The sequence below is a fragment of the Schistocerca americana genome, chromosome 3 (genome assembly GCF_021461395.2).
Source record: "Schistocerca americana isolate TAMUIC-IGC-003095 chromosome 3, iqSchAmer2.1, whole genome shotgun sequence".
In the NCBI taxonomy this organism is placed as follows: Eukaryota; Metazoa; Arthropoda; class Insecta; order Orthoptera; family Acrididae; genus Schistocerca; species Schistocerca americana.
Window position 1 is genome coordinate 790,858,063 of NC_060121.1, and position 72,089 is coordinate 790,930,151.

The window sequence follows — 72,089 nt, forward strand, 5'->3', positions numbered from 1 at the left end:
CCTAATGAGGGCTGCAGTGTCCATGATGCGACCAAGTACTGCATATCGCATATTGACCAGTTAAATGTACTACCAAGACCAATCCAACTACTAGGATAATTACTGTTCAGATGTTCCCTCACACGTGTGTTAAAATGTGGAGTGACTCCGTCATACCGGAAGCACAGGGTATTTTGTTCCACAAAATTTCGGGCGAACATCCGGACGTTTGCAACTTCCTGCCACCATCCGCCACAAACGATGGGTGTTTTGAAGCCATTGATTCACCGAGCCCACGTTATCTCGGTCACCGATAGCTTGCAAACGGAACTGGAGCACCTGCAGACTGTATTTCTGAAGAATGGGTATTCGTCCCCGCAAGTGGAGAGAGCGCTGCATACCTGTAAACGACGGAACAAAGAAGAGGAAGAGGCCTTTAAAACGACTGCCTATTTACGATATTTTGGTAATATTTCAGCGCAAATAGGCAGAATACTAAGAAAATATAAAGTGAAAGCAATCTTTCGCGCTCCTGCAAAAAATTTCATCGTTGTTGGGATCTGTCAAAGACGACCTAGAGCTGCGCAAGGCAGGTGTTTACAGGATTCCGTGTGAATGCGGCAAAGCTTATTTCCACTGTTCATGCCATGAATTACAATGAGACAAAAATTGTGGCCCATACGGCTAACTTTAGGAGTTATATTATTAATGAATCTGTGGAAATATGACAATGAGTCTCTTATTAATTGTGACAGCGGTTAACAATTGAATTCGGCCTGGAATCCAATCGTCGAAAAACTTCGTCTCCTCCGTAGCCGGCGTAGTGCTGTGATGGAACCGCGGGATGACGAATTGATATCGATGCGGTGAGTTTTCACCACGGAGGGCGCTCGGCGCAGCAGAGTCGCACGCGCTCAAGCAGCGCACGCGCAACGCCAAGTAAATTCACGACGCATGTGCCGGAGGGGCCTTAAATACCAGAGCTCACGGAATTTTCACCAGTAGCACCTGAAGATTGCTAGAAGACTCTGGGCCGAAATATTGTGGCCGGAAATTGCAAACATTCGGCAGTTCGCCCGAAATTTTGTGAACAATATGTACGCCGGGAAAGTTTTAAATCTCACACAGAGTACTTTCTTTACTTGAGCCAGTATGGACGGAAACCAGACATTGTAGCAGTGGTGTTCGGAATCTACGCGGCAGGATTTGCGTTGTTAATAGTCTGTCACGACTTGCCGTTAGGAGCTGGTACTGCTAAGGAGATGTGGGGCTGAAACACAAGTATCAGTGTGCATTAAAGTTGCAGACATGTAGCATGTGTCTGGAAAAGACGAGCAGGGCTTTTACTCGTAAAGCCGTTTTATCGAAACAACAGCAACAGTACTGCTGCTCTTTGCGAGTATAGACGCATTAAAGGAACACGGAGACGTCCTCTTTCCGCACCTAGGCTGAAGAGCGCCATTCGGAATTGGAGCTAACTGGCCGTTGGGAATGGCTCTTGGGAGAGGCCGACTGCCAGATGCGCCAAAAATTGTTGAAGGAGCCAGTGTTGTCGTGGCTGAGAATGCTGGACGCAATGTGTGATCTTCAAGTCGTGCACGAGCTGTACACGACAGCAGAACATTCCATGGTCCACTGTTCGAAAAGTGCTGCGAATAATTATTGTGAACGGATATCTCTAGTGCGGTTCCAGGCTGTCGTGGATGCAGCTGGTGATCACACTGAGGAACGTTTATAACCTGGAACATAAACATAGTAAGCAGTTAACAAATGTTACCCTGTCATATGGAAATTAAAATGTGTTTCTTTCACTGGTTTGCTCGTCATTTCCACTAAGTTTCATTTTCCTACAATGACTCGTTTTCCGTGGGGCCCTTATCAAGTAGGGTAAGTTTAATTATAACCACTCTGTACATTGCAATCCTCTTGACTAAGCTTACTGAAAGTGTTCAACAGGGAGTTTTAAAAAAAATGCAATTAATTTGGTGCCGTCATTTGCTCTTCTACAATGACTGGATCTATCAACATTTCACCGATCTTGCCGCATCAAACATTGATCGAAACACGAATCTGGAAATGCGTCCCACTGTAGCGTGTCGATTTCCCTGCGAAGATCGATGATTATCATGTGTGTTGTTGATTCCATAGCGTGTAAACGTGATTGCATCAATGAATAGTAGTAACGGCAAACGATAACTGACATTTTATCCAGTGACAAAATTCAGGCCGTGTGTCGTTTGCCATACAGGTGTTGGTAGGACACTGATGCATGAAGAAAATTCCCGTGTGCTGGTAGTAGCACTACGCTGCATCATTTTAACATTGTGTTGCAGTTGTAGCATAGGTTGTTGAACTACAGTTTCAGGAGAAAAGTGGGAACATGGAAGAATACCTGTTTCACGCAGTGTGCTGAAATGTCAGGTAAACACTCTATGGTCAGGAATTCAACATGTCGGTATTCTTCGAGAGCAGCAGGAGCAGCAATACCATCACAGAAGCCGTAAACATACACTATATCCGCATATTCTTCATTAATGTAGATGCGTGGTCTTTTAGCCAGCGCGTCTACAAACATAGTTAACCAATGCTTCTCTCTGATACACTCTCAATCAAAAAATGGTTCAAATGGCTCTAAGCACTATGGGACTTAACATCTGAGGTCATCAGTCCCCTAGACTTAGAACTACTTAAACCTAACTAATCTAAGGAGATCACACACACCTATGTCCGAGGCAGGATTCGAACCTGCGACCGTAGCAGCAGCGCGGTTCCGGACTGAAGCGCCTAGAACCGCACGGCCACAACGGCCGGCCACTCTCAATCCCTCGCGCTACTTCTCTCACAACACTCGATGGACAACTGCTCGTTCAACGAGCTGTTTTAATGTCAGAAAGACAACCCGAGCGAAGAGACTGAAAGCAATGAGATAGGTCGGGCCAGAATAAAACGTCAAATAGGTGGGGTGTGTAAGATACGTACGAGCGCCATTAGCCCAAAAACAATTTCACAGTAAATTTGTTTTACCTAGGAAATGTTCAAAATGGGGCATATGTCCAAATTGAGTTTTTTGCTTCAAATGAGCGTTCCTGTTGTATCCTTGAATACTGACCATTCCTCCTAAGACCCCCATTATAGCCACCCGCACCGCTGGATTGAATGGTGCACAGTGACATTGCGGGCAGGTGGTACGGTAAGGGTAATAAATGAGCAGAGTAGAGGCGAATGGGGAATGATTCCAGCGACGAAAGGGGCCGCAAAACGAGAAATCCACTGACATACGAGGGGTGTTTGAAAAGTCCGTGCAAATATAAAAACTTCTTATGTGTTTGGGGTAAACCATTTTTATTTTTCGACATAGTCTCCTTTTAGACTTATTCACTTCGTCCAACGCTGTTCTAATTTGTTGATCCCTTCTGAATAATAGGAATTGTCCAAGCCTGCAAAATAGCTATTACTTGCTGCAACCACCTCCTCGTTTGAATAAAATATTTGTCAATGGCTCTGAGCACTATGCGACTTAACTTCTAAGGTTATCAGTCGCTTAGAACTTAGAACTAATTAAACCTAACTAACCTAAGGACATCACACACATCCATGCCCGAGGCAGGATTCCAGCCTGCGACCGTAGCGGTCGCTCGGTTCCAGACTGTAGCGCCCAGAACCGCACGGCCACTCCGGCCGGCGAATCTTTGTCCCACCAGCCATTTCTTCAATTAGTAGTCCGTGGGAGCCAAGTCTGAAGAATACGGGAGATGTGAAACGAGTTGGAATCCTATTTCCATTACTTTTGTGACCGCAACTGCTGAGGTGTGTGCTGGTGCATTGTCGTGATGGAAAAGGACTTTTTTGCGGTCCAATCGCCGGCGTATTTCTTGCAGCTCGGTTTTCAAACGATGAATAATATACACCTGTAATAGTTTTACCCTTTTCCAGATAGTCGATGAGGATTATCCCTTGCGAATCCCAAAAGACAGTCGCCATAACCTTTCCAGCCGAAGGATTGGTCTTCGCCTTTTTTTTGTGCAGATTCTCCCTTGGTAACCCATTGTTTAGATTGTTGTTTGGTCTCAGGAGTATAGAAAATATCCTCGTTTCATCCACAGTGACGAAACGACGCTTAAACTGCTGCAGATTCTTCCTGAACAGCTGCAAACCATCCTTGCAACACTTCACACGATTCCGTTTTTGGTCAAGCATGAGCAATCGCGGAACCCATCTTGCGGATAGCTTTCTCATGTCCAAATGTTTGTGCAAATTATTACATACGCGTTCCTTCGAGATGCCCACAGCACTAACAATCTCACACACTTTAACTCTTCTGTCATTCATCACCATATCATGGATTTTATCAATGATTTCTGGAGTCGTAACCTCCACAGGACGTCCAGGACGTTCAGCATCACTTGTGCCCATATGGTCACTCCGAAAATTTTGAAACCACTTATAAACTGTTCTAATCAAAGGTGCAGAGTCACAGTAATGTTATCAAGCTTCTCTTTAGTCTCCTCAGGCGTTTTGCCTTTCAAAAAGTAATGTTTAATCACTACACGAAATTCTTCATCGTCCATTTTTTGACAATCACTCGACTTCCTTGATTCACACGAATGCCAAACACAAAGAATTGGACCAATATGGCTGAAACTTGGTGTGCGATCTTTCCAAAGATGCTACTAACTAAACATGACCTCGATACGCGCCGGTGGTGCCATCTCTCGGACTTCGTACGGACTCTTCAAACGTCTCTCTCAAGCGATATCGACAAAGAGCAGGTGTTTATGGCCTGGCAACTGTGTGCGGCGAAACTGGTCAACTGTTTACTTCCTGCTATCATGAGCGACTGTGGAATGTGGTTGACGAACAATGAATCCCAGAGTAGGGTACTGGGTGTTGGACGTCCAAGAGTCGTCGCAGAGTGCAATGCTCGTGCAGACACGAGTACTTCAGATCTCACTGTTCAGCACACACTGTTGAAGATGGGACTCCACAGCAGACTCCTTGTTCCCGTGTTCACCCAACGATATCGTGAATTACGATTACAGTGGACAAAGGATCATAGAGATTTTACCGTCAATCAATGGAAACGTATCAGCTGGTCGTATGAATCACGTTAGTTGCGATCGTGCACGCATACTTAGTGATTCAGGCAAACGGCTCCTCGAAATACGAACTATGCTCCGGACTCAGGCTGGTGAGGGCAGTATTATGCTATGGGCATCATTTTCCAGGGTTTCCATGGGTTCCATGGAGTCTCTGGAAATAATATAAGGCATCATGACAGCTGTAGACTAGTTGAAAATTAATGCTTATCATCTGCAGTCATTCATTTTGATGTCTTCCCAGAGATGCTTTCATCTTCCAGTAGGACAGTTTTTTGTCACAAGGGCAGATTCATTGTGCTGTCGTTTAAGGATGGCACTAAACTCATGCTGATGTCTTGGCCACCAAATTTTCTTGATCTGAACTCTATGGAACACATGTGAGAGGCTGTCTGACGTCAGCTCCGTGCCCACACACCGACTGACCATTACTTTAACATCTGGTGGCACATGCATGCAGAATGCGAACAATGACACAGAGAGGCTGCTGCACTGCAAAAAAAAAAAAATGGCTCTGAGCACTATGGGACTTAACATCTGAGGTCATCAGTCCCGTAGAACTTAGAACTACTTAAACCTAATTAACCTAAGGACATCACACACATCCATGCCCGAGGCAGGATTCGAACCTGCGACCGTAGCAGTCGCGCGGCTCCAGACTGTAGCGCCTAGAACCGCTCGGCCACCCCGGCCGGCTGCTGCACTGCATTCCATATGTAGATCAACAAGTTGTTAATCAGGCAATCATAATTTCACGATTTAGGCATGTCGGTGGTGTGAAGAGTGGCGGTCACGTGATAAGCTGTTACACGTTGACAGACGGACGAAGACCCGGGGGATGGCTGCCACACTGTTGGTACGCACTACTGCCGTAAGATCGCCTGGGAGTTGGAGACCTGGGCCAAATACGGGTTGAACATCGTTCGTATCAAGATTTTTTATTAACGCTCCTCACCAAAATAGCTTTAAAAATGGTTCAGATGTGTCTGAGCACTATGGGACTTAACATCTGAGGTCATCAGTGCCCTAGAACTTAGAACTACTTAAACCTAACTAGCCTAAGGACATCACACACATCCATGCCCGAGGCAGGATTCGAACCTGCGACCGGAGCGGTCGCGCGGTTCCGGACTGAAGCGCCTAGAACCGCTCGGACACACCGGCCGGCATAGCTTTATCAATTAGGCCAACAGGACCTTGATATATTCAGACAAAACTGGTCAAAAATATTTAAGAACAATTATTCATAATCGATCAATGATGTTATCAATATTTCAATGAGATAAAATAACGGAAGATTATAGCGTCAATTCAAATACTTGCTCTCAACTCTCCAAAACCCATTCACGGGAACGCAAAGCATGAAAATTTAAATTTACAACAAATGTTATTCTCTTTCCAAAATACACAAATCTCGTGTGCCATTGATTACTATTGTTGAAATATTTACAGCAAATTTTAATAAGAGAAGCAAGATAATATTTCACTAATTGAAGTTACATAAGAATCTCTTCAAAGGTTGTAAGAGAACATTCTTCAGAAAGGTAGGCCTCAAACATCTTTAGAGTGTGTTTGACTAAAACACAACAAATAATCCAGATTTGCATAAAAAGGAGTTCATTAAAAGGAACAAAGAGCAATAAAACAACAGGTCAAGCCAACCACCCGATTATCACCTGATAATAAAGACGTTCAGTGGTCAAACGAGAGTGAGCTTAAAATCACTCCACGAGACGGAAACGGTAAATACCTAACCGTGGTGCGGAGCTGGAAAACACAGGTGGAAGGAAGTCGCGAACGATTGGCTGATGAACCTCACCTACATAAACATAACCTTGGCTTGAATTTAGAAGCCGCCTAAATACAAGATTTGCTCTGGTGAGGCGCAAAAACTTGCAGGCTTTAAGAAAACTTGGCGATTTAGTACACAAGGTACCAGGCAAGAAAAATGTTTTCCCCTGTCGCCTTAGTCGCAGAATGTCTACCCCTAAAATTTCTCAGATAGACTAAATCTCCGATGTGAATGTTCCCCGGACGTCGGCTCTGGTTGTATCGCGCCGCTTCCCTTTTATGGACTCTCTGAATATTTGCCTTGCTTCCGCACCTGTACTCCTTGATTAATCCAGGACGAAAGCCATTGGGCAACAAATAATGTGTGGATAAATATATGATAAAGGGGAATTACGGGTATACGCAAACATGAGAGAAGAGGGGGTAGCTCTGCGCGCCTCATGTCTGGCGATATTAAAGGTGAATGGTAAAGAAAGATCCCATTTAATTTGAACCTCAGAGTGAAAAACAAATAGAGAGAACTTCAGATTACGGTTACCCCGCCCCGCGAAGCGAAGGTTGGAGGTAATTAAATGTTGTGTGACGCGTTCAATCCCTGATCGGAAACATAAGCTCCTTAACTCCCTCGAACAAGAAGCGTTATCACTGACAATGACCATCGAAGGACCGAACCAAGACAAAAACTCATTCAAATGCCAATTACTTTGTCCGGCAGTAATACCACTACAGCAGAGCAACCATCTGAACCGAGAAAAACGACACCACTCATATATAGCACTGCACTCATTGGGTCCGTAGGAGAGAACCGACGTAATAAATATACTCTCTATGGGGGACCTCTGTCCGATTGGATTGAAGCAACCCCCAGTAGCCATTCACGACACTGACTCACCTTTTTCTGACATCATCATGCAGATTGGGCCAAGTTACGGACTCACGGATCTTATGAATGGTTTTCTACATCCAAAGAAAACCTGTCATAACAGAATCATGATAACATTTGAAAACAGCCGGAAAAAGCACGGTAGGCAGTCAGATTTTAAGCTCTTCCTTGCTGGGCCGTGACGGCAGAGAAAATCTTTCCACAATTCCTACCCAGTAACTTCCTGACCGGCTGTCAACTGCTCCCTAATGGAGCCTAACTTGAGGCTCTGCTCCTGCTGTTTCACGAGGTCAACAAACAATACCGGAAGCTCGGTGAGCCCTGAACTAACAAGACCTTCTGCCACCTCGGCATTGTGAGGAGAAGAACCCTCCTCCTCCAGCTCTTCGTAAATTCTGCTCAGCGTATGTGCTACAACCTTATCGCACCACCTAATGTGGGGCACGTTGAAGCGGAAGGCGGAAATTCGGGCAGCCCACCTGGAAATACGCCCAGTTTTACTCGCGTGAGCCAGAACCCAACTAAGGGCCTGATTGCACGTCTCCAGTACGAATTCCTGGTATTCGAGGTAGTATTTAAATTTCTTTAACGCGAAGAGGACAGCCTGTGCTTCCACTCAAAAGCAGAATGTTACTTCTCAGCCGGAACAGGCACCTGGAAGCATAGGCTAATGGCCTCTACTCGACACTTTGCTCCTGAGGCAACACGGTGGCGTGGGTTTGGTCCACGAACGGTTGACTGAAGTCAGGAACAGCCAGAACAGGGTCAATACTCAAAGCGGATTTCCAGTCGTCTGGGGTCCAACATACACTCCTGGAAATTGAAATAAGAACACCGTGAATTCATTGTCCCAGGAAGGGGAAACTTTATTGACACATTCCTGGGGTCAGATACATCACATGATCACACTGACAGAACCACAGGCACATAAACACAGGCAACAGAGCATGCACAATGTCGGCACTAGTACAGTGTATATCCACCTTTCGCAGCAATGCAGGCTGCTATTCTCCCATGGAGACGATCGTAGAGATGCTGGATGTAGTCCTGTGGGACGGTTTGCCATGCCATTTCCACCTGGCGCCTCAGTTGGACCAGCGTTCGTGCTGGACGTGCAGACCGCGTGAGACGACGCTTCATCCAGTCCCAAACATGCTCAACGGGGGACAGATCCGGAGATCTTGCTGGCCACGGTAGTTGACTTACACCTTCTAGAGTACGTTGGGTGGCACGGGATACATGCGGACGTGCATTGTCCTGTTGGAACAGCAAGTTCCCTTGCCGGTCTAGGAATGGTAGAACGATGGGTTCGATGACGGTTTGGATGTACCGTGCACTATTCAGTGTCCCCTCGACGATCACCAGTGGTGTACGGCCAGTGTAGGAGATCGCTCCCCACACCATGATGCCGGGTGTTGGCCCTGTGTGCCTCGGTCGTATGCAGTCCTGATTGTGGCGCTCACCTGCACGGCGCCAAACACGCATACGACCATCATTGGCACCAAGGCAGAAGCGACTCTCATCGCTGAAGACGACACGTCTCCATTCGTCCCTCCATTCACGCCTGTCGCGACACCACTGGAGGCGGGCTGCACGATGTTGGGGCGTGAGCGGAAGACGGCCTACCGGTGTGCGGGACCGTAGCCCAGCTTCATGGAGACGGTTGCGAATGGTCCTCGCTGATACACCGGGAGCAACAGTGTCCCTAATTTGCTGGGAAGTGGCGGTGCGGTCCCCTACGGCACTGCGTAGGATCCTACGGTCTTGGCGTGCATCCGTGCGTCGCTGCGGTCCGGTCCCAGGTCGACGGGCACGTGCACCTTCCGCCGACCACTGGCGACAACATCGATGTACTGTGGGGACCTCACGCCCCACGTGTTGAGCAATTCGGCGGTACGTCCACCCGGCGTCCCGCATGCCCACTATACGCCCTCGCTCAAAGTCCGTCAACTGCACATACGGTTCACGTCCACGCTGTCGCGGCATGCTACCAGTGTTAAAGACTGCGATGGAGCTCCGTATGCCACGGCAAACTGGCTGACACTGACGGCGGCGGTGCACAAATGCTGCACAGCTAGCGCCATTCGACGGCCAACACCGCGGTTCCTGGTGTGTCCGCTGTGCCGTGCGTGTGATCATTGCTTGTACAGCCCTCTCGCAGTGTCCGGAGCAAGTATGGTGGGTCTGACACACCGGTGTCAATGTGTTCTTTTTTCCATTTCCAGGAGTGTATATGGTCGCGATCCAAGGAGAGGCGCTGCAGGCGATATCGTGGTGTCAGCAAAGGCTCTCGCAGCGGTCGTCTTTTGTCAAAGCCCATTAACGCCAAATTTTGGCGCCTCTTCCTAACGGATAAGGTTGTCAGACTTCACACATTGATTTCTGCAGTTATTTCACGCAGTGTTGCTTGTCTGTTAGCGCTGTCAACTCTACGCAAACACCGCTGTCTTGGTGGTTAAGTGAAGGCCGTCGGCCACTGGGTGATCTGTGGTGCGAGGTAACGCCTGCAATGTGGTATTCTTGGCACATTCTTGACACGTTGGATGTCGGAATATTGAATTCCCTAACGATTTACGAAATGGTATGTCACTTATGCCTAGCTCCAACAACCATTCCGCGTTCAAAGTCTGTTAATGCCCATTAGGTAGCCATAATCACGTCATAAACCTGTTCATACGAATCACTTGAGTACAAATGACAGCCCTGCCAATGCACTGCTGTTTTATAACTTGTTTACGGGATACTACCGCCATCTGTATGTTTGCATATCGCTATCCCATGACATTTCCACCGAAGTGTAGGCAGCACATAGTAAGTAATTTCTGAAGCTGCACTTGAGCCTCCATGACATTTCGACAATTTCATTCTCACTAAACTGCTACTGAAAAGTTATTTTCTCGAAGCAGTTCGATACTATTGATACGATTATTCCGAAATTTCTTTTGAAGCTGTGAAATTATCGAACAGTTAGTATCAACGTGATGGAAATCGAAGCAAAAATACCGATACTTAATAATGTCCGTCCTGTCGCCGTCCCTGGGGAGGCAACACATTCTCTAAAGGTATCGGCACAGCCTGTGCGTAATATGTTGATAAGGTCTGAGTCCTACTGACTATGTATGGGACAATATGGACCGCCGTCTGGCGCCTGTCTGAATTAACTGTAAAGCCCATTGCTAATTTGTGAGCCGGCCGGAGTGGCCGAGCGGTTCTAGGCGCTTCAGTCTGAAACCGAGCGACCGCTACGGTCGCAGGTTCGACTCCTACCTCGGGCATGGATGTGTGTGATGTCCTTAGGTTAGATAGCTTTAAGTAGTTCCAAGTTCTAGGGGTTGATGACCTCCGTTGTTAAGTCCCATAGTGCTCAGAGCCATTTGAACCATTTGAAGCTAACTTTTGAAAATAGCGTAGAACAATACATCTCAAGGCGACATGATAATCGAATCAGTGTTCATGGGTTTATAATTCAGTGAGCAGTGGCGTAACTAGGTAATAGAATCTGAAACGCTTACTCTGGGCACCATTTCCGTAGCGGCGTACTTTTGGGACGATCGATAAAAATGAGAATGGGTAAAGGAAGAGGGGGGGGGGGGGGGCGGGCGGGGCGCACGGTAGGAGGGGAAGAGGATGAAGTTGTAGCAGTGGTAGAAGTAACAGTAATAGAAGAAAAAGGAGGAGGAGTAGGATTGGGAGGAGGGAATGGATTGAAGACCATTAAAATGGGAAGGAGGCAGAGAGAAATGAGAGGGACTCTTGAGGTGATCTGGATTAGAACATGGCGAGCAGCAGTTTCATAGGACCTATCTTCTTGGTAGAGACAAACTTGTTTCTCGTTTTCGGCTGATAAATGGGGTCACCATCGTTATTTCAAACGATGAACGAAAATGAAGTATGGGCCCGGAATCAAACAACAAAAATGGAATCGTGTAGTGACTAAGAACTGTGTTGATCCTTGTTTTAAACTGTTTAACAAAAAAATAATTATTGATACATATACCTCCTACTTAATTTTAAAGACATGATGACGTGAAGAAATGATTAAACAGGATAAGCAGCATTGAGAATTTAACAAAATATGTCGGAAGGGAGGGCATTAGAGGCTCAAAAGTCGTACTTTAACTTGCTGACAGTTATCCTTGTTACGTCACTATCAATGAGTTAATCATGTATAATATGAAAGCTACACTAATAAGCCAAAACGTTATCACCATCTGATTAACAGCGTGTTGTTAGACCTGTGGAATGCAGTGAAACAGCGATTCTGGATGATAAAGATTCGTAGTAGGTTTCCATAGGTGTCTAGCATCAGATGTTTACACACAGGTCACGTAAAAACCGTAAAATGAAGGTCGGTGGTTTGTGGGCACGGAGCTGCTGCTCGAGAGCGTCCCCATCGGGTCCAGATCAGACGAATTTGGTTGCCAAGACGTCAACGTGAGTTCACTGTCTTTCTCGTCAAGCGAGTGTATCACGATTCTCACCCTGTAACATGGTCAGTTATTCTGCTGGAAGTTGTCTTCGCCGTCAGGGAAGATATAAAGCATGAGGCGATGTAGGTGGTCTGAGTTAATGTCCACGTAATCCACAGTTAGCATGGTGCCTCCGATTCTACCACCGGTCCCGTTGATGGCAGAGTAAATGCTCCCCACTGCATAATTACGGCTTCACTGGACTGTGTCCCTCACGAGGTGCATATTTCGAGCAGCCGATCGCCTGATAGCGGCGTTTGCGAACACGACCGTCGAACTCGTGTAATAAGAAATGTGATTCATCCGACCAGGCGACACGTTTCCACTGACCAACGGTAAAATCTCTACTGCCTGGTGCCCACTGCTATCTTAACTGACGATGTCGTTAGGTCGATATGGGAGTGCGCAGGGGCTGTTTGCTGTGGAGATCCATGTTCGACAATGTCTGCTGAACGGGGTGCTCCGAGGCACTTGTGCGTGCACCAACACTGCACTCGGTCGTTAGCTCAGCCAAAGATGGTAGCCTATCCTGCTTTAGCGAGCGGTCAACCCTCAACCTCTGCTTTCTGTGATGACGCATGGGCGTTCAGCACCTATTTGGCTACTCGTGTTTTCACATTCACCCATTTTGCATAGATGGCCATAACAGTACCATGGGAACAATACATTAGGTAAGAAAATCAGACACAGCACTAGTAGAACCAACCAGTTTGCAACTTCAAGGGGATATAGAATAGAATATGGTAGAAGCACGAAATGTTATATTGGGCAAACTGGGCGGGCGTTCAGCGACTGGTTTAAATAACATATTAAGCAGACTGAAAGCACTATCTCTATATTCAATAAACATTTAAGCGAAAACAAATACACGGTGAACAATGTAGATTTATCCCTTACGATACTGCATACAGTGCCTAAAAGTAGAATCTTGAACATTCTCGAAGAAACAGAAATTTACAGCTACATTAGAAATAGTCCTGACGAATTACTTAATGATCAGACTTTTAGATACTTTCCACTGTATTTTTTGTGCAAATGACAGAAGGTAACGTATCACAAGAATGCGTTACCTTTCGAATCAGATGTTAGTTTACTGATCTAACATTTCGTGGAGAAATAGGTATACACTGATTTCATAATATGTATGGTGCTTACGACCTTTTCATTTTCTAACATGGAAGAATCATATGGGCTACCATTTTTCATTTTCATCCTTATTTAGTTTATTTTTAGACTCTCTTAAGCGATGTATTTCACCAGCTCTTGATAAATGCTATGTAATAAGTTGAATCGGAGCTTCCTATGTTTTCTAAGGTATTGCAAGTTTTATACGTGACAACGTAGGAGGATCAACTGCACTCCCACACGTTTTATTTTTGTAAATTATTTTTATCCTCTACATTTGAAACGTCCCCTTTGTATGTAAAGAATGACAGTGCTGGTAAACCTCTTACATTATTTGATTTTCAAACAGCTGAGCAAAACTGAACGTACTCAGACAGTTCTCTCTTTACTTATTCTGATCATCACTAAACCGACACACAATATATTTAGCGCAACGCAATCTGACTTCCAATAATCCCTACAAACGAAGGGCCCTGACTAAGAATAATCTATACTTTTCATGAATCACTTACAAAAATCTTCGTTACTCTAACTACTGCAATACAGCGAGCGCCAATACTGCCAACTAAATAAAAGATTCTAACTACTGAAGGCATTAACTACTGATAGGCATAGTTAGCAAATGAAAGATTTTGGTGGAGAACAAATGTTCAAATGTGTGTGAAATCTTATGGGACTGCTAAGGTCATCAGTTGAAAAGAGCGTGATCGTTCGCTTTCGGGCTAAGAGTAGAAGCATTTCCGAAACGGCTAAATCTCTAAACTGTTCGTATGCCGCCGTGGTTAAAGTATACTGTGCGTGACAATAGGGCGCTATAGAAAAGCGACTCCGAGACAGACACACCACTTAACCTAAATTATCCTAAGGACAAACACGCACACCCATGCCCGAGGGAGGACTCGAACCTCCGCCGGGATCAGCCGCACGATGGAGAACAAACAATCTATTTACCTTAATAGTGTTCAAAAGTAATTTTATATATATATATATATATATATATATATATATATATATATATATATATATATATATATATATATATATATAGTCCAACTGGCCAACGCTACGCGCTGTTCATATCCAACAGCCCAACGCTACACAAGCGAATATTCCAACAATGAGTCCACTCAGCCACAGACTGTACACAGCGCAGTCAGCGATTTTCATACAGAGCACTACGTGGCGTTACCAACATAAAAACCTAAACAGCCTACTTACACATTTAATTTTGTCCTGAGACTGTACCTTGTCATGTCTAAATACATTTTTACAGCGTATTATATTATTGCATAATTACTGTTTTACATTTTTATCGAAAGCATTTGAAACATTTTGGAATTCATTAGACATGCCTGTACACATCTACATTCTCCATATTAGGGCATAGTAAAAAGATATAGCCTGTATTTACGACGTAGCGCCTTGTGATGCGTTGTCCAAATTTGTTATGCTGCACTGTTTCCTGTAACACTGGCGAGCATTTTGCGACTTCTATCCTTTTCATCAGTTTCAATGTACACGCGAACAATCGTTTACTCAGAACACGCAAGCGCAAGGGCACGTGACGTTCCATAGCTGTCTCGGAGCCGGTTTTGCATAGCGCCCTATTGCCACGCACAGTATATTTTAACCACGGCGGCATGCGAACAGTTTACAGATGTAGCCGTTTCGGAAATGCTTCTGCTCTTCGCCAGAAAGCGAACGATCACGCTCTTTGGAACGTCTGATAAATCGAGGTAAAGTTTTTTGCCTTCTCGTGACACGCCTCTGCTAGTGCTGCCAGCTGTCGTCTGTGAGCGGTTATTGCATAGGCTAACCTCGCAAAGCCTCCAGGAATCCATCGTTCTCGCGGATAACAGTGTTCTTAGTGTTTTGGCTCACAACTGTACGCAGCACGTTAATAAAACATAGGTCTGGGGAACCATGGTTCACGGCGCTCGTATTTAGTTTTCCACTAGCATAAATACTGATATATTTCGTCTCCTGTAGTTCAGTAAACATTCAGTACCTGATCTGTAGCCTAAACGCGGGCTACTGCCCTGCCCACCGCAATGTGGATGCGCTGACGTCGGCGTGTTCGCCCTGGTGCGCAGAGCCGCTGAGGTTTCAGCGCGCGCCGACAGGCCGGTGCCAGGACGCCCAAATTTGGCACCGGCGCGGCAGAGCCCAGCCGCCCCCTCCGCCTCCGCCGCCCCCGCGACGGCGGCCACCGCCGCCACACCTCGCGTCTCGCGTTACGCGACAGCCGGACACCGGCCGCCCTGACGCGTTACTCGGCTCGCCGGACACGCTGCACGGGTCTCCCTGGCTTCCCACCGGGCAGCCCGCCAGCGCAACAGGTAGCCGCCACCACGTGCTCTTGTGCTCCCGTGTCCTGGGCAAACGAGTGTTACGACTAGACACTTACGAAACAGCTTATTGTCGAGGGGACATTTCAAGTACGCGTAGCTCGACTAACCGCACTTTACGCGTTCCGATGCCGGCTTAACTTTGGGAGGTTGTTTTTGTCAGTAAAACACATGGAGCTATTAGTTATCAGTGTATGAAACACGTAGTGCCGAGTATAAACATTTACAATTTGCAACATGTGAAGGATCAGGGCAAAGAACCAGGTAAGTCAGTAGTTATGAACATTAAATGAAACAACAAGTTCACTGTTACCAGTCGGTTTATTTATCTCCACGATGCGTTTCAAAGGTTTAAACCTCCATCATCAAGTGCATTTACATTTGCTAGCATGACACGCGAGTGTGTGTTACGTAACAATTTTTTGGAGGAAATTCTGGCACTGTCTCCAGTGGTCCCAGGTTCCTTCCACTGCCGTAACACATCACATGTATACTGTGATATTTGTTTACAAAATATGACAGTACGGGGTGCATTCTAATTAATCGCATAAACGCCTACAGTTGAAAGTACACGATACTGGAAGCAAAAAAGTCTCAGTAAATACAGTATCGAAAATTCATACATTAAGAGCTACGAGCAATTTTTCATCTTCGATACTGCGAAACAGATATCTTCTACAGCAAGCTCTTTGCTTTCCATATTTTGGGAAGTGGCAGTATGGACCAAAGCAAGAAAGAAATCCAGTAAACATGTGCTCTAAAACGCATACCTTAAATGTTATGAGCATTTGTTCATTAGAAGAGTTATGTTTCAACGTGGCGAAGATGAAAAAGTGCTCATAGCTCTTAACGTATGGATTCTAGAGAAAATGTTCACTAGACTTTTTTTCTTGTTTTGGCCCATACTGCCACTTCCCAAAATATGGAAAGCAAAGATTATGCAGTAGAAGAGATTTGTTTCACAGTATCGAAGATGAAAAATTGCTAGTACCTCTTAAGGTACGCATTTTCGACCCTATGTTTACTGAGACTGCTTTGCTTCTAGTATCGTGCACTTTCAACTGTATGCGTTTACGCCATTAATTATGATACACCCTCTATACTTGTGTTACGGTAATGAAAGGAACCTGTGACCACTGGAGACAATGCTACAAGCTCCTCCAAAAAATCGTAACATAAAACACACACACACACGTGTCATGCTAAAAAATGTAAATCCACCAGATGATGGAGGTTTAAACCGTTGAAAGACCCCGTGGAGATAAATAAACAGTAACTGGTAACAGTAAACTTGTTATTTCACTTAATGGCAATGACAGTCAAGGTATAGCCTAACCCAAAATGTTCGCATTTAAAGTTAATACTTATGAAATTCGACAAAAAGCGATTTTAATGTTTGATTTGTCATTACATCGATATACAGCGTGGTCAGAAACAGTATGAAAAGCCTCCAAGGGTGTTCCAGGGTAGGTTGTGCCGAGGAATAATTGTTAAGAAAAAAATTAGTTACTTTCCGCCGTTTACGATATAACTAGCATTGAAGTTAGCCAATCAGGTCGTAGCATGCGCAAATCCCAGCACCCTGACAGAGACGGTGTTGCGGAACTTGTTTTTCGTCGGGTTACCTGAAACTGAACAAAAAGAAAAATAAAGACGGGAAGCCGTTTGGCAGTAACAAGTTCGATCTTTGTCACCGTCCACGTCCAATCTTTGTGCCATTCGCTTGTTCTGTTTGAGGAAACCAAACCAGGAATACGCTTGGCAATACCATTCCTGGCAGACTGCTTGAATTTCTGCGCACAACGACATAAGTGGCTACCTTCAACGCTACTTAACTCGAAAACGGCGCAACGTATCGAATTTTTCACTTAATAGTTGTTCCTCAGCACAAGCTACCGTGCAACACCCTTGGTGTATAGTGGGGCTGTTCCGCTCAAGCGGATAATCCGCCTCAAATAAGAAATGTTGGAACGGTGCCCTAGTTCCTCAAGGAGTCGAGTGTGTGCCAGTATCTTGGTGACGTCGCGTGTGATTGTAGTAAGAGTGCTTTTTGTTCATTATTGATATGATAGAGGAACTGACTCTAGAGGTAAGAGAATTTTGAAGGATTATTGCCATAGTTAAAGAATACTACCTAATAAATTAAGGTGCCCCATGAACAATAATGTGAAATTTCAAACTTTTATCGTTACTTGTATAAGAACACAGGTTGCTCTCTCTCTCTCTCTCTCTCTCTCTCTCTCTGTGTGTGTGTGTGTGTGTGTGTGTGTGTGTCAACAAATATTGCTGACTTTTTCCACAGACGTCTGATTTCCCGCGTCTTTCGAAATGTCTGCACAGTGGGACATTTCTCCCCTTACACGAAGGGCTATTTTCGCCCACTCAAATTATTGGTTTAATTGGTGTTTTACTGCGAAGTTCTACATAACACATGTTCTTAGTTTATCTTCAACTGTTCCGTACATACCAAAGGAAAAACCCAAGTGCTTCATGATCCGAGGAATATATGAAACAAGTAGTTAAAAAGTACTACAGGCAGCTGCTCCGGACAAACTGCCAGCAATGTGGTACATGGTCACACGAAAGTGTGTGGGTGCAAAAAGACGAAAAAAGTTTACTTGTGGTGAATGCTTGTCATTTTGACACTGAAATACACTGGCTCTTGACTGGGTGGAGTACCACCACCAGTTTTATATACTGTGATATCTGCCTTCTTTAGACTTTTGTTTTAATACTTTGTTCTTGTAAAGGATTGGATTGTTTTGGGGGGAAGAGACCAAACAGCGAGGTCATCAGTCTCATCGGATTAGGGAAGGACGGGGAAGGAAGTCGGCCGCGCCTTTTCAAAGGAACCATCCAAGTATTTGCCTGGAGCGATTTAGGGAAATAGCGGAGAACCTAAATCAGGATGGCCGGACGCGGGACTTGTCAAGGAATTTCTAGCTTTTATACACTGAAGTGTGAAAGACACCAGTATAGGCATCTGTAACCAAATACAGAGATATGTAAATTGGCGGAATACGGCGCTGCGATCGGCAACGCCTATATAAGACAACAAGTGTCTGGCGCAGTTGTTAGATCGTTACTGATGCTGCAGTGGCAGGTTATCAAGATTTAAGTGAGTCTGAACGTCGTGTTATAGTCGGCGCACGAGCGCTGGGACACAGCATCGCCGAGGTAGCGATGAAGTCGGGAATTTCCCGTACGACCATTTCACGAGTGTACCATGAATATCAGGAATCCAGTAAAACAGCAAATCTCCGACATCGCTGTGGCTGGAAAAAGATCCTGCAAGAACGGGACCAACGATGACTAAATCGTTCAACGTGACAGAAGGGCAACCCCTCCGCAAACTGCTGCAGATTTCAATGCTAGGCTAAGTATCAGCATGCGAACCATTCAACGAAACATGACTGGTATGGGCTTTCGGAGCCGAAGGCTTTATGCCTCGCCTGGGTCTGTCAGCACCGACATTTGACTGTTGATGACTGGAAACATGTTGCCTGGTCGGACGAGTCTCGTTTCAAATTGTATCGAGCGGATGGGCGTGTACGGGTATGGAGACAACCTCATGAATCCGAGAACCCTACATGCTAGCAGGGGACTGTTCAAGCTGATGGAGGCTCTGTAATGGTGTGGGATGTGTGTAGTCGGAGTGATATGGAACCCCTGATAAGTGTAGGTACGACTCTGACAGGTGGCACGTACAATACGTCCTGTCTGATTGCCTGCATCCATTCATATCAATTTTGAATTCCGACGGAATTGGGCAATTTCAGCAGGACCATGCGACACCCTATATGTGGTGTCACCGCCAGACACCACACTTGCTAGGTGGTAGCTTTAAATCGGCCGCGGTCCATTAGTACATGTCGGACCCGCGTGTCGCCACTGTGTGATCGCAGACCGAGCGCCACCACAAGGCAGGTCTCGAGATACGGAATAGCACTCGCCCCAGTTGTACGACGACTTTGCTAGCGACTACACTGACGAAGCCTTTCTCTCATTTGCCGAGAGACAGTTAGAATAGCCTTCAGCTAAGTCAATGTCTACGACCTAGCAAGGCGCCATTAACCATTTTAAGATAGAGTCTCACTTGTATCATCAAGGAATGCTGTAGACAAATGATGGATTAAAAGTTAAGTATTATAGCAGCTACGTACTTTTCTTGCTACCATTCATTACGTATCCTGTTTCAGACCTCTCTCTAGCCTACGTGAGATTAACGCGTGCCTTTCGGCTACTTCAGTGTGGCGTAGCTGTCTTGTTACGCCACAACACTATACGTACGGAATCGCTACAGAGGGGCTTCGCTGGCCACCAAACTCCCCAGACATGACAATATTGAGCATAATTTGGATGTCTTGCAACGTGTTGTTCAGAAGAGATCTCCAACCCCTCCTACTCTTACGTCCTGCCCTGCAGGATTCATTGTGTCAGATCCCTCCAGCACTACTTCAGACATTAGTCGAGCCCATGCCATGTCATGCTGCAGCAATTTTGCGCGTGCCCTACATGGTATTAGGCAAATGTGCCAGAGATCTCCAGCCCGTCGTACTCTTACGGATTTACCGCCAGCTCTGTAGGAGCCAATTCCCTCCAGCAGTACTTCAGACATTAGTCCAGTTCATGCCACGTCGGTCTGCGGCACTTCTGCGTGCTCGCGGGTGCCCTACACGATATTAGGCAGGTGTACCAGTTTCTTTGGTTCTTCAGTGCAATTTCAGTATCACCCAGTTCACCAAAAAATGATAATTACAAATTTTATTTGCTGTCAGTGCTTATTTATGGAAATGATGGACCAATCACAAGTGCGCCGTCAAAGGACAGCGCCAAACTGTTAAGCCAGCTCCCTGGGCAGTCTACGACAGATTTTCGAAGTGGCAACACATGGATGTGTGAAGTGCATCTCCCAGTAAAGACGGAATTAACTATTAAGACTGCGTCGGAAAACATATTTGTGCGATCTCTTGTTGATTCTGAGATTCTCAGATTGGAATGTATACCGCAGAGACAGGCTGGACAGTAAAGGGGGAGGCGTGTTTATAGCGATAAGAAGTGCAATAGTATCGAAGGAAATTGACGGAGATCCGAAATGTGAAAAAATTTGGGTGAAGGTCACGGTTAAAGCAGGCTCAGACATGGTAATTGGATGTCTCTATAGGCCCCCCGGCTCAGCAGCTGTTGTGGCTGAGCACCTGAAGGATAATTTGGAAAATATTTCCAGTAGATTTCCCCACCATGTTATAGTTCTGGGTGGAGATTTCAATTTGCCGGATATAGACTGGGAGACCCAAACGTTCATCACGTGTGGCAGGGACAAAGAATCCAGTGAAATTTTTTTAAGTGCTTTATGTGAAAACTACCTTGAGCAGTTAAACAGAGAACCGACTCGTGGCGATAACATATTATACCTTCTGGTGACAAACATACCCGAACTATTTGAAACAGTTAACGCAGAACAGGGAATCAGCGAACATAAAGCGGTTACTGCATCGATGATTTCAGCCGTAAATAGAAATATTAAAAAAGATAGGAAGATTTTTCTGTTTAGCAAAAGTGACAAAAAGCAGATTTTAGAGTACCTGACGGCTCAACACAAAAGTTTTGTCTCAAGTACAGATAGTGTTGAGGATCAGTGGACAAAGTTGAAAACCATCGTACGATACGCGTTAGATGAGTATGTGCCAAGCAAGATCGTAAGAGATGGAAAAGAGCCACCGTGGTACAACAACCGAGTTAGAAAACTGCTGCGGAAGCAAAGGGAACTTCATAGCAAACATAAACATAGCCAAAGCCTTGCAGACAAACAAAAATTACGCGAAGAGAAATGTAGTGAGAGGAGGGCTATGCGAGAGGCGTTCAATGAATTCCAAAGTGAAGTTCTATGTACTGACTTGGCAGAAAATCCTAATAAATTTTGGTCTTATGTCAAAGCAGTAGGTGGATCGAAACAAAATGTCCAGACACTCTGTGACCAAAATGGTACTGAAACAGAGGATGACAGACTAAAGGCCGAAATACTAAATGTCTTTTTCCAAAGCTGTTTCACAGAGGAAGACTGCACTGTAGTTCCTTCTCTAGATTTTCGCACAGATGAGAAAATGGCAGATATCGAAATAGACGACAGAGGGATAGAGAAACAATTAAAATCGCTCAAAAGAGGAAAGGCCGCTGGACCTGATGGGATACCAGTTCGATTTTACACAGAGTACGCGAAGGAACTTGCCACCCTTCTTGCAGCGGTGTACCGTAGGTCTCTAGAAGAGCGTAGCGTTCCAAAGGATTTGAAAAGGGCACAGGTCATCCCCTTTTCCAAGAAGGGACGTCGAACAGATGTGCAGAACTATAGACCTACATCTCTAACGTCGATCAGTTGTAGAATTTTGGAACATGTATTGTGTTCGGGTATAATGACTTTTCTGGAGACTATAAATCTACTCTGCAGGAATCAGCATGGGTTTCGAAAAAGACGGTCGTGTGAAACCCAGCTCGCACTATTCGTCCACGAGACTCAGAGGGCCATAGACACGGGTTCACAGGTAGATGCCGTGTTTCTTGACTTCCGCAAAGCGTTCGATACAGTTCCCCACAGTCGTTTAATGAACAAAGTAAGGGCATATGGACTATCAGACCAATTGTGTGATTGGATTGAAGAGTTCCTAGATAACAGAACGCAGCATGTCATTCTCAATGGAGAGTAGTCTTCCGAAGTAAGAGTGATTTCAGGTGTGCCGCAGGGGAGTGTCATAGGACCGTTGCTATTCACAATATACATAAATGACCTTGTGGATGACATCGGAAAATCACTGAGACTTTTTGCAGATGTTGCTGTGGTGCATCGAGAGGTTGTAACAATGGAAAATTGTACTGAAATGCCGGAGGATGGTGCAGGGAATGGCAATTCAATCTCAATGTAGACAAGTGTAATGTGCTGCGAATTCATAGAAAGATAGATCCATTATCATTTAGCTACAAAATAGCAGGTCAGCAACTGGAAGCAGTTAATTCCATAAATTATCTGGGAGTACACATTAGGAGTGATTTAAAATGGAATGATCATATAAAATTGATCGTCGGTGAAGCAGATGCCAGACTGAGATTCACTGGAAGAATCCTAAGGAAATGCAATCCGAAAACAAAGGAAGTAGGTTACAGTACGCTTGTTCGCCCACTGCTTGAATACTGCTCAGCAGTGTGGGATCCGTATCAGATAGGGTTGATAGAAGAGATAGAGAAGATCCAACGGAGAGCGGCGCGCTTCGTTACAGGATCATTTAGTAATCGCGAAAGCGCTACGGAGACGATAGATAAACTCCAGTGGAAGACTCTGCAGGAGAGACGCTCAGTAGCTCGGTACGGGCTTTTGTTAAAGTTTCGAGAACATACCTTCACCGAAGAGTCAAGCAGTATATTGCTCCCTCCTACGTATATCTCGCGAAGAGACCATGAGAATAAAATCAGAGAGATTGGAGCCCACACAGAGGCATACCGACAATCCTTTCCACGAGCAACACGAGACTGGAACAGAAGGGAGAACCGATAGAGGTACTCAGAGTACCCTCCGCCACACACCGTCAGGTGGCTTGCGGAGTATGGATGTAGATGTAGATGTAGATCATGTGAAGATTTTTGTGACTTTTGTGGGTCTCGGAAATTAATGATTAGTAGCCGGGAATCTTGTTATGAATATTAACGAAGGAATACCTCTAGAAATCGTTTTACTAATTTTGAGATTAATAAAATAAAACAAAATTAGCGTATATCCTAACATTTTGCGATTATTATTATGTTTAGCATGAAACCTACCAAAAAAAAAAATGGCTCTGAGCACTATGGGACTCAACTGCTGAGGTCATTAGTCCCCGAGAACTTAGAACTAGTTAAACCTAACTAACCTAAGGACATCACAAACATCCATGCCCGAGGCAGGATTCGAACCTGCGACCGTAGCGGTCTTGCGGTTCCAGACTGCAGCGCCTTTAACCGCACGGCCACTTCGGCCGGCAAACCTACCAACTTCTCACATTGGTAGACACTATTTATGGAACAAGAGTCGGAGCTCGCGACCGACGGAGAAGAAACTAAACGGGACACAGTTGTGGGAAGACGTGAAATAAGCAATCTGAGCTACAGTTCATTTACGAGAAGTACGGGGGGGGGGGGGGGGGCTGTAAATCACATGTAACACCATTGTGTGTCCCCGTGTACATTCTGTGGTAGACGATAGTTCGAACATTCCCCTGTCTGCTGTGATAGCTTCACAAGTTCATAGGAAATTAGTTTTAGTACTAGTGTAACGGACGTTGTTTTCGCTGTTCATCGCAAATTCAGTCTTACTGTTGGCGACAAATAGTACTAAGGGGCAACTATCCTGGCATGTAGGTATCCCAAGTTCCCATAAGAGGATTCTGCTAGATGTTTGGTTATTTACTTCACATAATATTGCGGGCTTCTTACAATAAATACGTTTTTACCTTAGAAGCTATCCTGTTAGCAGCAAGAGAGGTGAAAAGCAGACAGATTTGAGCTTTTTGTTTAATTTACAGATGTAGTGGTGCTATATATTATTATTATTTGGTTGCTTAATTTTTCACCCGGAGTTTCACTTAGTGTGTATCCCTTGAGGTCCCCTTCTGACACCTGTATCTCATTTTTATCTGTCTGCAAAAGCATAATACAAGTTTTTCTAAGATTAAGATTTAAACCATATCCTATAAAGCACATGAGAACGATTCAGTTATTCATCTGGTTGTGTCTGATATGGATGTGGTAAGCTCTTTATCATTATTCTTGTATCATTCGCAATCATAACAGTTTTCGAAGGGTCTTCAAATTTCTCTGATGAATCATCTATGTAAATCAAGAACAGGAGCGTGTGAAATACCGAATCTTTACTGTGCTCATTCTTCGTACTTAGTTCTTCTCCTGTGACATCATTTGTTAATGTGACTGCTTGTTTCATGTTGTTGAGATTTGATCCCACTCATGCAAGGCAGATGCCATTAACGCCGTATTTTACTTCTCATAGTATATTTCATGTTCTATACAATCGAAGGCCTTGGGAAAGTGCTACCAGATCTGATTTCGAGAGAGAAGTTGTAGAGAAGTCTTTACCGGCGCTTAAGTGAGCTGTTTTTGAATAGATGTAGAAGGTGGCTTAATAATCTTCTCAGAAATTTCTAAGAACACGGAAAGAAGGGAGAATGGTTGTAAATTGAGGTGACTTGCTTATTCAGACCTTAATAAACAGGTATATTTCAGTGTTCCAGGGAATACACGTAGACTCATCAAGTATTACGGAGCTAACGCAAGACGATTTTTCCCACTCAGCACAAGATTTCAGTGCTTTTCTTGAATCTCCATTTGATCCCATATGTTAGACACCCTATATCTCCTCTTCCACAGTAATTGTCTCTTTTCCCCTTGCAAAGGAAAAAGGCATTCTCACAAGGAGCTGTTGAAATCTCAACCAATTTATTCAATTTATCGCAGCTTGGATACCGAGAAAATATTATTCAGTTTTACTGTTCAGAAAGAGACCTTGGTCACAACTAAGTGATTAATAAGAGTTCTGCTACTAATAGCAGATAATAATGAAGATGTGTTAATTTATAATAACATGAAACAGGCAAGTTTTCTAGAAGTTCCTCAGTTCATTGAGCGTACAAAGTACATTTTTCTCTTAAATTAATCCCTAAGTCCCTAAGCTGCGTCGCCGGCTGGTGTGGCCGAGCGGTTCTAGGCGCTTCAGTCTGGAACCACGCAACCGCTACGGTCGCACGTTCGAATACAGCCTCGGGCATGGATGTGTGCGATGTCCTCAGGTTAGTTAGGTCTAAGTAGTTCTAAGTTCTAGGGGACTCATGACCTCAGATGTTAAGTCCCATAGTGTTCAGAGTCATTTTGAACCCTAAGCAACATAAGGACTCTTTCCAGTAGGTATTGATCTGAAAAATGATGTTTGGAATTGAAAGTTGCAAACTTTACTGACTGGTCTCCTACCACCCATCTTCCACAGCGCAGTTCTGTCAGCTTGTTCAGTTAGTCCTTCATTTAACGTCGCTTTACAGATTTAGTGCCACAAAAATGAACCGTTGGCGAACAGAGTGCGTTTGAAGTGTTTTATTCGAACCTAAGGAACATGAGACTTAGCTCTAGAGGCAAAATAACAAATAGTATTAAGAAACTTTGCTCTATGCAACCGTATACGAATTAATCTTCAGCTCTTATTCCATTGTTATAAATAATTAATAATCAGTGAGTGTCACATCTAAGAACTCAAGTTCATCCTACCATAATGGTTGTCCTATCAAAAACAGAGCTAATTTCAGTTTCAATTTTAATCTCTTTATACTAAAGACTTGGTATAAGCGAACCACTGACCTTCAAAATGATGATTAAAAGAATAATCTTTTAGACCTTCGTAAAAATTTATAGTTATAGAATTGCAGTCTAAAATCATAATTAAATATAATACCTATTTCACAGTAAGAAGGAAAAAAATTGTGGTGTGTGGTTTAGAACAAAGCGTGAAGTGACAAAAACAAGACTAATCAAAAACTGACATGGTATTATGTCAACCTTCTTTGTAATACTCTCCTATATAGGGTCATAGTGAATACTAACATTTATTTAATATTTCTAAAAGAAATCGCTTTATGATGGATGGAACTCACTCAAAAGGTGCCGCGTCTTCTTGTTGTCATAACAATATGTGATAGGTAACATAATTAATAGCTAATCAATTCAAAAACTAATGTTCGTCCATCTACACGCTTCACTTGATACACACACACACACACACACACACACACACACACACGTGCGTCTGCGAATACGCTCACTTTTCCACTAACAAACAAACTGCGAAATAAAGAGACGACATACGAATGACTGAAAAGTGTGCCAAAAGGAGAAGCACATAAACACTAAAAATTTTTAAGTTTCACTGTATAATAAAGAAAGACAAAAATCTTATCGGGCACTATGTGGCAAAGGCTACCGATAGGATTCGGCCCATCAGAGAATGCAATTAACACACATCTTTTCCATCTGTTACTTATTAAAACCTCAAACGTAACCGTTAGGGACACTTACTAGACGCACAGTAAGGAAAAGTTGCTCAAGGCAACAAACCTCCTCCAATGAAAAATGTAGACACGCTGTGCTATAAGTACTGTACGTTTCTCCTACTGTTTCTATCCAAGAAGATAAAAATATGTGTATCGGTACGGAATGGTTTTCAATTGTACAATAAGTCACGAAGTATGTTCTCTCGCCCAGTAATCGATTTCACAGATTTTCTTTTCATTCAACAGCTCCTTTTCCTCCCTCCCTGTATGAACATGAGTTTTGTCATTCTTGAAAATGGCCACAGCGTAGTCGACAAGTGTAGCCCACTACTACCACACAATCCTCCAAAATTTTGGAAAAAAATTACAGTTTCACGTCCTATCGACGTTGGAATTTACAGTTCAAGCAACTAAAATCTGTGGACTCAAACCAAATTATGAAATCAGTTCCCCTGCCACAACGAAGCAAATGTAATAAATAAAAGGAGACTACAAAAAAAGGAAAGAAAAAGATATCGCCGAAGGGAAAATAAGCCTTGCCTACAGTAAGAGTAAACATAATTACATGGCTAGAGAAGCAACCAAATTTACGAGTTCCGGATGCCTACAGAGTGTGTTAGTCTGGAAACAGCCCACAGTCTTGGTGAAGCCGTTCTTCACCCATGAGTAAGAATCACCAATATGTGAAAGAGAGTTCTTGCAGTTGTGAAATAGGAGAACGGTATTGGAAGAGTGAAACATGAGGTGTGTTTTGGACTGTTAAGCCGAATCGATTTTTCACTACGACCGACGTCCCCATTTTGGTAATTTATCTATTTCTCATTGCGTTTATACTTACAAAGGTTCTACCAGATGAAACATCAGTGTCTGAATTTGTATTCGCATTTTTTGAAGTGTGCACTATTCTGCATATCGTTTAGACACTATATAAATATATTTCGATCTTTCCAAGGAAATACACTAGGAAATTTCATATTTCATGCAACGTTGTTGTTATTGTTGTTGTTGTGGTCTTCAGTCCAAAGACTGGTTTGACGCGGCTCTCCATGCTACTCTATCCTGTGCAAGTAATTACTGCAACCTACATCCTGGTAGAACGATTTTTACCCTCCACGCTTCCCTCCAGTACTAAATTGGTGATCCCTTGATGCCTCAGAACGTGTCCTACCAATCGAGCCCTTATTCCATCAAGTTGTGGCAGAAATTTCTCTTCTCCGCAATTCTATTCAGTACCTCCTTATTAGTTCCGTGATCTACCCACTTAATCTTTAGCATTCTTCTGTAGCACCAGATTTCTAAAGCTTCTGTTCTCTTCTTGTCTAATCTGTTTAATGGCCATGTTTCGCATCCAGACATGGCTACACTCTATACAAATACTTTCAGGAAAGACTTCCTGACACTTAAGTCTATACACGATGTTATCAAACTTTTCTTCTTCAGAAACGCTTTCCTTGCCATCACCAGTCTACATTTTATAGCCTCTCTACTTCGACCAACCTTAGTTATTTTGCTACCCAAATAGCAAAAATAACCTTCTACTTTGTCTCATTTCCTAATATAATTCCTTCAGCATCGCCTAATTTAATTCGACTACATTACATTATCCTTGTTTTGCTTTTGTTGATGTTCATCTTATAGCCTAGATACTGTCCATTCCATTCAACTTTTCTTCCAAGTCCTTTGCTATCTCTGACAGAATTACAATGTCATCGGCAAACCTCGAGGTTTTTATTTCTTCTTCCTGGATTTTAATTCCTACTCCAAATTTTTCTTCGCTTTCCTTTACTGCGTGTTCAATATACAGACTGAATAACATCGGGGATAGGCAACCCTGTTTCACTTGTTACTCTGCCACTGTCTCACTTTCGTTTCCCTCGACTCTTCGTTCCCTGTATTTTACCTCTGCCACTTTCAGAATTTGAAATTCTTACAATAAAGAATAAAATAGCAATGATCTGTAAAGACTTCATCGCAAATTGTTACGAGCCTTGCGCTAACGACCATTGGTAGCAGTGAACCAACACATCTGGATATTATTTTGGAGAATGATTTTACATTAAGTAAATGGAGTTTGTGATACCGCAAAAATTATTGCGGCTTGTCAGTTGTTTACCGAAGACTGTTTCGATAGATATGTGTACTAAGCAAAGTGACCGTAAGTAAACTACTTCGGACTGGTTTTACATGGTAATATAAGGTCTCGGAATATTATCCGTGGGCAGTAGTTCTGTATACATCGGGTTTCGTTAAATGTCTGTTATATTTTACGAAAGGGTGATCCACTGCTCACCTTTGCAATGACTCTTTGTGTAGCACACACTTCAAAATAAATAGGTGCATTAAATTGTTTATTACATCGTTTGTACGCTTTTAAAGACGTTCATTTGAGGTGGCACTTCCACAGCTGTTCTATGTTACGAAAACGAAGGTGCAGCTACAAACAGCGAAACTACTTTCTTATTACGGAATAGTAACTCGAATCGTTTCGCGGAAAAAAACGTCGCTAACTCGGAGCGGAATCCATTAAGTTTCATGACCATATCTCTGGAATTTCAGTATGGTTAGGTATGGCTCCACATTTGCTCTCTCTCTTCGTATTCGATGATGGGGGTCCCTAACAATCACTTGCCTGACTGAAGGAGTTGTGCGACACAGACGAAAATTTGTATGCGTGATTCTACATCTGAAAGATGTTCAAATTTGGCGCCAGTCGTATAAGAGTGGCGCTAGTATAGCCATTATGAGGGTGCAAATCTGGTTTGTTATAAATACATGCTATAGCGGGCAGGGGCGTTGGTTAAGCTTGAAATGGAAATGATCGTATGGCATGAGATTCGACGTGATAAATTGATGTTAGTCAAGAATGGCTTAAATGCGACAAAGAGACCATTATCAGCCCCTCCTGCTGGAGGTTTGAGTCCACCCCCGGGCATGGGTGTGTGTGTCGTTCTTAGCGTAAGTTAGTTTAAGTAGTGTGTAAGTCCAGGGACCGGTGACATAAGCAGTTTGGTCCCTTAAGAATTCACGCACATTTGATCATTATCAACATCTCACTGAGTTTGAACGAAGTCGTATAATAGGGCTACGAGAAGCTGGATGTTCCTTCTGCGATATTGCACAAACACTTGGCAGCAAAGCAGCTATTGTACATTACTGCTGGCAGCGCTGTTCACGAGAATGTACGATCGCAAGAAGACTGGGCTCCGGACGGCCACGTGGCACCACCGAGAGGGAAGACCATCGTGTTCGGCGTTTGGCTCTGGCGCCTCGTAACGTATCTGTAGCAGCAAGATGAACAGCAGTTGGCGCCTCAGTGACACAAAGAACTGTTACAAAAAAAAAAAAAAAAAAAAATGGCTCTGAGCACTATGGGACTCAACTGCTGCGGTCATTAGTCCCCTAGGACTGAGAACTAGTTAAACCTAACTAACCTAAGGACATCACAAACATCCATGCCCGAGGCAGGATTCGAACCTGCGACCGTAGCGGTCTTGCGGTTCCAGACTGCAGCGCCTTTAACCGCACGGCCACTTTTTTTTTTTTTTTTTTTTTTTTTAGTAACGGTCGTGCGATTCCACACTGTAGCGCCTTTAACCGCTTTTTTTTTTTTTTTTTTTTTTTTTTTTTTTTTTTTTTTTTTTTTTTTTTTTTTTTTTTAGTAGGTCAGGGGGCAGAGTGGGCAGGGGTCGTACTTGGAGGCCTGGCCACGGTGTCCCCGTCTCCTGACAGGATAAGGGAGAGGCAGCAGGAGGGAAACATTGATATTGTAATTTTTTCTTTTTAGTAACAATAATATTTTCTTTATTCATTTAATTTTAATGTCCCAAAAGAAAAATCATATATAAAAAAGAAGGGAAATAAATATAGGGCCGAAGTGACATCCTCGTCACTTCACTGGGAGTAAATCCTATCCCTCGATCCAACGTAAACCTGGGACTCCCCACCGCTTCGGGGGGTTATGAAACATGCTGCCTAGAAAGTTCGCAAAATGCGTTTTATATTTAGAGTGGCGTCTGATGATTTCGTGTTGTTCTAGTAGATAATGCCAATAGTCCATGCCCGATATCAAGGTCCGCGAGAGCACGTAGTGTGATGCGTGTCCTCCAATCCATCGGATTGCCGATGTTTTGTGTGAGGGGAAAAAGACAGCGTCAGGGAAAAATAAAGCGTCCGTCGTGATCGTGGATTCGTCGGTGCGTCGGAGGAGGGCCATGAGGCGTTGCGTCAGCCGCCAAACATCCTTTGCCTCACCGCACTGCAGAGAATGTTCGTCGGTGTCCTGCATGCCACATATAAGGCAGAGCGGGGAATCTACCATGCGAATGTCGTACAATCGTTGGCGGTTGACTGTCTTGCGGTTGATTAGTGTATACCATGACGATCGCGCTGCTGTGGTGAGGAGAGGTGTGTGGACAGCTCGCCAAATCTGTTGCCAGTTTCGTGTTGGGTATTTAAGTTCGACGACATTGCTGCCATGATGACGCCGCAAGTATCGATATATCTCACGGGTAGTGGGGATTCTGGTAGAAGGTATCTGTAACTGAACATAACTAAAATCAACAAAAAATCGCGCGACGTGAGAAAACGAGGGCGAGATGGTGCCTACTGCTACCGGTGGTTCAAAGGACGTGGGAAGAAGCACATCCAGGATGGCCGACGTGATGGCGTGTTGCCGCTGGTTCCAAGTTCGTAGCGTCGCTCGCAGGTATAGAGCTAGAGCCTTGTTCCGCACATCCGTGAGGTTAAGTCCTCCAGAGTGGTATGGGAGAGTTAAAGTCTCGTATTTGATCTTAAACAGCATTCCTTGGCTGACATAGTATCCAAAGGCCGCCATTAATCTGTCAGCGAGACCATGTGGCATTGGCAGTACCTGTGCCAAGTGCGGCAGTCGCGAGGCCAGGTGAACATTAGTGTAGTCCACCCTTTGGAGCAGGTCGTGCGTTCAGAGTGAATTGTTGCGTATGTGCAGTCGGACGTTCTGGAGGAGACGTCGATAGCTCGCCGCCGCTGATTGCCGTAGCGATCGGGTGAACAAGACACCTAAGCATCGCAAGATGTCCACCGTCGTAAACGGACTTCGCAGAGCGTCCAGCCCTCGACCGATGTGCATGATCTTGGTTTTATTCATGTTGACCCTGCTTCCCGCAGCTACCCCGTACGTAGTAAGAAGGGTAACCACCTGACTTACTTCGTTCTCCGACCAGACGAGTATCATCAAGTCGTCGGCATATGCACGACACGTGAAGGAGCTCGCACGGAGTCGGACGCCTGTTAGAGTCCGTCTAAGAGTCTGCATCAATGATTCGAGCGCTATTGTAAACAGTATCATCGACAAGGGACATCCTTGCCTAACTGAGCTGCGAACCGGAATCGTTCCTACCTCCCTGCCATTGACTCTCACCGTCGAAGAAGCGCCGCGAAGGAGGCGCATGAGGACGGTAATAAAATCCTGTGGTATCGCCATGCGTCGCATGGTCGAGTCAAGGAAATCATGGTTGATCCTGTCAAAGGCACGATCAAAATCCACCGATACGAACGCCGCTCGCATGCGACAAGCTTCCGTCAGGGAAATTACGTCACGGTATTCGCCGAGGATAGAATGTATGTTGCTCCGAACCCCTAGACAAGCCTGGTCTGGTGGTATTGTTTTGGATATTACAATCTTGAGCCTTGCCGCCAACATTCGCGCAAAGATCTTATAGTCAGTATTGAGCATCGTGAGCGGTCTAAATTGATGGGCGCTGTCACTCGCTGTCGATTTCGGTATTGGTATAAGCAGTCCCGCCATGAACTGCGACGGAACATCCGTGTCAGGGCTCAATAACTCGTTATACATCAATACCAACTGGGACATCATTAAATCCGCAAATGCGCGGTAAAATTCGAGTGTCAACCCATCTGGCCCAGGGGATTTATGCACCGCACCCTTCGCGAGTGCGCCCCGGATGTCATCTTCCGTTAGGGGTGCCAATAGCACCTCTGCATCCGGACCATTCACCTCCGTTTGCATCTGTCGCAAAATTTCTTCTTCTGTCCGATTGTCCGTCGGCGTCCCAGTGAAAAGGAGGCGGTAACGCTCCAGAAACTCAGCAGCAATGGCCTGTTGTGATGTCAAGGGCCGACCATCGTCATCATGGAGGACTGTGATTAGGGATCGGCGATTACGCGCATGTCCCTTGGACACATGATGCATGCCAATACGTTCTCCATCGACGTTGTCCAAGCACCGAGCACGGATCGAAAGTCCCTCCAGTCGACGTCTCGTGATCGATAAAATGCAGGCCTGAATGCGATGGACTTCCGCTTGACGTTCGGGCGATGGGGCCCTGGAGGACAGGTCGCGGAGCACCATGTAGTAATAGTCAAGTGTATCTCGGAGCCATTTCGCTTTTTCCTTGCCATACGTTATGAGAGCTCTTCGTATCGCCGGTTTTGCGCACTGCAGCCACCACGAAAGAACCGTACGGTGCAGCGGCAGACGGCGAGTGCAAGTCTGCCATGTTTCTTCGATCCGCTGGCGACATTCGAGATCCACCAATAAGGAGGAATTAAGTTTCCAGGAACTACGACTCCGCCAGACCCGCTGCCGTGGGAGGGTTAACGTGCATAAATACGCAAGGTGATCCGTAAAAGCTGTGGGCCAACGTTCAGCAGCCAACACGTGATCTCTTAGTCCGTCAGAAACGTAAATCCGATCCAGCCTGCTCGCCGAGTGGCTAGTAAAATACGTGTAGCCCTCTCGCTGCCCGTGGATCTTTTCCCACGTGTCCATAAGGGCCATGTCCCGGCAGATCGTGTTCAATGCGTGGCAGGAGCTGAAATTAGGAGTTTGATCCTTCGGTGTGAGTACACAGTTAAAATCCCCCCCTACCAAGATGTGGTCATACCTCCCATGGAATAAGGGGGCAATCTCCTCCGAGTAGAATCGTGCACGCGCCTGTCGATTGTCAGATCCGGAGGGTGCATAGATGTTGACGATACGAATGCCGTTCACGGTCATAGCCAAACCCCGAGCCGAAGGAAGGTAATCGAGGTCACACATCGGAATCCCTTCCCGGACTAGTATCGCTGTGCCACGTCCTCCATCTGGAGTCGGCGCTAGATAAGTGTTGTATCCATGCACGTCGGGAAAAGCAGCATTGAAGGTTTCCTGCATCAGCAAAATATCAACGTCTGTGGCGTAAATCATGTCCCGGAGAAGTTGCATCTTTGCTAGCGAACGTGCGGTGTTAATGTTCACTGTGCCCACCTTATATGCTTGGTTCGTTGTCGTTGTTGTCATGCTCGTGTCATGTCATTGAGAACTCCAAGGGCTTTAGTCCACTATTCGTGCTCAGAGGGGTGCCCGCCAACGGGCTGCCCTCCTTCGTTGTCGTTCCGTGGTGTGCATCCTGTAGGTGAGTGGTCATCATTTGGGGGTGGCAATTCCTGTAGGTCTTCGACTGGTTCCGCCCAGTCGCAGTGGTCATCCATCCGAGAAACGTCCTCTGATGTATTTCGACGTGGCTGCCGGGACATTGGTGTCCCTGACTCCTTCGTCGGCAGCGCTGGGTCAGTCGGTGTCAATGAAGAGGGACCATCTAAAAGGCAGGACATCCGGTCACCATCGGACGGAATCCTGTCAGCGTCCTCTGATGACACGTGTTCTGTGTCAGACAGTTCTTCGGCTAGGATACCTTCCGTGTCCCCTAGGCTAGGGGGGGACGTGTCACCCGAACTATGGCGACGCTTTTTGCGACGCTTCGGCGATCGCTGTTTGCGTGCCCTGCCCTCTGTTGCCTCACTGTGTTCGTCGGTCGTTCGCTGGTCCGTTGCCGGCGCCACCGTCTGGACATCCACTTCCACGTCTCTTGCTACATGTGAGTTTTCGGAAGGTTCCTCCCTCAACTGTCGTGACATGGGTGCAGGGTCATTCTCCGAGTCACCTCCGTGCTCCCGTAACTCGGTCTGCTCTTGCATAAACACGTCCTTGTCACGCTCCGAACTTGGCAACACTTCCCGGCGGGCCACCGACACGTACGTCATCGGCAGTTGCGTGGGAACTTCTCGCTGTGACACTTCTCCATGTGGCAGTTGCACGACGCGGCGTTGTATGCACTCCGAGCGGATATGTCCTTCTCCACCACAGCCAGAACAGGTGCGTGGCTGGCCATCGTAGATCACAATAGCTCGACATCCGCCAATGTATAAATAAGACGGGATATGTTTAGTAAGGACGATCCGCACCTGTCGCACGCCGTTTAGCACAGGATAGGTATTAAAACTAGCCCAGCGTTCAGGCGTATGACTAAGTACCGTTCCATATGGTCGCAGCGATTCAGTAACCATCGATTCTGGCACCTCAAACGGCAACTCAAAGATCCGAATGACCCTCACACCCAATCCTGAAGGAGCTACTGTTACATCGCTGATATGGCCATCAGAGTGTCGAAATTTAAAGCCTCTTTGTGCAGCAGAGAGAGTTCTTTCACACGCAGCTTCATCGGTCATCTTTACGTACATTGTACTGCTTACAATGGACAGGTGTATTCCAATTATGTCTGCAGCAGGTAAACGAACTTCTTCCCTCAAAAAACGCTCTATTTCGAAAGCTTTGGGTCTGGCAAATTCGTTGTCGAACGTAAATTGGAGCGTAGTCTTTCGAAAATTGTGTGCCATGGCGATCGAGTCAGACAACAACACGCGCGAGTACCGGCGGTGTAAACACTTCCTCGTTCACGCGCGCCCGCGGCCGGGACAGCAGGTCCGTGCCGCGCCACTGCCTAAAGCAGACTTGACTCAACTGCTGCGGTCATTAGTCCCCTAGGACTGAGAACTAGTTAAACCTAACTAACCTAAGGACATCACAAACATCCATGCCCGAGGCAGGATTCGAACCTGCGACCGTAGCGGTCTTGCGGTTCCAGACTGCAGCGCCTTTAACCGCACGGCCACTTCGGCCGGCGAACTGTTACAAGTCGGTTACTTCAAGGACAGCTCCAAGCCAGACACCCAGTAGCGTACAGTCCACTGACCCCAAACCACCGCCATTTTCGACGTCAGTGGTGTGAAGTGAGAGCTCATTCGAGGGCAGGCCGGAGGTTTGTTGTGTTTTCTGATGAAAGCTGTTTCTGCCTCAATGGCACTGATGACCGCATGTTGATCAGAAGGTGGGTAGTAGAGGGCCTGCAACCATCTTGTCTGCTGTGTCAGATACCTGGACCAGCACATGGAGTTACGTTCTGGAGTGCAATTTCGTATGACAGCAGGAGCACTCACGTGGTTATCCCACGCACCATGACTGCAAAAATTATGACAATCTCGTGATTCGACCTGCTGTGCTGCCACTGACGAATAGAATCAGAGGGGGTGCTTTCCAACGGTATAACGCTCGCCCACATAACGGTGTTGTAACCCAATATGACAGAATATAGACATGTTGCCTCGGCCTACCCGATCACCAGATCTGTCTCCAATCGAGCACATATGACACATCGTCGGACAACTCCAGCGTCATTTACAACCAGCGGTAACAGTCCCTGTATTGACAGTGCTACAGGTGTGGAACTCCATCCCACAGACTGACATCCAGCACCTGTGCAAACAACACAACGCATTCACGATTGCATGCTTGCATTCAACAGTATGTCGTTTACGCCGATCGTTAATGTACCAGCATTTCACATTTGCAATTGCTTATCTCGCGCTTGCACTAAGCTGTGATTTTGCAGTGTTAATGACTTAAAATGTATTCCCAAAATTTCATTCCTCTTCATTAATTATTTTCGGGTGTTGCTATTTTTTCCGTCAGTGTAATTCCGCACTGTCGTTTAGTGAAAAATCACGAACTTGGTGGGTTTAGAACCACAGTTGTGCCTGTATTCAGAGCATCCTATCAGACAGAACTTAATTCGTTCCATACGCGATGACATCGAGAAATGTAATTTCTGCAATGCCGCTAGGGAATATCATAGGAACGTCACCGTTTGCTATATGAATGATATAGTGAATTATGTTGGAAGCTCCTTGACGATGTTCACACACGATACAATTGACTATAGAACGACTGGAACAGTAGAACTCTATCGAAATGTACGAAGACCTGCAGAGGATATATACAGAGACTGGGAGCTGATTCTGAACATAAGAAATTTAAGTTATTGCGAACAAACAGGCGAAACGATCCATTACTGTACGAATTCTCTATTGGCGATAAATCACTGAAAATAATAACAACCATAGAATACCCAGTTGCAGCCGCCCGAGGCAACCTAACGACGAATGACCATATTAAAGTAATTGTTGCAAAATCGGGCACATGGCCGAGATTCAGTGGTAAAAACTGTACGGAATGAAATTCATCCGCGAAAGAAATTGCTTACAAATCACACTTAAGACCGATTATTGATTACGTTCATTAGTCTGACACCCACATTTTTTTTCTTTTAATTATCGTCTTCTGACTACTTCAACAATCTCTTGTTCCTCTACAGATTTTACCCTCTACAACTCGCTCTAGTACCAAAGAAGTTAATACTTGAATTCTTGTCAGTATTTTGCATATATTCCTTTCCTCTCCTATTCTTCATTCTTTACCTTATGAGCTTATCAGTGCACCTAATTTTCAACATTCGTCTATAGCACCACATTTCAAATGCTTCCTTCTCTTCTGTTCCAGTCTTTCCACAGTCCACGTTTCGCTGCCATCCAATGCTGTGCTCCAAACGTACATTGTCAGAAATTTCTTCCTCATATTAACTGCTATATATGATACTGGCAGACTTCTCTTGGCCAGATATACCATTTTTGCAGTGCTAGTCAGCTTTTGATGACTTCCTTGTTCCGTCCACCAGCGATTATTTTGCTGCCTAGGTAACAGAATTCCTTACATTCATATACGTCGTGACTGTCAATTCTGATGTTAAGTTTCTCACTGTTCTTGTTTCTGTTACTCGTCATTACTTTCGTCTTTTTCTGATTTGCGAGCTCCCCATCCATATCCCTTACTCATTAGGCTGTTCACTACATTCAGCAGATCATGTCGTTCTTCTTCACTTTCACTGCACTTTCACTTTCACCTTGAAATTTAATTCTACTGATGAACCTTTCTTTCATTTCCCTCATTGCTTCTTCGATGTGTAGACTGAACAGTATGGACGAAAGACTATGTCTCTGTCTTACACCCTTTCTTTGCTATAAATACTGTCCATTCTTAAGTAACAAACAGGAGAATAACTATGTAGTACAATAGAGTTCTGCAGGTAACCCAGCTCTTTTTATATCCTCACTCAGTTTCTAGTTGGTTCACTGCTTCCGGTTTTTAGGGGGAACTAGTAAGTCACTGATCTCATACATAAAGAAAGCGATCGTTTTCAAGTAACGCCTGATAGCTATGCAACACACCCAACGTACAGGTAACGCGGGAACGATCTTAACTGGCCAAAGCTGCACGGAAAACTACAGTAGTCTACGCTTATTTACGGTAGCCTACGGTACTTTTACAACCCTAGCGGTGAGTGAAGATGCCCTTGCGTTAAGTAACGACGTGTGTCGCACGTGATAGGGGCCCTGGCGGCTGGCGGGGTGGCGCCGCGGGGGCAGATGCGCGCGCAGATAGGCGCGCTCCCGCTCTGGCCGTCGGCGGCGTCGCGCCGCGCCATTGGTCGCGATGATTGACCCGGCAGCGGCGGCGGCGGCGGCGGCGGCACAGACCACACGGCAAGCGGCGGCGTCCCCTCTCGCCTATCGACGGCTCTATCGGCTGCTCTGCGGCCTCGTCTGTTTCTTCCGTGGCTGGCGTTCCGCTGCCATCGGCGCCTGTTCCGGCCTCACCTCCGATCGTAGCCAGCGCTTCCAGATCTAGTCTTTCTCACAAGTAATCGTCGTCGGCAACAGCCTTTCGCTTTCGTTAGTTTTATGGATGTTTTAGAGTTTCGTAGTGACGTGGTCTAACACTCTACACAATGGCCATGTTATCCTACGCGCAAAAGCCTTCCCCTTACTTCGTGCGTGTTTTGGTATCAATGACTGCACTAGCCACATACACTCTACCTTGACCTGCTCATCACAGGTATTTTCAAAACCGTTAAAGATATCGTAATTCTTTTTTCACCCAAATAAATTGTAAAAAATGCCGTAACAAAGAAAATGTCGTCACTAATAGACGGATAGTATCGTTCCGTAGCGATAATTGAAGACCTAAGGCAGCAACTTCAATTTTTTCAAATGGATCTACAGCAATATCTGTTGCTAGTACTGCATTTTTCTTTTGTTCCGTAACATACGAATTGAACGGCATTTCACCATTCAGAATCGAAGAATGGAAGATGTCATAGATTATCGCAATGTATTAGAAAGGGAGCAGGAGAGAGAAGACTAATTACAGGCTAATAAGTGTATTACGATCAGTTTGGCTTTAGGAAAAATAAAGACACCAGAGAGGAATTCTGACGTTACAATTGGTAATGGAAGATAACAGAAAAATCAAGACACGTTCATGGGATCTGTCAAGCTAGAAAAAACTTTCGATTATGTAAAATGATGCAAGATGTTCGAAACTCTGGGAAAAATTAGCATAAGCTATAAGGAGAGAAAGGCAATATACAATATGTACAAGAGTCACGAGGGAATAATTAGAGTGGACGGACTAAAAAGGATGTAAGACTGGTATGCAGTCTTTCGCCCCAGTTGTTCAGTGTTTACATCGTACATATGTCGGCGTAGAGACGCCCTCAAGAGTTTCCTCACGCCGCCGCTGCTGAGGACTGACTCACGTCAGAGCGGAATGCCGCTCACAAAGCTCCAGATGCCAGACAAGCAGATCAGTACCAGACGTTGTATATCGACAGAGTATCAATCAAAACTCCAATACAGTCTGTATTATGTCCTGTCATCCTGGAGAACACTTCACTTACGGAGCACACCAAAAGCGTAATTGTAAGTGTCTCTCGCGTAGAGCTCCCCTCAGGAAATCAGCAGAGCGTTGGTTTCTTGTACTAAGGTCCGGAGTTCGAGTCCTGGTTATACAAGTTTTTGTACTGTAGTACGTGTGACGCTCTTACATGGGACATTATGATCCTGACATTTAAATGACTGTTCTAATATATTGCGTCCGCTATCGAATCGTTTATTTGAAAGTAGCAAACCTGCAGAGCACATCTGTAGTTTCGAAGAGTAAAAGTAAACAGTCGGAATAGAGGAATTAACAAACAATGGCATCACACTTTCAGTAGCATTAACAGCAATAATAATAATAACTATTAATATTTTTATGATTATTGTTACTACTATTGCTATTAATACTTCCGTACTTATGATGCTAATCTTTCTTTATTCTTATGTTCGATTTGTTTATGTTTATTCTGTCAGACTGAAAATGTATAGGTTTACTACTTTCAAATTAACGAAGTGAAAGCGGACTGCCAGTAGGACATTTCTATAACACAGGATCAGTAATTTTTCAAGACAGTAATATGTTGACCCATATAACAGTTTCACGTGTACTACACAGCATAAAGTGGTACAACCAGAGCTCGAACCCAGGACCCTTGTTACGCCAAGCCAATGCTCTATTCACCTCCCCACGGGGGCTATACACAATGGACGCTCACTGTTAAGCTCTTCTTGTGTTCCATACGTCAAGTGTTACTTATTACTTACCGTTTACGCACTTTATCCTGGACGACACCATATAGCGCGAACTAAATATGAGTTTTGTTTGATAATCTGATAATATATAACGTTTGCTACTGATCTTACCGTCTGACATCTGGAGGTCTGGGTCTCAGCCCACTGTGTAGTCATCGCCGAAGACGACAGCATCGCCTCACTACAGACTAGCAGTGCGAAGACTGTATTAGACAGAAGTATGTAGCAAAGTTTATTGTCAACTGTACACCGAGAAAGGATACTATTATTCTGTACGGCAGCAAGCGATACGTTGGTGTTCAGTGACAGTGACAGATATGCATAGACAGTCCTGTAGAAATGGATTGTTTCAAGTTAAGTATTGCATCCTGTTCAAATTGTAAAAAAATGATGTAATAATTTGTGTGTCTTGTAGTATCCACACAGCCAGTATCCAGAAGAAAATCTAAAAACCCACTTCAGTGCTGACATTAGGCACAACACTAATGTTTCATTTCAAGTGAACATTTAAGATCGTGTTGTAATTGTAATCAACGGTGTACAACTTTGTAATATCCTTTCTCAAACAGCTTCGCTGCTTTTGACCGCCCTTTCCCATCGATAAAATGTCCGTTCTGAGTGCGACCCCTAAACTGCAGGCAACTTCACGGACAGCTCTACCAGGAGGGAAGCCTGCGAGAACTAGGTCCTTACTCCAGAACCGAATTAACACAAGACTTTTTTTCGAGAAAGGGTGATTCGTAATCTTCTCACTTTTACAGCAATAAAAACGAAATGAAGAAATAAATAGAGTGAAATAAAATTTTAAATGTTCCTCAAAGTCTATGTGCCGTGTCGAAAGTTCCTTGTGGTGAACTGAACCTGCGTGATATGTAGCAAAACAGAATCCGTATCTCTTCATGAGTCAAATTTTACTAACGAATCTCTTAACGTATTGTTCTTCTTACAGACAAATAAAGAACGAAGGACAAAACACAATTGGCAGCAGATGGACGAACTAACAGTCTGTCAATAAGAGTTTAAATCATGCGGCCTTACTCGGTCGGCACACAGAAAATAAAATATTCACTGGATCCTGTACAAAAATAACGATTATTCTCGAAGTACTTCATCTTCTAAATCGAAAACTCCTGACGCAAATATTGAACACAAATTAGCATAAGCTGGCAGCAGACATCTCGCTGAGACTCGAAGAAAATGTTCGCCCTCAGAGGGTACATCCTGTTTTAAAATAAACTATATCTTAAATGAAGGAAATAAAAGTGTCTCCCACATGTTCTATAGGTCCAGTCTTAGGCAGCGTCGCCGGCCGCTGTGGATGAGTGGTTGTAGGCTCTGCAGTCTCGAACCGCACTGCTACTGCTGTTGCAGGTTCGAATCCTGCCTCGGGCATGGATGTGTGTGATGTCCTTAGGTTCGTTAGGTTTAAGTAGTTCTAAGTCTAGGAGACTGATGACCTCCAATAGTGCTTAGAGCAATTTGGACCATTTAGGCAACGTCATCTAGTATACGAGCCGCCTATCCCCAATACAGAAGGAGGCGTGTATTGAGATGTGCACCACACCAAGCAAGTCCAGAAAACTCTTGAGACAAGGTTGTCTACATCCGTTTTTCTGTTAGTGTTCTCCTAATAAAGCGTTACATAACGTAAAGTCCCAGTACACGAAGCATAGAAAAGTAAATAAGGACTTCTGACAGCACAGTTAATCACGAAATCACATTAAATGAATAAAAAAAGATAACACAAAAGAAAAGGTGGAACAAATAAACTACAGTCCCACATCACCAGACGCTTTTTGGAATGATATATTCAGGAAATCTGCAAAGTTGTCGCTATATTTGTTCCGTGTTTTTTCCTTACCGTGTTCATTCCGCAAATATTCTACGAAATCCAATGTATAAGATATTTTTAGGGAGAAGACTGCGTGAATTATGTGTAGCATAATCCAGGTCGTAGCATTTTTCTTTGTTTCTGGATAGTGATTCAATTGTGGTATGATGGCGTCTGACACCGTGGTGTGATTCACAGCGACTCTGTTTATCAATCACAGCATGTCTCTTGCAGTAGCCCAGATTTTACGAAATTTGCGGCACAGAAAGTGATACTCGATAGTGTCCTCTTCGGTACACATGACGCAGTCACCTGATCGGAGTAGGTGAAATGAATAGAGTTTCGAGTTTGTTGGAATAGTGCGACTAACGACCTAGTACCACGTTGCACACCCAATTCCAGATGGAACCTTGGAGGTTAGCTTATGTCACACAGTGTTGTTGTGGCAGTCGGAACTTCCCTTTATGCCGGACTGCAGATCTACGAACTGCGGTGGCGATGTCGCTGCTTCTGTTGCCTCTCAGGTCACTGTGTAGAACGTAGCTGGTGTCGAGGTAAAACAGACGCACGAAATTCAGCCAACAACGCATGACGGTCATTTGGACTGGGGCATCCAGTGAATGTGGCCGGAATTTGTGAAATAGTGTTGCTGTTGGACTGCAAGAACGTTTTTCAATCACGGCTAATGACCTCGATGTCGACGGGACGTTTAACCCAATCTACCTTCCTTCCGTGTTTCACCTGGACGGTAGGTTGCCGGTCAGTTCGACGCTGTCCTCCACCCACACCATATGTGCCTGTGGGGCACCACAGTAGCCTCGTCGCCCGTTTCCGACACGCCAACAGTTTACACAGTTAGCCCTTTCGTAAATTATTCTATCCGTGGCCCGAAAGCCAGTGACAATAACAATTTTGACGTCAAATAAATCGCTGCGTTTCCGCATTGCAACGACTGCACTATTTACTGTTCCCCGACGCGCTTTATACACCCTTCACTGCTAGTGCTGCCACCTGCTGCCTGTGAATGGTTATTGCACGTTGACGTCGAACATAGGCAGTAGTCACATTAATGTGACTGGACTCAGACTGCACTTGCTCTAAATCGTATAACGAAATCAATGCTCTCCCAGATTGAAGAGGATGTTGGCTCTAGCCATGTCAAGGAGCATAAATTGTGGTTGGAATTAAGTGATGTACCTCACATTTCTGAACAGTCTTTTAGTACTGAAGATCGAATGAAACTCACAATCACTGGCATCTGGGAAATTAAGCAGTGTTGCGCATTCTGAATGCGTTTTATCTTACAGGCATCCGTCGTACATATCCGTTCCGTTCACAACTTGGCTGGCATGTACAGTGTGTTTCAGGAGGAATAGTAATAACTATACGAGGTGATAGTATGAACTAATTTAAGTGAAACATTCCATGTAATAGGTATTCAAGTTTTACTTTTGCACAGAATGTAACCCACACGAATACTGACAGAAGCGGTTAAGCGAAGACAAATGATTAACTTTAAAGTTGATTTTCTTAAATTCCTCCTCCGACTCCGATGCATTTTAGAGTTCTCTTGACAACACTAAGTGTAGCTCTACTGAGGTTGCCTTGATTTTTTTTAAATATTAAAGAACAGAATTACTCATAATCCAAACGATTAATTCGTCTCTTGTGTTCACTTTTTCTGCTGAAACGTCACCCTTCAGTCATCACCAAAATCAAAAATTTAAATTGATGACCAAGAAACGTGACCCATCTTCCGGTAATACTACCGTTTGGAACAGACATCACTTCACGTTTAGAGCATGCAGAGAGCCCCGTTCTGCTGGAAGAACGTATTCATGCTTGTAGCTAGAATTGGTATTTTAAATCCTTAATTGTGCTGTTTCTCTGCACTCATAAGGACGAATACGCCTGAAGAAAATTCGGTCTGGTGTTGTGGCAATGAAATTAATCACTTGGTGTCCGGACACATCTGCCCATCCATCATCGAGAGCATTTGAAAGTTTAATTTTGTGACAACAGCGTGAACACGTTGATATTCAACGTTGGACAACGTGGTACTCATAGCTTGGTAGCATGGTGGGTCCGTGGATCGTAGATGGAACGAATGAAATGAAAAGCTTTTTTCCAGTATTGACAACGAGGCTCCTGAAGCACGAACAGCTCTTGCGACGACTTTTTCTGAAACTGATGATTTGGTGTTCGAGATACTAGATTGTTCATCAAGTAAGGCAGAAAACATAACAGACATCGATGTTACATTAGTTGTTTCAGAAATGCCCCTTGAAATTCTTCCTGATCCCTGTTAACGTTCCCGAGCCACACATTTAATAGATTGTGGACAGTCTATACTTTAGGAGGTTATCTCGTAGACGAGTAGCCACTGTTTTATGATATACATACGGTTCCACAGTACTCACAGGTAGCTTCTGTCATGTTTTAGATGGTCCTTATATTGCACAATTGCCACACTTCCAAACGATGATGCATTCTGAAAAACGTTAGTCGCTTACTAATGTACCGTAGGCTACACGGCCCTTTATGTATCCTCGCTCAGTTTCTGTAAGGTTCAGTGCTTCCGGTTATGAGATGAATCTAATAACACAGTGACTTTTTTTGTTTTTTGTTTTGTTTCACAGAAGTACTATCACCTCGTAGCTGGACTTCCTAAATGTAAGGGAGGAAAGGAGCGTTGCTTATTTTATTACGTTTCATGTACTGTTACATACTGTTTCAGCTGATTTCCTATTTCTGTCACACAAAGTTACATTACTTTTTCTCCTTCTTTTGTTTGTAAACAAACACTACTTTGACGTTTGATTGTGGTGACTTGATGGTGGCACAGAGAACTTTCAGGTGCGACAGACCCGGCGTAATCAAGATGTCTCCCGTAGTGAGTCTTAATGCTTCAATGAGGTTTTTGTGTGGATGATAGCGATTGCTTCCCCGATGGTCTCCATGTGCAGTTCCTAGTGGAAATCAATTATCCATGCCCATCTAGGTGCTACAAGGCACCGGTTTTGTTTAGTTCGCAGCTGTTTGACACTGCTGTTACAGGTGATCCTCCAGGAGGAACATCCATATAAGTTTGATGGCGGGATCGTTGTTTGGTAGAGGCGTAGTTTGGTCGTCACGTTCAGATGTTGACTCGATAACGGCGGATATTGCATGTGAAACAAGTTCATGGTGTTGTTGCATTTTCCCTGGACGTAATCCTTGAAGAGAAGTTTCCTGTCCAATATCACTCCCAAGTATTTCACACGATTTGTCCAAGAGAGTGCGATGTTGTGCAGTGTGAGACGGTCTCGGATTTCGGGCCGACGGCAAGTAGACGTAATGACTTGCATCGTCTCTGCATTCACCGTAATCCGGTTTGCTGCTGTCCATAACGGAATAAGTGTAAGCTGACGCTTTAAGCCCCGTGTCCCTGCATCGACTCTTTGGCTGTTGGTGAGGATCGTTCTATCGTCCACGAACTGCGCAAGGGCGACTTGTGGAAGTAATGGCAGGTCATTCACGAACAGGATTAATAGACTCTCGAACAGACAGAGCTTTGAGTGATGCCCTCCGGCAGCTGTTGAGCTGCTGAATGCTCGACCGCTGACCATCAATTCGAACAAAGCAGCGCCTATCTTGAAGATAGCTGTCAATAATCTTTTTGCAGTAGTTCGTAACGGTGGGAACGCCGTGCAGTTTGGTGAGCAGCTTATTTTTCCGTATTCGATCACATGCCTTTCCAACACAGAGAAAGGCAGCGGCTGTATTGTTCACGTAGTCCATATTATATGGTATATTGTGTGTAATCCGAAGGAGCTGGAGCTCGGTTGACAGTCGTGGCTGGAAGGCGAACTGGTCGGGCATATGACATCCCCTTCGGTGATTGTTGCGCAAAGTCGTTGGAATATGATCCATTCCAGTAATTTGGAGAATACTGGCAGTAGGCTGATGTACCGACCATTTTGCGGTTGGCGATAGTCTTTCCCCGGTGTTGGTAGTGGTATTATGCGAGCAGTCTTGCACTCAGAGGAAAGTATCCTAGCAGGAAACAGCTGTAAAAATGCGGGTTATCAGCACCAGTGATTTTCACGGTAACTTCTTCAACTGTTCGTTCGTTATACCATCTGGCCCAGGGGCTGAGTGGTTGCCAAGTCGTCGTACAATCTAACGGATCTCCGCAGGTGTCGTCAGTAGTGGTTCCGTGTGTCGTCCGATTCGTCAGATGTCATTTACCTGGCATCGTATTCTTAGCTCCTCCTCTTCGGCGGCATGCTCACGGGTTAAGACATTCTCTACCGCATACGTCGTGGCAAAAATGCTGTGCCTTGCTCAGTGGGTCAAACAAGGGGCCCTCTGGTTCCAGAAGCGCTACTTTCGCTAGTCTTGGGTTTCGGAGGGCCTGCCTTGGGGTTACGGTACCACTGCCAGCGTTTACGCACCCTGTTTTTAAGGTTCTTCAAGTCCTGGAGCAGTGGTGAAACTCTTTACTGTAGAAATCACCCCCCTCAGTTATGACCGAGACCTAACGGTAGGCTCCTTATATCTTTCCAGGCGATGCAGAGATGACCTCCTCTATAAGGTCTGTTGTCGATTCGTCTATTGTGGGGTAAACGATGTTGCTAAAGAACGCTTGGTACTAGTCACACAGTTCGTGGTGTGAAGGGGGTACGTGTCCCAGCGCCTCTGTGATATTACCGACCACTGGATTATGGTCAGTCGTCGGATCGTTAATGGTTTGAAGACGATGTTTTCAAGATAGCTATGTCCACCAAATAGGGTCTGTGAGCTGGATTGTTCGGGACGTGAGTTGAATCGTCCAGTCGGAACGTGATAGCTTCCAATCGTTCCTCCAAGCTGCACAGCTGGTTCCCTCGTTGGTTGGTACGATGCGAATTCCACGCGAAGTGCTTAGCGTTGAAATCCCAGCAGAGCAGAACTCTCTCATTGTGGAGCAAATAGCAACCGAAGGTCGTTCTCGACAAATGGTCTCTGAGGGCTAAGATACGCCGCAAACAATGTAATGATGCCAAAACAAGTGGAGATTTTAACTGCAGTTGTTTCCAGAGATGTAAAATATGGCAATGCGAGAGGAACGTGTGCTATCGATCGGTTGATACATATGCGAAAATATTTTGTTGAGCCCAACCTACGTAGGTAGGAATGATCATCAAAATAAAATAAGAGAAATCAGAGCTCGAACAGAAAGGCCTAGGTGTTCCTTTTTCCCGCGCACTGTTCGGTAGTGGAATGGTAGAGAGATAGTATGATTGTGGTTCGATCAACCCTCTGCCAAGCACTTAAATGTGAATTGCAGAGTAATCATGTAGATGTAGATGTAGATGTAGCTGGCTATTTTCTCTGTCCGTCCGCTATCCCTTCGTATTGTATATATTGAAAGGTTGGGTGGGAGAAGATGGGTTTTCGTCGGGAAGAGAATATTGATTTGAAAATACGTAAGGAAATCCTCGAATTCAAAATTCTTATTGTAGACGTCATTGTGTTGACTATAGAGAGTGAAAGATTATCCAGCCTTGTTCGTCTAAGGGCCATTACTGGGGGTGAATATCTTCATAATTCCGTCTACTAAGGTGATTAGTTTTGATAGGTAGTCTGGTGCCTCATTACATTTTCGTTGTGTCTCTCCTGACGGAGAGTCGCTAAAAATTCTTTACGCTTGAGACCAACTTCCTGACTTCCCTGAAGTCGACCTGTGAATCTGCGTCCGATGTAGCTGCGATAGGTTGTTGTTATCTGGTACAAGGTGAAGGGTGCCAGGCGGCTGTGGAGGTCGTCGTTCTCCGACGTAAAGTCGAATATCCCTTTCCGTTGGCAACATTCACTTGGGGGGGGGGGGGGGGTGTCACAACCGGTTATTGTCTGTTCTTTGCTGCTTGCTCCTGCACAGCGTATATCCGCAGTGCCTCCTGAAATTTGAAGCATCCTCTCCATGTAACACGATGCTCGTCATCACAATTTACACATGTTCCCTTTTGGTTTAGAGGTTAGTGGTGGTCCATGCAATTCACATACTGTGGTAGCAAGTGGCAATAATTGGCCGTGTGGGTTCTGTATTGTACAGGCTCCTCCTTTGATTGATATGTTTCAGTTGCCACTTTGGTACTTTTCAATTGCCACTTTGGTGTCGAGAAGATGTTTAACGTCATATTCTGACTCGCTGGCTGGGCCTGCTGGCAGGGTCACACAATTGATTGGCTGTGGTATTGGCTTACTGGTTTCCTCTTTCTCGATTTTAATTGATGACCGCGGCTTGTTACATACCAATGTTGTACAGAGCTTGTGCTATCTCCCCTTCAGTGATTTCCGCGGGAAGGTACCTGATAACGACTAACTGTCAGTTAACGATTGGTTTGTAAATAATGGAAGTTTTGAATCCTCGAAAAACCGCAGGCCAATCCTCTGATCAGCCGATGATGAGAAATGATATTTGATTTTATCGCTCTTATGAGTCATCCTTACGGGTCCTTCAACATGTTTTCTCAGTTCACCTTTCAGGAGTAGGTATTGGATGGTAATAGATGGTTATCCTCTGTGGTGGTATTGGAGGGCCTTGCGTCGGTGCACGGTTTGAGTTGCTCGTTCAAGTTGCTCTCTGTTCTGTTGACACCTCCATCTGATCGTCGTCAGACTGCAGCGGTGAGAATTTGTTTGACGTGAGTATAGGGTGCTCTCGTTTCGCGATGTCCTCCGCGACATGCGAGTTTTTGCGGTTTTCTTCCGACAGTTGCTGGACAACACGCTGAAACTCCTGGTCTTCGTCCTCATTGGGTGGTTGAGCGTCGTCGTCTAACATTTTCGGTGGCTCAGAATCTGAGTGAACTGGTAACTGTCGATTCAGCTCCACTAAGTGCGATGTCCTCTCCACTATCGGCAGTAAGTGGCATTATTTCACGTCTAGCTGCGAGTCCTTCAGAACGTTCATCTTGGGGTTGTTTGTCCTGGGGGATGCTACGGTGGTCTAATACCGTCGACAGCTCTTGCATTGTCTGGGAAGGAGGAGTGTGTGGTTCTGGTGTAAGGGTCCCGCCTGACTTCGCCTGCCGGGTTCCCGACCGCGACCTGTGTCTGAGTTGGTGAGGTCTGACGTCTCTAAGGCGGGGCGCCGGTGCTCCGTCGTCCTGTGCGCAAGCTACTGCTAAGTGTACCATGTCCGTTGCCTGGTTCGTCATAAACCGTTGTCCGTCCGTCGTTGCCAGGGTGTCGTAAGTGAAGCGCCCAATATGGCTAGCAACACAGCAAGCCTCGCCGGACGGCGATCGGGCAACTCATGCGTGGCCAAGGTGTTTCCTTTGGGCGCGTGCATATCTCGGTCCGTCCAGTGTGGCATCGCTCGTTCGACTGAGTAAGACACCGATCGCACACGTAAACAAAACGATCAAACTCGGGTAACGCCCGATAGGTATGCAACATACCTAACATACCGGTAACGCTGGTCGGATCTTAATTGGCCACGTCTGCTCACGATAGTTTACGGTACCTACAGTAGTTATACTACGCTACTTCGCTACTTGTAAACCATGGACATCTTCCTGTTATGCTGGAAGTTGGCTTCTAAGAAAGTTCGGATAATGTACCCTATAAGACGATGTGGCAACACAACAGAACAAGGCAACAGATTGTCTGTCACACCCCACCACACATTTATAGAGAAGCACTCTAGGAAACACTTCTCCATAAAGGTATGTGGATTTTCGTCGGGCCTCCAACGTGACTTTCGAGTCTTGTTGATACCGTCAAGAGCGAAAGTAGCTTTTCCGGCAGACAGTATTAGTGGGAACACTTGGCAATTTGGAGTCGGCCAACCACAAAATTCCAATCGTCTACCTTCATTTCCATTTCGAAGGTGTCTGACCGATTGAGGCGGTACACTGATTAGTACAGTGGACTCGCATTCGGAAGGACGACTGTTCTAATCCGCGTCCGACCACCCAGATTCAGGTTGTCTTTGTTTACCCCGAATTGGCCTATTTCCTTCCCAATCTTTGACACAAAGCAAGCTTGTGCTCCTTCTCTGATGACCTTTTTGTCGACGGGATATTACACCCTACTCCTCCTTCCTTCCTTACTTTTTCCGAAAGGCGTTGAATCTGCTGCAAATGGTAAGAACAGAGACCCTACTTATGTCCGCCATATTCCTGTATTTGAAACGCCGATACATATATAAATTCAATGTATTCTTGTTGAAAGACTGCGTTCTATCAACTGAATAATGTCTTCTCCTTCACCCACATTCTGCTGCTTTGGATTTTCGGATGAGATGTAGCTACCACTTACTGCACCAATGTGACGAGAACACGAGTGAACACTGATGAATCTTGCACTATGCGGTTACGGAATATTCTCTACACGGAAATAATTCTCGACAAGCAGCAGCAGTGTTCCCACGAAGTAATCCGTACGCAAATACCATATCGGCATACTCTACATCTGTGAACAATGTGGAACGCTCTAGCCATATAGTGGAAAGTGCCAAAAAATCACTGTCACAGTTATTGCCTTTCTCATCTCATGATAAATTACGCGTGAGCAAGCAAAGCAGTGGCAACATTACCTGAATATCTTCACACTTCTCACCTCAGACTTTACAAAATCGTATTTCCAAAAAGCACCATCCTCTGCGTTTTCACCTCTGTGTTCTGCTAGCTATTTCCAGACCGCTCTTTGAATTACTTCTCACCGTATATACTGGCAATGACAATGTTACTGACATCCAAAGATCACATTTTTTGTACTCAGAGTCTCTGTGGTGTAACATGTCGACTATTGAAGAACTCTGAAAAATATCTATTGTAGATATGAACTAAGAAACATTGAATAAAAAGAGAACACACATCACTTCTACTGAATGACAAAAATAAGCTATAAGCCTTACATAAGTAGAGAACAAGGTACACAGTTTTCAAAGAACGTGGTTCTTACATTCTTTTAGATATAGTGTTGTCTATAAAAACTTCACTACTATGAAAGCATCATGGAAAAAAAGACGCTGAAGTGAAGTGTTCTCATACCTCAATGTGCAAATGGCTAATATTTCCACACAGCCGCAGGAAGTTCGTTGGTGTAACGTGATCTACACTCTGCATAGAAGGAAGAAACGCACAGTGGGTTTCGCATTCATAAACCGAATTTGAATGTCTCGTGTATCGTCTGCCAGGAGCTGTTGGAATTCGATGGTGTCAGGATGCTGACCATTGAACGTAAAAGCAGATACCAAACTCAATGTCAGTGGCCATATGAATGCTGTAGAAGTACAGATGATTATAATACGATATACGAGGGCTTTTTTTTCAGTCTTCGATGTGTCACGAAACTAAAATCACAGTGAAAATCCGACGCATCTTTTCCCAGATGTGTTGCATAGTGTCTTAGGGTGCCTGCTGATTGCGTCTTGTCGTACATTTCAGTTCTGAGAACACTATGAGCACATAAGGATGCCCAGAAAAACAATCTCTCGACTAATGCAGTTATTCGATTTCTTCTTGCTGCAAAGGTTCCGCCAGTTTTCAGGCAGCTTGCATAACATAACTGACATGCACGTGTTTCTCCGTAGCAACGCTCGGCCGCTCACTGCAGATGCTGCAACGACGCTCCTGCAGCATTTTCTATACAAAGTGTTTAATCACACACCACACAGGCCGGACTTGGCTCCCATGATTTCCGTCTCTTCGCTCACATTAACAGTTGGCTACATGGATATTATTTTCGGACAGACAACGAGCTGCAGATCGGTGTAGGGAATTGGCGGAAATAACTGGCGGCTCCCTTTTATGACGAGGGAATTGGAAGTTACTATCATGCTACGACGAAACTTTAGGTCGGAGTGGCGGCTATGTAGAGATGTAGTTTGAAGACGTAGCTCGACGTTGCAAACAAAGCATTTTTGATTTTCACTGTGCTTGTCATTTCGTGACCGATCGGAGGTTGAAAGAAAAAGGAGTCCTCCTATATGGTGGTGACTACTGTAGTTATATGGAATTACGTAAGTTGAGAATGGTGCTGAGATGTGATGACACGACTTGAAATAAAATGAGATGTGATTCGATGACAATGGCATGGGATAAAAAGGAGATGACTCAGGAAATAACTCATATACAGGTATAATTCAATTCCCCCGTTGATTTAACTTCCAGACTAAGCCTATTATCCCGTGTTCATTCTCACTGATACCACACACAAACTGTCTTCGTATTTTCTGGCATTTTGAGCTAGATATGATAGTGAAGTTCGGTGGCAGGAGGAACAAGACTTTTGGTCAGGTGATTACAGGGTTATAAATACAAAATCAAATAGGGGTAATGCAGGAGTAGGTTTAATGATGAATAGGAAAATAGGAGTGCGGGTTAGCTACTACAAACAGCATAGTGAACGCATTATTGTGGCCAAGATAGACACAAAGCCCATGCCTACTACAGTAGTACAAGTTTATATGCCAACTAGCTCTGCAGATGATGAAGAAATTGATGAAATGTATGACGAGATAAAAGAAATTATTCAGGTAGTGAAGGGAGACGAAAATTTAATAGTCATGGGTGACTGGAATTCGTCAGTAGGAAAAGGGAGAGAAGGAAACATAGTAGGTGAATATGGATTGGGGGGAAGAAATGAAAGAGGAAGCCGCCTTGTAGAATTTTGCACAGAGCATAACTTAATCATAGCTAACAATTGGTTCAAGAATCATGAAAGAAGGTTGTATACCGGGAAGAATCCTGGAGATACTAAAAGGTATCAGATAGATTACATAATGGTAAGACAGAGATTTAGGAACCAAGTTTTAAATTGTAAGACATTTCCTGGGGCAGATGTGGATTCTGACCACAATCTATTGGTTATGAACTGCAGATTGAAACTGAAGAAACTGCAAAAGGCGGGAATTTAAGGAGATGGGACATGGATAAACTGAAAGAACCAGAGGTTGTACAGAGTTTCAGGGAGAGCATAAGGGAACAATTGACAGGAATGGGGGAAAGAAATACAGTAGAAGAAGAATGGGTAGCTCTGAGGGATGAAGTAGTGAAGGCAGCAGAGGATCAAGAAGGTAAAAAGACGAGGGCTAATAGAAATCCTTGGGTAACAGAAGAAATATTGAATTTAATTGATGAAAGGAGAAAATATAAAAATGCAGTAAATGAAGCAGGCAAAAAGGAATACAAACGTCTCAAAAATGAGATCGACAGGAAGTGCTAAATGGCTAAGCAGGGATGGCTAGAGGACAAATGTAAGGATGTAGAGGCTTGTCTCACTAGGGGTAAGATAGATAAAGCCTACAGGAAAATTAAAGAGACCTTTGGAGAGAAGAGAACCACTTGTATGAATATCAAGAGCTCAGATGGCAACTCAGTTCTATGCAAAGAAGGGAAGGCAGAAAGGTGGAAGGAGTATATAGAGGGTTTATACAAGGGCGATGTACTTGAGGACAATATTATGGGAATGGAAGAGGATGTAGATGAAGATGAAATGGGAGATAAGATACTGCGTGAAGAGTTTGACAGAGCACTGAAAGACCTGAGTCGAAACAAGGCCCCGAGAGTAGACAACATTCCATTAGAACTACTGATGGCCTTGGGAGAGCCAGTCATGACAAAACTCTACCATCTGGCGAGCAAGATGTATGAGACAGGTGAAATACCCACAGACTTCAAGAAGAATATAATAATTCCAATCCCAAAGAAAGCAGGTGTTGACAGATGTGAAAATTACCGAACTATCAGTTTAATAAGTCACAGCTGCAAAATACTAACGCGAATTCTTTGCAGACGAATGGAAAAACTGGTAGAAGCCGACCTCGGGGAAGATCAGTTTGGATTCCGTAGAAATGTTGGAACACGTGAGGCAATACTAACCTTACGACTTATCTTAGAAGAAAGATTAAGAAAAGGCAAACCTACGTTTCTAGCATTTGTAGACTTAGAGAAAGCTTTTGACAACGTTAACTGGAATACTCTCTTTCAAATTCTGAAGGTGGCAGGGGTAAAATACAGGGAGCGAAAGGCTATTTACAATTTGTACAGAAACCAGATGGCAGTTATAAGAGTCGAGGGGCATGAAAGGGAAGCAGTGGTTGGGAAAGGAGTGAGACAGAGTTGTAGCCTCTCCCCGATGTTATTCAATCTGTATATTGAGCAAGCAGTAAAGGAAACAAAAGAAAAATTCGGAGTAGGTATTAAAATTCATGGAGAAAAAATAAAAATTTTGAGGTTCGCCGATCACATTGTAATTCTGTCAGAGACAGCAAAGGACTTGGAAGAGCAGTTGAACGGAATGGACAGTGTCTTGAAAGGAGGATATAAGATGAACATCAACAAAAGCAAAACGAGGATAATGGAATGTAGTCAAATTAAATCGGGTGATGCTGAGAGGATTAGATTAGGAAATGAGACAAAGTAGTAAAGGAGTTTTGCTGTTTAGGGAGTAAAATAACTGATGATGGTCGAAGTAGAGAGGATATAAAATGTAGACTGGCAATGGCAAGGAAATCGTTTCTGAAGAAGAGAAATTTGTTAACATCGAGTATAGATTTAAGTGTCAGGAAGTCGTTTCTGAACGTATTTGTATGGAGTGTAGCCATGTATGGAAGTGAAACATGGACGATAACTAGTTTGGACAAGAAGAGAATAGAAGCTTTCGAAATGTGGTGCTACAGAAGAATGCTGAAGATAAGGTGGGTAGATCACGTAACTAATGAGGAGGTATTGAATAGGATTGGGGAGAAGAGAAGTTTGTGGCACAACTTGACTAGAAGAAGGGATCGGTTGGTAGGACATGTTTTGAGGCATCAAGGGATCACAAATTTAGCATTGGAGGGCAGCGTGGAGGGTAAAAATCGTAGAGGGAGACCAAGAGATCAATACACTAAGCAGATTCAGAAGGATGTAGGTTGCAGTAGGTACCGGGAGATGAAGAAGCTTGCACAGGATAGAGTAACATGGAGAGCTGCATCAAACCAGTCTCAGGACTGAAGACCACAACAACAACAACATGATAGTATTCATAGTATGTCAAACAAGTCGATAGCCAATTTATCTCTTGTAAATGAACCAAGTGCCTTTCATCGAATTCTAAGATCCTTGAAATATCTGACTTGTGCTAAGTTAAAAATTTAAAATGGCACAAAATCTTAATTGCTCTAGAATGAAAATTTCACTATGCAATGGAGTGTGTGCTGAGACGAAACTCCCTGCAGTACTAAAACCATGTCTGGACTGAGGCTAGATCTCGGGAGCTTTCTCTTCAGCACGCAAGTGCTCTACCGACTGAGCTGCTGAAGATCCAGTCAGGAGAGGTCCTCATAGCTTTACTTCCGCCACTACCTCATCTCCATGGAAGTTTTCACAAGAGAACTTCCGTGAAGTCTGGAAGATAGGAGATGAAATGATGACGGAGGTGAAGCTATGAGGATTGGTCCCGTCTCGTGCTTGGGCAACTCAGTCAGTAGAGCACTTGCCCGCGTAAGACAAAGCGCCAGAATTTGAGCCTCGGTCCGGCACACACATTTAATGACGTAGTTTAAAATTACATGGACCTAAATAAATAAACCAACTGCGTTAAATTGAAATAAGACGGGAAATTTTAAACCTCCTACTTCACTACTTCACTATGTAGCAACACATTTTATAAATACTCCCACACTCTACAAGTGTGAATAGTTTCCTTCTAACTTGATATATGTTTTTCTGAATTCTATAGCAATTTTCCATTATAATATTTTAGGATTGGAGATTACTTCCATCACCTAGAATTTTTATCTTACAGTACCAGTACAGAAAACGTATTATCATAGATCCTCTACAGTCACCGAAGAGTGCAGAACACAGGAGGCACGTTCACTGTACCGGAGTGTAGAGCGGTGTCACCGTAAGTGGCCTCTGAGATGGTGTTCAGACTACAGAATATAGAGCTAAAACAAGGTGGTGCATGATGGGGAGCTTGGAATTCTGGCGAGGCTGCATAAGGATGTGAGAAGTTGAGGCCGGAAGTGACGACAAGTGGCCATTATTGAATTGGTACTCTGTCAGGATCCCCACTGAATCATTTACAAGCCTGTGAATTATGTCAACATCACCATTCGGCACAGTGTGAAAGTCAATCATCACATAGCAGTTCATCTCAACAAAGTATATTCTTAATACAAATAATCTACTATCCATATTTTACCTTAATTACACGAGGTCTGCTGGGCGGGAACGGGTATCAGCTTTGGACCTCTGAAGAAATAATCGATGCATTCGACGTGCGTGATTCAGGAAATCCGCTTAAAATCTAAATCTGAATGCCTGAGAGGGATTTGAACGCTGGTCCTCCAGAATATGATTGCGGTGTCAATGAACGTAATCACTCGCTAGGAACAAAGGCAAAGTGTACGTTTCTCTAAGATTTCAAAGGAATCATGAAATGAGGAATAATTGTAGTGGATTTATAGGAGGTTTTCCTTAAGGTATGTTTTATGTCAGAATCGGTGAATGGTGCAACGTAAGGTGATGGCAGGGATCGGCGATTCGTAGCTAATAAGAGATCATGACTTAAACTTCTTCGTTATATTTCGTGTATACCACTGTAAGTAAATGAGTCGTCCGAACGTACTTCACTGTCCAATTCGAGCTCTCGTGCTGCTAGTACATCTCCCCACATCCACAGACGTTTTTCTGACCACCTCGATGACGTCTCACACCTGGAATAAAGAGTATAGCTGTTTCTTTTTTTCCTTTTCAAAACGAAACTATTTTCGCGACTGTAAATGTATCTTGCAAATAAAACTTTATGATGGGCTAAAAGTGTCCGTACGACCGAAATTAGAACTTAGATCCTTATCTTCCGCGAGTAACTTTCTACGAAACGAAAACGTCGGACTAGCAACTTTAGTTTGCTGGTAACTGTCTCTTATTCTTCGAAACACCAACTAAATTCTACGACATGCTCGTATTATAGTACCTGTTCGCCACACAATTTTAATTTGTCAAGAAAATTCATTGTTATTATCGCTTGCAGTTTCCATAAATAAGCAAGGGACGACAATCCAAGACATTTCTGAGGAAAGTGAAATTTTACGTTTGCGAAATGTAGGTACAATACTCTCATCTTTGGGAGGCATTTCTTTCGATATTACACCGATACTTGTGGGTTTCCTACAGGTATTTAAGGAGTGTAAAGTCCACGTGCCATTTGCATCAAATGAATGTATTTTAACTCAGAGTCGAGTTCGTGGCCGTAATGGATGAATTGTTGTTGCGGTAGTGATTCAAAATCTACCAGGAACCAGAGAGAAATACACGAACTAAGTTGCTTCGCGGACACTGACAATGAGATGTAGAGAGTCCATTTAAAATGGCTACCCTTCGAAAACGACAGAACTAGTGCTAAGGAGCCTGATGTTACCCTCACTAAGCTTGCAATAAAAACTGTCTTTGAACCATTAAAGTTGATAGTGAGAGCCTAATATCAGTTGGGCTGTACTGGTTATGGAAGGAAATTGAGAAAGGTTCTACGTAGCGAGTGAGAAGAGGGCACGGAGTGGGAAGTAGATTGATGAAGGAAGGCGAACATTAGTTCCCAACACAACATTTGTTTTAACTCCGCCGTGTGTCGTCACCTACAAGACGGCACTTTCTCTTATACTACCCGACGTGAATTGCAGCGTGAATTAATAGCTGTATGATGCTGTTTATTAAGTACTTGCCGGTATTAGCTACGATGTGAGGGAAAACATAAAAGGTGGAGGACGCGGTACATAAATACACATTACACCTGACACAGATTGCACCAACTGTGCAAGGTTACAGAGGAAATGCAACAAGACTCTACGACTCTCTGCAGGAGTTTATCTTCTCGCCCCCACAGTGCCACTGTACACTGATACTATCACTTTCGAGGTTGCGGCTGGAACACAACATGTATTATCCGATCAGGAATGAAACACGATCAATGATTGAAATGTTTAGGGATGTTCTGAGACCATCTGATTGCTAGATTGTGTCACCGAAAATGTCGAGTATTACAAACGTTGCTACAGTTCTGATAAATACCTATGCACTGGTCTTCATTGTTATTTTTAGGCGAAAGTTTATAAGTAGTAGTAGTAGGAAACAAAACAAAAATTCGGAGTCAGAATTAAAATCCATGGAGAAGAAATAAAAACCTTGAGGTTCGCCGATGACATTGTAATTCTGTCACAGACAGCAAAGGACCTGGAAGATCAGCTGAACAGAATGGACAGTGTCTTGAAAGGAGGATATAAGATGAACATCAACCAAAGCAAAACAAGGATAATGGAATGCAGTCGAAATAAATCGGGTGATGCTGAGGGAATTAGATTAGGAAATGAGATGCTTAAAGTAGTAAATGTGTTTTGCTACTTGGGGAGCAAAATAACTGATGACGCTCGAAGTAGAGAGGATATAAAATGTGTACTGGCAATGGCAAGGAAAGCGTTTCTGAAGAAGAGAAATTTGTTAACGTCGAGTATAGATTCAAGTGTCAGGAAGTCGTTTCTGAAAGTATTTGTATGGAGTGTAGCCATGTATGGAAGTGAAACATGGACGATATATAGTATAGACAAGAAGAGAATAGAATCTTTCGAAATGTGGTGCGACAGAAGAATGCTGAAGATTAGATAGGTAGATCACATAACTAATGAGGAGGTATTGAATAGAATTGGGGACAAGACGAGTTTGTGGCACAACTTGGCAAGAAGAACGGACCGGTTGGCAGGACATGTTCTGAGGCATCAAGGGATCACAAATTTAGCATTGGAGGGCAGCGTGGAGGGTAAAAATCGTAGAGGGAAACCAAGAGATGAATACACTAAGCAGATTCAGAAGGATGTAGGTTGCAGTAAGTACTGGGAGATGAAGAAGCTTGCGCAGGATAGGGTAGCATGGAGAGCTGCATCAAATCAGTCTCAGGACTGAAGACCACAAAACAACATGTTTTTTATCTTCACATTGACCAACGAGGATTACGTAATGACTTTTGTTACTTTTCTTTCTTCGTTATTTCCCATTTTTCCACTACTTCCTCATTTTCTCCCCATGTGGATTATCCTTTCTTCTGTTCACGTTGTTACCGTTTTCTTATTTCTTCTGTTTTGAAAGAGTACTAGGTTCTGTATCTTATTCTTCTAAATGTTTCTTTTTGCTATTTTTGATTCTTTGATGTTGATTCTTTCTATTTCTTTTCTTATGTCTGTAATTCAAACTGTTGTCGTTTCCTTTATCCAGAAACAGAGTAATATTTATTTCATTGGTCTGTTCTCATTCATTCGGTGGAGGTGTCCAAAGAACATTTTTCCATTACTTCTGGTATTTCCCCGATACTCTCGTAGACTCATAGTTACTCCTCATTTTCCAACCATCTATATCCATAGATTTTTCTAATAACCCCCCTTTGACATAACTCTATTCTGTCCAGCTTATAGTTCATCGTTAGCATTCACATGCATGCAAATAGTCTAGTCATACCACTGTATTTATTTTTCTCTATTTTTAAGTTCAAAAGTTTGGCGTATGTACATATTACTTATCAAGAATTTATGCCATGAAGTGAGGTCACTCGTATTAGACAAGATAAAAAGTTTTAAAATTTTGGCTTTGTTTTGTAACAATGTTTATAAGCAGCCAAATCCTAATGAAATATCGGGATGATTCTTTTAAAACGCTACCCTTCTCCAGTCCTTCTGCCCCACCTCCAATGACTGGATGTTAAGCTCTCTCTGATCTTGCTACCTTATATCTAAGTTCGGCTCTGGTCCACTGTTTTAATTTGTCATTTTTGCCCCTAAAGATGGTGACAGAAATGAGAACAATAAATCGAAAGTCCTTACGACGGAGAAGAACCGACTCATTAAGAGCTATGAAAATACATCTGAATCAGTACTGAGGTGTCCGTCTGAACGATCATGCAACAACTTCCGTATTTGTATGTTGTGTCTATGTCCGTAAAGAAGTTAAGGAAGATATATCATTTAAGCACCCTTCTGTACCAGCATTTTTCAAAAAGTAAGAGAAAACATTTTCTACATTTATTATACATGCAATGAAACCAAATTTACCCAACCCAAAATGAGGAGAAAATATCCATGAAAGTAGAGAGATTGCGCGTTATGATGCAATCAATGCAATGTGTAATTTTAAAAATAAAGGAGTAAGTCTGAAACGTAGATAGTTTCGCTTATCAGAGCTAGAATACCTCTACATCTATACTACGCAAGCCACCTCTCGGTGTGTGGCGAAGGGTACTTTGTGTACCAGTGTGAGTACCCTCTTTTTCTGTTCCTGTCACGGACGAGTCGCAGGAAGAACGAGTGCTGGTAACCTTCTGTATGGTCTCGAAACTCTCTAATTCTATCTTCATAGTGTTTTCATGAGAGATACATAGGAGGAAGCAATATATTGGCCCACTCTCGTAGGAACGTGCGCTCTTGGAACTCTAACAGTAAACTTCACCGTGATGCAGAACACCTGCATTGTGGCGTGCGCCACTGGAGGTGACTGAGCGTCTCCGTGATCCTTTCGTGCTTTGTAGGTTAACTCGTAAATAAACGTGCTGCTCTTGTTTGGATTTTCTCTGTTTCGTCTATCAGTACAGTCTGCTACGGATTCCAGACTGAAGAGTAATATTCAAGTGTTGGTCGATCGGGTGTTTTGTAAGACACTTTCTTTGTTGATGGACTGCATTTCCTGAGGATTCTTCCAATGAATCTCAGCGTGCATTTGCCGTACCCGCTGTTAGTTGTATGTGCTCTTTCGACTTCAAATCGCTCCAAGCGCTTAATTTTTTTTTTTATTTGTGGTACGTTCCTATGGGATCAAACTACTGAGGTCATCGGTCCCTAGGCTTACACACTACTTAATCTAACTTAAACTAACTTACGCTATGGATAACACACACACCCATGCCCGAGGGAGGACTCGAAACTCCGACAGTGGGAGCCGCGTTAACCGTGACAAGGCGCCCCAGACAAGCGCTTATTCCTAGACATTTCATAGAATTAAACGCTTGTTCAGCAGTCATGTAGTCAACAGTAAAGAGTCCTTCTCTATATTTGTAAAACGTTATGTTTACCACTCCCTGCACCAAGCGTCGATCCTCTACTGATCCTCCTGCATTTCTCTAAAGCTTTACAGCGTTGTGTCTTCTCTCAGCGTCATCCGGGAAAATCATTGTGGAATTTCCGACGTTATCTTCATCTACATCATAGTCCGTAAGCCACCTAATGGTGTGGTGGGTACTTTCGGTACCACTATCTGGTCCCTGCAACCCTGTTTCACTCGCGGTCAGTGCGTGGGAAGACTGATTGTCGGTAAGCCTCTGTATTGACTCTAGTTTCTCGAATTTTCTCCTCGTGGTAAATACGCGAGATTTGTGTGGGGGTAAGTAATATGTTGTCCGACTCCTCCTGAAAAGTGCTGCCGCGAAATTTCAATAGTAAGTCTCTCCGTGATGCACAACGCCTCTCTTGTAACGTCTGCCAGTGGACTTTGTTTAGCATCTCCGTAACTCTCTCTCGCCAGCTAAACCATCACGTGACGAAACGTGCCGTTCTCCGTTGGATCTTCTCTATCTCCTCTATCAGTACTGCCTGATAGGGATCCCAGATGGATGAACAATGCTCAAGAATCGGGCGAACAAGCGCTTTATAAGCCACTTCTTTCGTGGATGAGTTACATTTCTTTAAGGTTCTTCCGATGGATCTGAGTCTGATGTCTGCTTTTCCCACTATCTGTTTTATATGGTCATTCCACTTAAGGTCGCTCTGGATAGTTACGCGTATGTTACGGCAGACGCTGTGTCCAGCTGCTTGTCATCAATAATGTAGTTGTACAGTAGTGGATTTCTTATTCGTATGTATGCGCAATATGTTACATTTATTTACTAATAGGTAATTTATACATACTGTGAAAAGTAATGGTCCTATAACGTTCCCCTGGGACACGCCCGAAGTTACTTCTACGTCCGAAGAGTTCTCTCCGTTGACAGTGTTCAAATGTGTGTGAAATCTTATGGGACTTAACTGCTAAGGTCATCAGTCCCTAAGCTTACACACTAATTAACCTAAATTATCCTAAGGACAAACACACACACCCATGCCCGAAGGAGGACTCGAACCTCCGCCGGGACCAGCCGCACAGTCCATGACCGCAGCGTCTTAGATCGCTCGGCTAATCCTGCGCGGCTCCGTTGACAGTGTTCTTGTTTGTTAGAATCTCGTGTTTTATTCACCAGGAGGCAAAGCGGAGCTGTACCGAACGCCTTCCGGAAGTCAAGGAACACGGCATCCACCTGGACCCTTGTATTTACTGCTTTCTGGGTCTCCTGGACAATTAGATCGAGCTGGTTGTCACGCGATCTCTGCTTTCGGAAACTATGTAGATTCCTACAGAGGAGATTTTCAATCTCCAGGAACGTCATAATGCGCGAGCATAAAACGTGTTTCAAAATTCTACAACAGACCGATATCACTGATACAGCCTTAAAACTTTGTGCGTCCGTTTGACAAACCATTTTGAAAAGGAGATTGGCCCGTATTTTTTTCCAATAATTATTAGCGCTTCGCTTCTCTAGGGCCCTACAGCACACTGCTGCAAGGAAAGGTGCAAGATCTTAAGTGTACCGGTGTAGAGTCTAATTGGTATTCCTTCAGGTTCAGCAGCATTTTCTCTTTTTGAGCGATTTTCAGTTGATTTTCTATGCCAGAATGAAATTCTCACTCTGCAGCAGAGTGTGTGCTGATAGGAAACTTCCTGGCACATTAAAACTGTGTGCCGGACTGAGACTCGACCTCGGGAGCTTTGCCTTTCGCGGACAAGTGCTCTGCCAGCACGACTCACGACTCGTCCTCACAGCTTTACTTCCGCCAGTATCTCGTCTCCTACATTCCAAACTTCACAGAAGATGTCCTGCGAAACTTGCAGAACTAGCACTCCTCGAAGAAATGATATTATGGATTCATTCCGGAAACATCCCCCACGCCCAAGCTGTGACAAAGACATGTTTCCGCAATATCGTTTCTTTCAGGAGTGCTAGTTCTGCGAATTTCGCGGGAGAGCTTCTGTGAAGTTTGGAAGGTAGGAGACGAGATACTGGCAGAAGTGTAGCTGTGAGGAGGGCTAATGAATCGCGCTTGGGTAGCTCAGTGGGTAGAGCACTTTTCCGCGAAAGACAACGGTTCTGAGTTCGAGCCTCGGTGCGGCACACAGTTTTAATCTGCCAGTAAGTTTTATTTTCTATTCCTTAGGCACTTAATTTGATATCAGCCATTTTTTCATTTGTGCAACTGCTTTAAAGGAGGAACTACAGTGCGATCTTCGACTGTGAATCTTCTGCTGAAATGGCGTATGGCGTTATGGCCACAGAGTGTCTGGAAAAATGGCTTCGATCCGGTTGCTGAGGTAACGTAAGACAAAACCTTTTTACGATTTTCTGTCAAGTCGGTAGACAGAATTTTGCTTTCGAATTTTTTGAACGCTTCACGCACAGCCCTCCCTATACTAATTATGCTAATTTTAGGAAAGAAACGGAAATATATTTCTGAAATGAAATCTTATGTTTCTGCTTAAGCGAGTTAGTGCCTCTGTACAAAGTTATCACGCTTCCTGTTTACAATAAAGTGAAGTAAGTACAAAATATATTCTCCTACGACTGAACTACCTTTCTCAGACATCTTACTTACCACTACAAATTGTATGCAAATATTACCAATATAAGAAAAATGCGAGAGATATAAAAGGAGCCACCGTTATTTGGAAAGGTCATCACAGTATTGTCGTCAAGGTAATAAGTTTTCTCAGAATTTAGTTAAACATACTTTACGTTTTGGTCTTTCTTGACGTTAAGAACTCTAACTGGTTTCTCTACCATCAGGAGTTAATAATTCACAAATGGTATGAGATATGTTTTATTTTATATAATGTAGTTCGCTTACGTTTTACATATGTATGAGACACATGTATTTGCAGATAAAGACCAGAAACAGTATTGGTAAAATAGTATATTCAGAGAAAAATCTATCCGAGGAAGTGAAAAACTCCAGTCGTAACATCTGCTACTGGCTTAACTGTTCAAATTCATTTTCTCAGATGGCCCAATGTATGATACTGCATCCATTGTTGTTGGCAGCGCTGTTAATACCGGCTAAACATATGAATCGTACTTGAAAGTTTTGATACAAGAAATAAGACGAACTTTTACTCCTACCGAGAATTAGACAATATTTTAATTCCCGAAGTTTGACAGTATTCACTCCCGAATAATAAATTAAATTTTTATGTTATAAAACTGTAATCGAGTTGCATTTTGTAAACAAAATACAGATTTGATCACGAAGAGTAGGGGACATTCATTTTCCTTATAATACTTCCTGGATATTAAAATTAATCAACACCACGAAGCAGAGCTTCAGACTTGACTGCATTTTATTCTTTTCTGGAAAAAACGTTTATTTGTGTTTCGACTACTGTGCCATGCTCTATCAGCCACATACACAACTAACCTGTGGCTTTGGTTTAACTCAACCGTTTCAGAGTAGAGAAAGTCAGGTTAAACATGTTCGTGTCACAATCTAGATCACTTTACACCGAACATTACCTCAGTTGGATGGAGATGAAAATTAAATGTGGCCTTGATTAAGAAATATCTTCGGATTCACCTGAAATCATTTATGGTTATGATGAAAAACCAAAAACAAACAGTTCAGTTCGTGAAAGGGAGATTCTATCAGCACCCCTCAAGAGAGAAGGAAATATGTAGGACGATGAGGAAATATTGCACAATATGTTGTACTCATGCAGTCCTGCCTCGTGGATGAATATGCCAGTTTTCCAGTTATCAACTGGGTACACGGTAAATGTGACAGTTTCCTTCTCCTGCAGGCTCCCCTAAAACCGTTAGTCCAGTACTCGATAGTAGCTCAGAAGTGACGTTTCCTCTTTCTGTCACCTGTTCGCGAAGTCCTGAAGATGTGAGTCCGCGTTTTTTAAAAAGACAGAGATTTAAAAATTGTTAACACCCCGATAAGCTTCGTGTTCTTAACGAACAGTATTGCGTGTAGTTCTGATAACAAATTTTTTCATCTACTAACTCAAACAGTTGCTGTCTTATAAATGACAGTCACCACAAGATCAACATCTTTCAGGGCTACTCGATCATCTAACGAAAATTTTCAACGAAGAAATAACAGCCACTAAACGAGTATTTTCAAAACATTGTAACAATTATGTCTGTGAACACATGAAAGCTGTTAACGGTAATAAAGATAGTACGATTTACAGAGCCTCTGTTGTTAAGAAGAACTATGCTATGTTCCTGCATGTCTTAAGGAACAGGCACTGTGAAGACTACAGCCGTCATGAAATACATGAAATGTATTCGCAGTTGTGAAAATGAACGACCATCAGCTGTGTGAGGGAATGACGACAGTGAAAATTTTCGTGATGACTGGGTGTTGTGTGCTGTCCTTAGGTTAGTTAGGTTTAAGTAGTTCTAAGTTCTAGGGGACTGATGACCATAGATGTTAAGTCCCATAGTGCTCAGAGCCATTTGACCCATTTTAGTGAAAATTTGGACTTCGCCGGGACTCGAACCCAGACTTCCGGCTTTACTCGTGAGGTCGCCGTAACCGCTTTGGCTATCTATGCACGACTCAGAGCCACACCCAGATTTCCATATGTCGTCGTTCTGCGTCACATCCTCTGCTCGTACACACGCCTGGCATCGGCGGAGAAATACGGTTTTGCAATGCCTCTGTTGACAAGAAGAACAAGGCAATGTTCCTTCGGACATGTGCAAGCAGCGACTTTCAATTAAAATGTCCTCCCCTGTACGGGAATTACATGGTGTGTGTACCAGTACGGGTTGTGACGCAGGAACTAAGACATACGGAGTATAGTGTTCCGAAAATCCGGAACAACATTCCTCACCTTACGACCTATGGAAGAGTATGCGAGATAAAGACTTCATTATGTTTACACAAGATTTTGAAGACCAAAAATGACACATTGGAGACCTCTATACTTCACAGAGGACACAACTTGTCATCCATAACTATGTCCATACGCATACGTTTAACGAAGTTAAAGTTAAAACTAATACGTCATCGTAATGTTAGGTATAAACAGTAGTTGTAACTTTAATTTGGATTCTGTTCAGTGATTTAACTTTGGGGGAGAAACTCTGTGAGAAAGTGCAATTTTACTCCTGAATATCATTCCTCAAAGAGAAACAACTTCAGTTCAGTTTTTGTTAGTATATCACTGACCATAAAAACATATATCTTACGAGTAGATCTTGCGCCATTCTTCTGTTATTGTGGTCTTCAGTCCGAAGACTGATTTGATGTAGCTCTCCCTGGCAGTCTAACCAGTGTGAGTCTTTTCATCTCTACAGCAACGTACGTGCACTGGAACTTGCTTCATGTACTGAAGCATAGATCTCCCCTACAGGTCTTACCCCTTATACGTCCCTCCAATGCCAAATTAACTGTTTATTGATGTCTCCGAATGTGTTCCATCAATCGATCCCTTCTTTTAGTTAATTTGTGTCATAGAGTACAATATTTTTCTTTATGGTTCGATGCTGCAGTTCTTCAACGAGCCATCTAATCTTCAGCGTTCTGCTGAAGAACTGCATTTCAAAAACTTCCATTGTCTCCTTGTACTGGATGACGGTTACTTTTCATTACACCCCGGACAGACCCTTTCAGAAAAGATTTCAAAAATGGTTCAAATTGCTCTGAGCAGTATGGGACTTAACATCTAAGGTAATCAGTCCCCTAGAACTTAGAACTACTTAAACCTAACTAAGGACATCACACACACCCATGCCCGAGGCAGGATTCGAACCTGCAACCGTAGCGGTCGCGCGGTTCCAGACTGTAGCGCCTAGAACCGCTCAGCCACTCCGGCCCGCAGAAAAGAGTTCCAAACACATAAATTTATATCATGCGTTAAAATATTTCTCGTTTTCAGGAACACTGTTCGTGCTATTGACAGCCAGCGTTTTACCTCTGCACAGCCACACATAGAAATGTAAGGCCGGATTCCAGAGGGGCGTGACGTGGTCATGGTCAGATGCTATAGCTGGCGCCCACAACACGGACTAAGTAGTGCTTCCGTCTTGCGTCAGTCAAATAGTTCCCAAGTGAGCATCCATCCACCAAAAGGGTATAAAAGCGGACTCCGGATTTCCGTCAGAAAGAGTGTATCAACAATTAGTTTATCAGTGTGGGCACCGTGCAAGAAAGCATCGTGAATCCATCCGCAGTCGCTGTCCGGGAGGAGCCCAGCTGGACATTCTACTGTGTTTGTTCGTCATTGTTCACTGGATACGGAACGGGACCAGTCTTCAAAGGCTGATCAGTCCAGGTAACTTTTAACTGTCTCGTCACGGATACGTAATGTGTAATTTCTTTCAATAAATCTTTGTAAATTGTTGCTCGTCTATGTTACCATAATTCCTGCCGTAGTTTGCCTGAAAGTATTTCGCCCTGTGTAGTTGCTACGTGCAAGCAAGTCACCTCGTAACAGCAGTTACTTTCGGTGGCAGTTGGGTCTCTTCCTGGTGCATTTGTGTTGGGTGTCGAGTACATGTGGTGAATACGACAATATGCTCCATCTGCTTATTCCAAAGAGCAGAATTCGTTTACTATTTTCAATGTCTTATTCCGTGACGTAATTCAGCATTATCACCAGATTTAATTCGATTACATTCCGTTAATCTTATTTTACTTTTTTTGACATTCATCTTATAATCACTTCCCAAGACACTATCCATTCCCTTCAATTGATTTTCAAGTGACAGAATTACAATGCCATCGGCAAACCTCAAACTTTTTATTCCTCTTCCTGCCCCAAACTTTTCATTTCTTCTCCCTGGACGTTACCTTTGAAATTTATCATTGCTGTCCTTTACTGCCTGCTCAGTGTACAGATTGAGTAGCTTCTGGGATAGACTTCAACCCTGTATCACTCGCTTCTCAACAACCCTTTGATGTCCTTCGACTATTATAAATGCAATCTGGTTTCTGCACAGATTGTACATTAACATTTCGCTCACTGCAGTTCATCCCTACTACTTCCAGAATTTTAAAGGTTGTATTCCAGATAGTATTGTCTAAAGGCTTCCGTAAATATAGAAATACAATAAACGTTTTCTTGCCTTTTTTAGTTTATGTTCTAAGTTAAGTCGTAAGGTCAGTATTGTCTCCCGTTTTGCTATACAATCCAGACTTATCTTCCCCGTGGTCGTATTTTGTCAGTATTTCCTTTCTTCTGTAAATAATTTGCGTCTGTATTTTGCAACTTTGACTTGTTAATATGATTATTCGGAAATATTTCCAACTGTCAGCACTTGTCTCCTTTGGCACCGGAATTATTATGGTACTCGCGAATTCTGAGGTTATTTCGCTCGTCTCATATGTCTTGCATACCGGGTGGAACAGTCTTCCCATGTCTGATTCGTTCAAAGGTCTTAATAATTCTGAAGGACTTTGGTATTATCCAGGTGCCTTGTTTCGATTTAGTTATTGCACTCATTTCACCCATATGCTCGAAGTGAATTCCTCCTCCTCTATGCCCTCGACAAAATCAAAGGTATCAAAATGACAAACAGTCGAAGTGCTCTAGCAGGTCTTATAGAAACACCATACCAATCAGTAACTAATAGATGACGCAGGTTCTCAGTTACTGCCAAGTCTCTTATAAACACATTAAGGTTTGTTCCAGTGAATCCGAAACCCAATTAATGGGCCGCGTGTAGGCACAAAGTGACGCGAGCGGTGGATCTGCTAGCGAAGAAAGCAGAAGTGACAGGCACGCACCGAAACAGCAGCAACGAGCGACAAATTTACAATAACTTCCGCGTGAGGCGATTAAAGAGTAATGTAGGTTTTAGAACACGAATTAGACAATGGTAGATAATAGCATTAACTAAGATAAGCTGTGTAAAGTCGTGTTAAAACTGTAGATAAGACTAACCATTAGTGTAGACTATGTTGAGCCTTGGGTGCTGCCTACAAATCATGTCAAAAGTGTATACCAGAGTAAGTCTGGGACGCTAGGCCAAATATATTTGGAGAGGGCGGAGTAGTGTCTCATAGCTGCAGGGTAGAAGCGGCTCTAGCATTGCTGAGCCGCAGCTAAACACACAGCTCAGCATAGGATAAGGATTAATGTAGAAAAGCCGCACAGGCGTACAACACTCGAGGTGTGTTCAGAGGTTTCAACATCTTCGCGGCGCTGATGGCGGGATTCAGTCTTGTATAAATTTAGAAATGTTTCTGTTACTTCGATTACATTATTTAGTTTGTTTGTTAGATGTTGACGTTGTTCGCTATAAATGAAATGGGCCTCTAAATACTTAGCATGAAGAAATGTGGACTACTATATGATATCAAAATTGTAATGTGTACGAGCCATGTCACAGACTCAGGGTAAGAGTTTTAGCATATGATGCAATAAACTGAAACTGAATAAAGTTTCAGTTTATTGCACCATGTTTGGAAAGCATGTTTGGAAGGACCGCTTTCTAATAATTTCCAAATTATATCCTGACATTTTTTAAATTGTCACACATTGTATCTACCCTTTCATGAAGATGTTAAGCTCCTTTCGATTCCCCTCTGCGTTACGAAGTAAGGCCCTATTCCCTCTACGAATGTTTCACGCGAGTATTCTCCCACAAGCGCCGTAATTTAGTTCTCTTTCTAAGACTGCTTTCCACCACTGATCTGAATTACTCATTTTTCGACGGACGCGTCCTTAGGCCTTTCGTGGTTACTGAAGTTTACACAAATAAAAAGATAGTTCATGTACTGTAAAAAAGGCGACAACAGTGGATTGTCAACTGGCATCACACTAGGAACTGTTGAGAAAGTGAGCGATGTATCCGGAAAGATCGTAGATAGACCATACAAAGACCATCCCAGTACCTTGGGAGAACATGTGAGTGTATTCTATCAGAGTAACTGATCCTGAGGAGGACTACCGCGAAGTTTGCGCCACAACTGCTTCAGGACGACCAGAAGTTAAACTACACTTTCTTTAAAGGTTGCCAGTGGTGATGAAAGTCGTGTTTATATCGAGACCCTAAAAGTAAGCAGCAGTCGCCGCGATGGAATAGTTCTTCTTCACCTCGGCAGAAAAGAACCTTGACATGTCAAGAGTACATGTCCTTGCTTTTTTAATTGACGGGATCATTCAAAACAGTTCGTCCTTCCTTATCAAACTGTCAATTGAGAGTTCTGTCACGATGTTCTAAGACGTTTGAGGGAATACGCTGAAACGTGTCCCCTCAATAGAGAAACTTCTTCCCATGAAGTATCCTCCATCTAAAAGACTGAAAAATGCAACTGCTTTAGAAGATTCGCATGCGTATTTTGTCGCGTCAAGAAAGCACGTTCCAACGGCGATGGGATTATTATTTTATACTTGTAAACGGCATGAATGCAAATTATAAGAATTCTTTAGCGATCTGAAAAGATAAAAAAAGCGTCGTTAATGGTTAACCACATCGCCATTAACAAGAATTATAATTTCTCGGGCCAACGAGTTTTGGTTGTCTGCACCACTGTCCAGTGATTCTCGACTGTGAAAATTTTAATAAAATTCTTACGCTGAAAAAATGCAGAAATTAATGTAATTGGGTTGCGATATTGACGAACTTAGGTTCATTATTAAGAAATGATTAACGATTGAGCAGAAATGAAGCTTGAATCGTTGGATCACTGAATAATCTGACTACAACTCTTTGATGATGACCTCTGAAAATCAAAAAAGTCACATGTAATCAAAATGTTATTCAGATGAGGTATTTCATCTGATACTATGGAATTAAAAACAATTATGTACGTAATATTTAATTTGTTATTCCGTCAGTAGGCAGTATGCAAAACTTACATCGCACGGAGAAAAGCAAGTAAGAATGGAAGCGAAAAGTGAAGCTAAAACAGCCAAAGAAAGTAGCCTCTCTGATGAAATCTTCTCGGGATATCAGCCGACTCAAGGCCTCGTTCTGTGGCAACGTTTCAACAAGTTTCCTATTAGTCATCTTCAGGCGAAGGAGCCTATAGCTAGCCTCTCGGGTTCGTTTTCCTTAGTAGTACATATTGGCATTCGGATGACGAGTGATTAAAGCTTAATTCTATTGATTTTAAATAGAACTTATGAAAAAAATCGATCTGTGAAATATCAACAATATAAGAAAAGACAGATTGCTACTCACCGTAAAGTTGCCACGTTGAGTCGCAGGTAGGCACAACGAGAACACAGTTCCACGTTTAACTTTTGGCCAACGCCTTCTTCAGAAAAGAAAACACACACACACACATTCATTCACACAAGCAAGCACTCCTGACTCGCATATGACCGCCAATCTCCGGCAGCTCGGACCGGAATGCGCCGGGCTAGCGGAGATGGTGGTCATCTGAGCGTGAGGTGTGCGTACTTGTGTGAATGAATGTGTGTGTTTTTTCTTTTCTGAAGAAGGCTTTGGATGGAAGCTAAATGTGGAACAGTTTTCTCGTTGTGCCTTTCTGCAACTTAACGTCTCATCTTTATATCTTTTCCTTACATTGCTGATATTCCATCCTGGAGTTTTTATTGATTGATTCTCTGACATATTTCAGATCCGGGCTGAAAAGTAATGGTGTAAGGTGAAGAGACAACTGCCACAGAAGATGCAAACGAACGAATGGCTACTCCACCATGACATTACACGACCGCATGCGTTCTACGTTATTCAGGTACTTTTTACTAAAAAGAAAATAATACTTGTCCCTTACCGGACGTACCCATCAGACGAAACTTCATCGTCCACGTTAAAGGGGCCGGTGTTTGACGCCACGGAGAAGATTTAGACGGCACTGTAG